At 42.1% G+C, this 50,956-nt stretch overlaps 2 long non-coding RNA genes across 4 annotated transcripts; one reads left to right on the top strand and one right to left on the bottom strand.

Moving 5' to 3' along the window:
* Positions 1–1,755: 1,755 nt before the first annotated feature.
* On the bottom strand, positions 1,756–3,065 carry LOC137853820 (uncharacterized). Its single transcript, XR_011094743.1, has 3 exons — positions 2,885–3,065; positions 2,741–2,799; positions 1,756–2,649 (listed from the first exon to the last, which is right to left on the bottom strand). It is a non-coding gene; the product is annotated as an uncharacterized lncRNA (long non-coding RNA).
* A 288-nt stretch (positions 3,066–3,353) lies between these two features.
* On the top strand, positions 3,354–46,779 carry LOC137853818 (uncharacterized). 3 transcript variants are annotated; one of them, XR_011094742.1, is made up of 5 exons: positions 3,383–3,454; positions 4,857–4,964; positions 34,053–34,189; positions 38,749–38,866; positions 46,278–46,779. It is a non-coding gene; the product is annotated as an uncharacterized lncRNA (long non-coding RNA). The 3 variants fall into 3 exon arrangements; XR_011094740.1 differs by having other exon boundaries at positions 4,794–4,964; XR_011094741.1 differs by lacking the exon at positions 4,857–4,964 and having other exon boundaries at positions 3,354–3,454.
* Positions 46,780–50,956: the final 4,177 nt, after the last annotated feature.

Genomic DNA, 50,956 nt, shown 5'->3' with positions numbered 1-50,956 from the left:
AATCTTTAAGTCCAATAGACTGAATTTGAGGGCACTTCATCAAGGGGATTTTTTAGTGTACCTGTATTGATCATCTGACCATTGATAGGTTTTAAGTGAAGCTGAAGATTAGAGTTAAGGTTTACTTAAGGGTGGATAACAAAAGACGGATGAAAATCCTCTTAATCTTTTAGCCTTTGCAAACATCATCCCTCATTCCTGGTGCAGATTCTGAAAAAGATGCAACACAGAACTGGAATCCTTATTCTTTACTTTTCAAATGTCCAGTTCTTAACCTAGGTTTTGTAATTTTGTAATGAGCACCAAAATTTTGAAGTATCACTTACACCCTTCAGATACAAGTGTTCATCAGCACCCAGTGAAATCAAGAAGATTCATCAATTAGCCAAAAAATATTTGCCCTTTCATTTTCAAACTATGTACTTGGTTTCTACACAAACTACAGTCTTAGACATAATGAAAACCTTAGTAGAGTTGCCTGAAATTTGTTAATCCTAAGATTTCTTACAATAGCCCTGTGTACCACAGCAGAAATTTGGAATATCTCAAATCTTATTTTCTTATCCTCTTATATGAGCGCTGACACCATTATGAGCTAAAAATATGAAACAGGTGATAGTATCTGCTCTACAGTGCTTCACAATGGATCATGTGTCATTAATCATGTTTGACTGATTAGGTACCTCTGAGGTAGGTACCACAGAGAACCTGACAAGAAACCTATATTTTTGGGTTTATTTACCTTTCTCTCTCCTCCTCTTCCCATCCACCACCCCTAATTAAGCCTAAAAATGATAGCTGGGTAGCTGATACCTTCACTGAATATACTGACCTTCTTGACACGAATTGTGAACTGAGAGAAGGAAAGTAAATTTTATCCCCCAAAACAAGTACTCCAAAACACTAGTTTTGAAAGACCTTCAGTGAAAAAGGTTAGCTGAGGAATTCAGCAAATGAATAAAAAATTGCAATAGAAATAGCGCACACTACTACATACATATGTATGAATATATCCCAGGATGTAAAGAAACACCAAGAGGTAGCCTGCCTAGCAGGAAGAAACTTTCCCTAAATTTCACCATGGTCTGTTAGCTCAGTGATAACTGAAAACAGATGAGCAGTGCCTTCTCTAAGCATAAGCCACCAGCCCTTGCTGACAGCATTTCCCACTTTGGGCAAGCAGGTTCTGAGAGCTACTCAGGCTTGCTTTTAGTGAGCCTACTACGGTGTTCATTCCTTGCTTGTGCTGTGAGCACATAAAGGTGTGACCCGTTCCCGTGCCAAAGCTAAAGGAGGTGAATCTCCCTGCTGACACCAGTCCTCTTCCTAGCTCAGCATACCATGAGATCCTCAACTAGCCGTCATGTCCTCTCCTGTTTCAAACATTTGTTTCTAAGTCCAAATTACAGCGTACCCTAAAAATTGAGGTTGATTTTAGCCGCATCAGACAAAGTATTTCATTTTATTAATGTTATTTTTTTTTTTAATTTGAATTCACACCCCTACAAATGTCCATACTTCTAGCCTGTCTGAGATTTTGTAATATAATGGTTTTGCAAGGCTATAATAATGCACTTTTTCTGACTTCCACCTTCAAATGCTTGACATCCTGCCCTCTGGAAAGAAAGGCCTGGCAGAGTGAAGGACATCAGGTCCTTCCTACCACCTGACACAGGGGCCCAGGAGAGAATTCTGTTTCTGTTGGTGCAGCTTTGGCATGGGCAGAGCTGCAGTCATGTATGAGCACAAAGAGGAGCGGAATTGTTGCAGTGAGAAGCTCAGTACTTCACAACCTCAGACTTAATTTCCTTTGATTAATGCCTTCATTGTACTGAAGCAATCAATATGCCAGTCTGGGGGGAGAAGAAGGACAATTTTCCCTTCAACACAAAGACTTGGGAATGAACAATGACAAGTTCAGACTGATTGATCCAATAGAAACTTCCACCTTCCTCTAAATGCTGTCTTGCTTCACTGAGAACAAAGTGATATGCATGCACATAATTAATAAAGTTAATAGAGTTTAGTGCCATTCTTAATGTTAAAAACAACTTATTTGTAGAGGTGAAATTCAATTCCTTACATTACTTCTGATACAGGTACATATCTTACACACTTGATTTTACTGTGTTAACAAATGATTAAGAGCCAGTACCATCATACAATAATATGGTAATAAACATTTATGTGGGGTGCGTTATGGATATAAACTGCCACGGTAAGGTAGTGAACCAGTAGCTGAAGCCTAAGTTACACATGGAGGCACAGACAATATGAAAAGAAAAATGTGTTGGGAAAGATACTGCTTTTTCAAATGGAATTAATCTCACTGTGTATGTGTTATTACTTATACAACATAAATGATGATCTTGACAGTGCAAAGCCCCCATCCTAGAATTACGTGTGCTTTCGCTGATTTACAAAAAATCCACAGAACCTCAACAGCTCCCGTAGAGCCACTTGTAAGTACTGCACACTTTACAGCCTTCCTGATTAGACTGGCTTGTGTCCACAGAGCTAATCCTGCTGAAGAGCCCTATCCCAGCTTCAGCCAGCTTTTTCTTTGGGCCAACTCCCACTGGAAAATTGGAGTTCTCCAACAGGACAAGAAGGGTAACAGATCCAAGCTGCAGATGAACCCATCTGGAACTAGAAGCACAGGAAAGAAAAAGACTCTCAAGAAATACCTTACCAGCTACTCAGCTTCCCTTGGGGTGAGGTTACTTCTGCTAAAAATTACCTTAACAGAGTGATCTTGAGACAGATCTCCCTAGAAAACCTGGCCAAAACTATTAAGAACTGTAAGGATAAAAAAACATCATCATGAATTCCCCTAGTCCTAGGTAGGGCTCAAACAGCTTTTGGCCAGTGACACCCCAAATACTTCAGAAAAACTCCTGCCCAAGTCAGCTCCTGCATGTTGGAAACCACAGAGCACTCTACAGTCCAGCACCAAGGGTGCCTCTCTCTAAGGTCTTTATTTCTTCCCTCTGCTCTGCTGGATGTGACCTACTTAAAACCAGCTCCAGAGAGGAGGAGGGAAAGCTCATGTCAGCCATGCAAATTAGGCTGATTTATATTCTGATGCAATCAGCCACAATCACGAAATCCACTTAGCTGGGTGAGGACTCCAGCTACTTTGTTCAATTATGCAATTATCATATTCCATTTAATCCCCAAATCAATTCCTGTATTTAGAATTATTTAAGATGCTTCAGCAATTACACCCAATTAGGTTCTATCAGTAAAGTAAATAAATGCTGTGACGTGCCAATCAGATGGATGCAATGGCAGCTGAAGGGAAAGAAACTCCCAAGTCCTGTGCTGTGGGGAGGATATAAATGACTGCTTGGGTGCTACAAAGCCATTTGCTTCTGTGCTGGTGAGATAAAAGCCATGTGAGACTAAAAATGTTAGTGATCAGTTACTTCAGCTACCTCAAACAGCTGCAAAGGTAATGACCTCTCTTTTTGTTGGATCCCTTGGCCACTTCATGGTCAGGATCTTCTATCCTGTCTGTAGAGGGGGAACTTCAGACCAGATTCAGAAGAGTGGAGGCAATCAAGAGTAGGTTGTCTTAGTGTAAGTGAACAAATCTGTGCCAATGGTGTGTTTGCAGGACTTTCATGCAGGCTCTTTGGTAGGATGGGGTAGGGAAGCATCTCCTCCAGCCTTTTGTGATTTTCTTTCTCTACTGGGCTGTTCCAGGGGCTGCTTGCTCACTCTTAACTTCACTGAGCCCACAGTTGCACATAGCCTGACACCACTACAAATGCGCTTTGCTATAGGAAGCAGTAACAATTTGGAAAATATCACCTCTATTTTTTGGACATTTTGTGTATTTCTTGTAGTTGTTGCTTCATATCAGCTTGGATATCTGGCTTTCAGGGACAGAAAATGATTTATTTAATGACATCCCACACTGCCTTGCAGAGCAACAGGTTTTAAAACAGGGACTGTAATACCAAAATACATCTTCTTACAGCTTGAACTGAAGAGCAATTCCCCCAGCTGGTAGCATGAGCAAACTATTATCTCTCATACAGTTTAAAAGAAATATGATGTGATGTATAAAGCTATGATGTTTTCACTAAAAAGTAGCTTTATTTAAAAATAAAGGTTATTTTATCATCTGTACCCATATGTTGCACTGAAAAATGACAGACCTAAATGGCTGGACAGCATTTTTTTCATCTGCTGAGTGCCAATATCATGCAAAATGTACTTCACTTATAGAGCTGCTATAGGGGGGCTTAGTGGTGAGCACCATGTACATGTGTGCTGAAGTAACTGCAGTAACCTGTTAGTTCAGCAGAGCCATTACAGCTGGTGGGTTTAAAGGTTACTATGTAGTAGCCTTTGATCCTGGTAGAGATAGAAAAGTATCATATCAGCCTTGTAGCTGGGGTCCAGGGATTTATCTCCCAGCTCCCACTAGTCCTGACAGGTGGCTGGTGCCCTGGCTCACTCTCAGCTCTGCTCAGCTGGGAGAAGAGGCTCCCTGCAGCCTTTCTGATCAGCCCCCTTTGCACAAAACCCAACACATGCTTGTTTTTGATGCTTATATTTCTCCCAGATAAAGCAAAAGAGGCCTAAAACTCTTTTAATTTAAGCTGGTATAGGTCAGGAATGACTCACTGGGCTCAGTGGGGTAAATGATATCAGCAATCAACCTCTTTGTACACTGCCCAGAGCATGTAATTAAGTAGCTAATGGTTAGTAGGCAATTACATTTAATCTGTGTTCCCGTAATTTGAAGTGTTATTGTGGGGGAGATTGTCTTTTGCTTTCAGCCTTTCGATTTGTCTTCCTGTTGGAAGTTGAGAAACATTCTGAAGTGAATGCTCTGCCTGCAGAAGAGTGGGCTTTCTGGCCATGATGTCTCTTGGTTCCCACCAGAAGTCCTGGACAGCCACTGGTGAACAGCTAGATGCAAAGATTTGTTCCTGGAAGTTCAAACACAGGTGGGAGGTACCTTCAATTCTTGCATTTAAGAGAGGACTTAGCAGAAAGGGTGTTTTTCTCAGGCTTTTGGAGCAATTTCCAGTTTTTCTCTGACTGAGCTGGCAAAGGATGGCATTGGAGCCAAGAAAACACATGGGCAGTGCACAGAAGGGTAAGGACATGAAGGCATCTTAACCTTAGAAGTTGGTCCTGTGCAATCTGACTTGTGACAAGAGAGGAGCCAAATGTGCTGCTTGTCCACTTTTTTTTTTTTTTTTTTTGTGGGCAAACAACAGATTTGTTAAAAGAAATCAACATTTCATTTCATTTGTTAAAAGAAAACAACAGATTTTCAAAAGAAAATTTGGACCTATCAGGAGACAAGCAGGAAAGAAGAGTCAGAAATTAAGAAAGTTTTCCCTGACCACAGGGAAAGTCAGGATATGGCAAGCAAGATATCCCAACTGCTTCCTTTTTTGTGTATCACCATGAAAGAACCTCTGCACAGCAGCACCCTGCCAGCCATTAGCTGGTTCCTGTGCACATCTGATTGTGGTGCAGCGGACCTCAGCCCACTGAACAATGGTAATCTGCTGCTGCATTTTTATGTCATGGATTTCAGGAAACAAGCAGGCAAGCTTGGAGGCAGGATTTTCCTTTACAAGCCCCACATCTACTGAAGTGAGCAGCTGGAGTGCTAACGACATTGTGATTTGCTGGCCATTGAGGATGGTGAACATTATAGATGATGTGTTGAGAGATATATTATGCACTCATCCACGTCCTGTGGATGATGCTGCAGTTACTTTGGTGTAGTTATTAAGAACCAGCCCAAATGATATTAATAGAATTACAACATTACTCCTTAATGATACTGTGCCATTTAAAAAGCATCAATAATGGCAGGATGACATTACATATATAGATAAGCCATTGAGTGTCAACAAACTAATGAGTTATATTTATATCCCCTTACAATAATGTTTATCGATGTGGTTGTGGAAAATGAGGGAGACTGTATGTTTTATGGGCAGGCCTAATATTAGAACTAATTGGAGTTTGTGAGCCAGAACATCTCCCTGCATTAAAAATGTCTGCTGCAGAAATCAGATGCTTTCAATGGCTTTGCTCTGAGGTTGTTTGAGGGAGAATGCTTTAAAGAAAGAAATGTGGAAATGACTGATAAGTCAAAACCCATTTTCCCCATGCATATTCTTTCTCAGTTTTGCATTATTTTGTCCTTCTGAAACAATAAGTGAGCTAGAAGTTTCTCCATGGATTCAATGTTTAGTATGGCTTGAGCTAAACCAACACATTTTTCTTCCCTGTCTGCAAACTGTTTTGAGGACCTCTCCTGAAATGATTATAAGAACTATGGACCTAAGGACTTTTTATAAAAGCACCTATTAGGAAGACTGGCAGTGAAGCACATTGTAGAAGGTCTCCTCAGACACTCAGCAGCCATCCTGAGCTGGATACACCATTTCCAGCCAGAAATCCTTTCCCAGTTTGGCAGGCCTTACTGCCTCAGTGGAGAGAAGACTGCTGGTATCAGGAAGGGTTTTGTGCGCAACTTGAACCTGAGCCATTTACAGATGCATTGGAAATGTATGGGGATGATCAGGGCTTGAAAAAAGTGAGGCAATTCTTAACTGGCCACTGCTGAATACATAAGGCAGTCACCTTAGACCTATTGATTATTTTTTTCATCACTAACTCAATGCACGAACCCATGAACAGCACCAGGGAACTGCTGGCACTTGGGTTACCTCTTTCTTAGCGAAGTGTCTCAGAAACAGGCTGTGGAGTTTTTGCTGCCTCTCCTCTTTGTGAGAACAGAGGAGACGCCTGGAAATGAGAGGATCCTAGCAAAGAGGAGATGTGATTTTGAAGCTCTTAAGCTGAGTGAAGGGTGTTGAGTGCCTAGAATGCCAAATGTCCACCCACCAAACTGACTGGGTTGTAGGCCAGATGGTCTTGCACTGAGGTACTTTGTTGTCTTCTGAAGTCACTCAATGGTTGTGATTTATATGAAATGATAATCTCACTCCATTCAGAGGCATGTGTTTCCATGACAAGAAGTGACCTTGTGTCTTATTTTCAGCTAGACAGGTATAATATAAAAGGACAGAACAATCTGTGCTCTTTGCAATGCCTGCTGCCTCTGGCCAGAAAAAAGGAAAAAACTCTGGAAATTAGGGCTCCGAAGCAAACTTGTCTCCATGGTAGTGCATTACGTCTGCAAGATCTGATGGGGCATCCAAGAGCTGTTCTTCATCCTATGCTTGTACTGGGAATGTATGTGGGAATATTGGTCAGGCTTATCCATGGTTGTTGGCTTTTCGGTAGTGGATTGAGTGACTTCAATATAAGAAAGAAACCCAGTCTTTGACTCCTAATATTGTCAGGCCCATGCTAGATTAATTTTATAAACCAAAATGTCACCTGAAAATGCAGGTAAAATCCATGAATATCCTGAGAAAACCTAACTGTAAAAGGTTCCTGATGGCAATATCTGAACTGATTACCTGCTCAGTTTATGGATACCCCAGTGCACCAGAGCAGCAGCACCCTCAGAGGGGAAACAACCCCTAAACTGCTTCTACATGTTGATTTCTGGGCATCTCGTAGTGTTCTCATCACTGGTACAAAAGGCTCTAGTTGACAGGTATGTGCTCCTTGTTAAAGGCTAAAGATATATGGATGCTGTGTTAATGTTTGACCTTTATCTCTGTGTAACAATGGGGACATTTATTACAGCTTCCTTCATTCTGCACACATTTCTATAAAAAATAACGGGGCCCTGCACTTGTGCCTCTAGTTTTTCCTTGTATCCGAAAAGTGATTAATGCAACAAAGTAGCTAATTAAACATTTTGTCAGTGTGGCATTCAGAAATAATTGAGATTTCTAATGATAGCGCCGTGATAAATGAAGGAGTTAATGTATTCTGATGGCACCCAGACAATACGGATGAAACGATCAACCCGCATCTCAGTTCCTCATCCGAGCAGCTCTGTTTCCCCTCCCTGAATTCATATTACTCCTCCGGGCAGAGCAGATCATGGGGCTGAAGAAGCTGAGATCTGCCGCAGCTGGGTACTGCAGCAGGGGCACCCTGAGAGCAATAAGCAGCTGGTTTTGCTCTTCCCTGCTTCTTGGTGTATCTTGCCCCCAGGAACAGGGGGATGCAGATGCACAAGCACAGGTACATCACAGCCAGATAGACAAGAGGAAGCAGAACTGCCAGCTGGCTGGAGCAATATGAGGCTTTTATTGTGTGTTTTTTTTTTTCCCTTTGCTGCTGACAAGCTAAAAATAAAAATCCAACTGTGGGAGGGAAAGGATATCTGATGAACTTTAAGGGGACAGAGTCTGCGCTGCTGTGCTGGTGTAAGTACTGGCTTGGTCTGAACGAGCCACCCTGCAGATGCACCTGGGCATAACCTGCTGCAGAGCTTGGCCCTGGAATACTGTAGAGAAGCAGATTTTGCTGCAGCTGTGGGGTGATTCTGCAAACAAAAAGTATGTTAATTAAACTTTGAACGGCATTTTTATTAAGAATCTGTGAGTAAATGTGGTACTTTATCTCTCTCCTGGTGTGCACATGAATTTAATGCTCGCAAAGTGTGTTGGCAGAGTTGGAGGCTGAATTCTGATTGTTCATGGTGTGCTAATCCTGCCCCCACGCTTGGTGTTGTCCCCAGAATGAGCCCTGTCAGCATCCCAGGACACAGATGTTTATCCATACAGGGGGCTTGGCCTTGGGAAATCAATAGGGTGATAATTGTGTCTTCTCCATTCCCTCTCCCCTTTCCCTCCTGACACTCTAATTCTAGATTTCAAAAGCTTTTCCAGGCCAGAACTTGACTGAGTTTAAGCCCATACATGAAAAATAGTGCTTTTGACAAATCAGTATTTTGCAATGAAAAGCTGATTGCACTGAAACATTTCCTGACCAGCTGTAGTGAGGACAAAGTCATTAATATATGCCTTCCAGCCTGCTTTGTTTCAGGTGTCACAGGAAGATAAATGCACTAAAGCTTCTCCTGCTTCAGGTGATGTGCTCAGTTGCTACTCGGCAGGGATGTGCAGGGTTTGAGACCAAAAGTGATTGTGGAGATCCAGGCAGGAGCTCAGTAGCTGGAGGTGGCTGATAGTCACTGCTGCTCTTGGTCAAACACCAGCTAGAACTGCTGCTGCTTTCAGAGCAGCGGGTGTGGGGACTGGCAGCTGGAAAAGGATGGTGCATCCTGCTTTGGGCAGGGGTGGTTCTGCCTTTCCATGCCTTCATCTGCCAGAGGTGAAGGAAGCTGTTGCTGTGATGGCTGGCAGCTGGTGTGAACATGAGTGTTGCAGGTTAGCACTTTTCTGCAGGCTTTCCTATGGAAGATGAAGGTAATGGCTCTCCTTTTAGTCTTCAGGGGTCTCCAGAGATCAATGCAAGCTCATGTGTTGTCATGGTTTGTACATTGTGGGGTTGGAAGGATAAGATCATGATGAGAATGCACCTTCTCCCCCTTGCATTTATTTCTAAAGATACTGTGATGATTGCAGCAATGTTGCTAATTCTTTACATTTGAGATGCATGGAGGAATAACAGCAAAAAAAAAAAAAAAAGAAAAAGAGCCCCCAGGTGCAGAGCCTTCTCATTAGAGCATAGCAGTGTTTGGCATTTGCTGGTGTTTGTATTCCACAAACATGATTAACACACTGCACTGCACAGTCTTTACGCAGCATTGGAACAGAGGGTTCTGACAAAGCCTTCAGCTGCATGCCCAGGTGAAGATTTAACCCTGAGTGATCACAAGCATTTACAAGGTGTCAGCTGAAAGGCTTCACTGAAGAAAATGCCTTAACAGAAGACACAAGGACTCCCATTGTTAGCTTCATGGCAGGAAACACTGAAAACACACAGTGAAACTGAAGGGCAGCACTTACTGAAGCAACAAAGCATATGTTTTGTTCCATGGTACACAACAGACCCGTGGAATTAACTGCTACAGGATAGATTTTTGCAAAGGGTTCAAAGGACTGGTAGAGACATTGGTGAAAAGTAAAGTTGTCCATTTGCCCGAGTTGACTCTGTCAGAGATGGCATCCACTGTTTGTTTACCATTTATCAATGAGGAACTTCCATCTTTAACAGGGGTTTCACTGCAGCAGATGCTGTACTGGCACATGGAGAGAGTCAGTCCCAGCTGCATGGTATTAAAAATCTACATAACATGCTCAAAGAAAGAGATGGAAATATTGGTAGCCAAATGCCACTGTAGTTTCTTCTTTTCTATACTGTTTTTTGAAATTCATTTTTAAAATTTTTCTAAGCAAAAAGGGTCTTGAGAAGAAACTTTCCTTGTAAATAATGACATATCCAAAGACATTACTTTTTGTTTGATGTTGCAGGTGATTTTGGTAGAGACTGGACAAAAGGCATTGTAGCCTGATACAGAATTTTTATTTCTGTTTATAGAAAATAAAACATGGGGGAAAACTGTGGGGAAATGGGGCAGCGAAGATAGTATTTATCAAATGGTGTTTTATTTCCAGTGCTGACCACTCTAACATTAAGATTTACCTGCTGTGATAACGAGACTGCTTTTAAAAAGTCAGGGGGCTTTGAAATGGTAATCGTGGAGGTCTGTGTAGTATGTGTTCAGTTGTTTAATCCTTTGGGATTAAACCAAGGATTAAATATAAATATATACTGTATTCTGGGCAGTAGCTGGTGCAGCCAGCCCAGCCTTCCTTTGCCATTCCCCACTATGTCAATACCCTGCATGTAGGAGGGCTGGGCCATGTCCTGTAGAGTGAGTTGGCCCCATCAGAGCTGGGAAGGCACCAACAGTTGCCCCATGTCCAGCTGCTGCTGAGAGGAACCCATTTTGGAGCTGTGCAAGGCAAAACCATTCACCCATCCATTTTCAGTCTCCAGAGCCCACCAAAGAGGTATGGTCTATTTGAATACCTCTCACAGACTGTTTATTCAACACAAGCTGAGAACAGACACTTTTAAGGGGCTTTCTGAAAGCAGAGGTAATGCTGGAGTGAGTTGGGAGCATGGGAGTAGAAACCTAACGTAGATACAGAGGAGCCAAGGCAACTCATCTCTGCCTGGGACAGGAACAAGTCCCCAGGCCTGATATCTGAGTGCTGCCTGCTTTCCATTTGAGTATCCCAAGAGACCTGAGTTGTCTGTTCCTCACAGGGGGAGGCAGTCTCAGCAGAAAAGTGCCTGATGCTGAGATAATTTGAGGAAATGGAAAGAAGAGGGCTATTTACCCGTCTGGAGATGCTTTTATTTTCAACTGCTATAATTTCCAACTGTCTCAATGAATTTAGGTCAGAGAGCCTTCTATGCAGCTTAGTCCAGACAATATCAGGCTGTAGAGAGCACTTGTTGGGTGACATCAGGGTAAGGGTGATGGCATTTATTAGTACTTCTGTTGCTCCACATTTCATGCGCAGACAGTCTCTGATGTGATGAAATGTGACAAAACATGGCCAAATGTGACCAGACACAGCTCAACCTCCATGCTCTGGCTGCCAGCAAGCCTCTGAAACCGGTCATTGCTGCTTTCTTTGCTCCCAGTGAACACGGAGAGAAAATTTAATGTCTTCTCTGTTAATAAGATATTGCAAAAGGAGCTAAGCATCAGTGGAAATAACAGAGGAGATTTTGGTGATCTTATTAATGGGGACATCATGATTAGTTTTAGAGGTTGGATATAGAGGAAGTTAGAAGATGGCACCCAGGCTTAAGACTGAGAATTCACGTATGGGTTTTGTCAGCAGATAGTTACTGGTTGCTGTCACATCTGCTAGATGGTAAGGTCTCAGTCTTCCAGTGCCTGGGTGACCCCTCAACAAAAGGCTCTTTTTTTCCCTTAGAGGGAACTCCAATGCCAGGGTGCTTTTATCTCCTAAGAGGATAATTCATGTGAATAAGCACATGTGAACCTAGCAGCTGGTGTCTCTGCTATCAATGTGTGTTGTTTTTTTTTTTTTTTTTTTTTTTTTCCCTGGAGTCCCAATCTGTATCTCTGCCTTTAAATCTCCTTATCACAAAAAGTGATCCGTATCCTGTGATTCTCCTCTCTGAAGCTAAATCATTTTTCTCAGGACTCACATGTACCTCAGGCATTGATCTGGTCTCATCTCAGCTGGCTTTGAGAACCTCTCTATGAGGACCAAACACAGTGGTTCAGTGTTCACAGCTGGCTTGAAGCAGCATGAACTTAAGTATGAACCTTGAAGGCACAGGCTAGGTTGGTATAAAGACCCCTTAAACATGCATATACATGTGTGGGTACACATATCCACTCACACTTTTGTGTTTTTTTTTTTTCCCCAATGAGTATTTCAGTCTTTTTTGTCTGGGGAAAAAAAAGTCTTAGGTAAACAAAATACAACCATCAGATAATTATCGCATAGAAAATGTGCTGCACCAGAAACCTAATTTCCATCAAAAGATGAAACCAATGGGAATTCTACTAGCAGCTCAGAGAAGCTTCCTGGCTTTTTACTGATCCTTTGAGTGATGAGATCCCTACCTCTGACTCTTTCCGTCATGCTATTTTTGGCTGTTGCATATCACCATTAAGGCACAATGCAGATTGAGGATTAGCTTCTTGTGTCTGTAGTTCAGACACAAACTTCAGGTAGAACCTTTCTCTTTCTTTCAGATGTAATCATGAATATTCATGGATTTGTCAAATACTGTCCAGGTGTTCACCTATAAATATTCACAAATCATTGTTGTGTGTGAGCATAAATCTGCATTATCTAAGCATGAATGTGAAATTGTCCAGATAGATCATGAATATTCATTGTTTAAATAGACTCTGAATTGCCCATAAACCATCTCCCATTTTAGCAGCTTGATCTAATGGTTCTTTCACAATGAGTCCACAGCTTTCCAAGTGACTGGTCAGAGCAGAAACAATAAAATTTATCACTGTGCACAGTGGTTACTCATGATGTTCTTTCTGATCAATGTACAAGGCAAGCACAAAGTCATTCTGCATTTTCCTTCTCAGACCAGAAATGAGCAGGAACATGGTCCTGTGAATCTCCACTCCAAATTGCATGTATTCACCCTTTATTTTCTCTAGGCTCCACCTTTAGAAGTCAGAGCAAGACTGTCTTTCTCCTAGACAGTGTATGTGGAGTTTTGTCACTCTGTAGTGCTGGACGAGCTCTGGTGCCAAGCAATGAAGAATTAACCCCAGAAAGTCTCGAAAAAGGGCAAGGCCTAGCTTGCTTCTGTGGTTGTTTTAGAGCTATGGAGGAAGCTAGGAGAAGGGTTTTTTTCCTGGACCACTTGAAGGCTATTTGCCATTGGGAAGTCAGCAGTAGTAAATAATATCTTGGCAATGTTGTTTTTTTTTTTTTTAATCATTTTTTTCTCCATTCACAGCTCTTGTCTCACCTGATACGTATCTTCTATGTTTTTTTTCCCCTTTTTGTTGTAGTTTATTCTGTCAGGCAGCTGAGCACCACACTTTGGGATGGGTGAGACAACTGGAAGAAGTTAAAATTCATGGGTTGGGATAAGGACAGTTTTATACAATAGAAAAGAAAACAATAATAAAGAATACTCAAGAGATGAATAATGCAATTGTTCACCACCCACTTACCAATGCCCAGCCTGTCCTCAGGCAGCTGTAGTTCCTCCCCAGCCAACTCCCCCCAGGTTTTATCACTGAGCACAAAGCTGTGTGGTGTGGGACATCCCTTTGGTCGGTCAGGGCCAGCTGTCCTGACTGTGTCCCCTCCCAGCTCCTGGTCTACCCCCAGCCTGCTGGCTGGCAGGGCAGCACGAGGAGCTTGACTCAGTGTTAGCACTGCTCAACAACAACTAAAACACATTGTGTTATCAATGCTATTTTTCTCCTAAATCCAAAACGCAGCACCATACAAGAAACCATGAAGAAAATTAACCCTCATCCAAAACCAAGATACTTTTTTTTCTCCCCTCAGAAAAGATGATGACGAAGTCTGTGTGACTTGTATCTACCTGTAGATGTCTAACCTCAAAGGAGCTGCTCCCACTCTTTCCCATGAACTGAGGATAAGTACTTTACAACATGAGGAGTTAAGAGATGGAAATAGCAAACACAGGAAGGAGAGGCATATGAGTACTGTAGATATATTGCTAGAACCACCCAAACTGCCAGAAATGGTAGATCAGAGCTTAGCACAATAAAACTAGTGTGAACTTGACTCACTGACCCAAAATTGTGGTCAGGCTTGGCCTTCCAAGGTGCTGTTGAGTGAGAAACAGTATGAAAGTGCAATGATAATACATTTCCAAGCACAATCCTGGAGCAAAATCTGCCTTTCTGCCTGGCATATCTTGCAAGGCTGAAGTTCTGTTTTTTCACCTCTGTCTTTGGGAGTCCGGGAAGGTGACAGCCACAGGAGCAGGGGAGATGACACAGTACACTTGTACATTTAAGTTCTCAGTGCCGGGCAGTAGGAACCGGTGACTTAATTGAAGAAATAATCCTGGAAGTTCCTGCTCCATGGCAGTTTACCTAAAACTCACAACATTCTGGTTGCCTCCGCCTCAGATATAACCAGCATCGTCACTCCTGCTTTTTTCTTTTTCCTCCCTCTCTCTCTCAAATGCTCTCTGGGTAGTGTGGGATGGGAATCACCAGCAAAAACACTGCGGTCAGGCTGGGTGAACTCCATCAGGATTCCTCCATTACCCATTTGCTTTTGTCCTTGAGAGAAAGGACAATTGTGCTATATCAATCACGATATTGTACAAGCTAGGAGTCCTTGAATGCTGTTACCTAAAAATACACAGATTTTAGGAAATAGGCTACCAGTGTTTGTTCTGACAATACAATACTTTTAACGTGCTTTTTCCTTGATGGAGTCTTTCTTGTGGAGGGGCTGATTGTGGTGGATGTTGTTTGAGACTGATCAGTAATTAAATCTTAATATAAGTAGCAATAACAACTTGGTAGAGTTCAGAGGAGCATGTCCCATTGCTGGAGGAGATATGATTTACATGGGAAATGAGAATCCTCGACCTAGAGATCAGTCTTACCTAATTGTTAATGCCATTTGTTTTTTCTCTCACTGCAGAAAGTCAGGATGCTGTATTTTTTAGTTCACTTTTCTGTTTTAAGGAAGTGTAATTGGGTCTGATAGAAAGCAGGAGGCAAATACAGATAAAATTCCTAGATCAGATACCATTCCTAGGTCAGATACCTGTTTTCAAGATCTGCTTCCTTTGCTCCAGCTTAAATGACCTGTTTAAATTCTTTTCACTTTTTTTTTTTTTTTCATTTATAAAGATGTTTGTGCTTTGTGCTAGTGATTTACTGAAAACAGAAAAATCATAAAAGCTTGGATAGACAAGAGACATAGGCCTCACTGAATGCAAAGAAGATGCTGTTTGGCATTAAATGGCACCACTTTGTGTGTCACCTTTGGCTGACAAGAGAACAGAGTGGCTTAAAATCCCTTCAGGGGAAGATAAGGGTCAGGGAAAAAAAAAGGAAAAATGGTCTGAGACAAAGCAGGGAAGAAAAGTTTACTAACTCATGCCTGCAGGATGGTGATGTGCTGAGTTGCTTCTTTAAAGAAGGGACTCTAAAAAGAAAAAAGAATAGGGATTAAAAAAAAGGCAAAAAAAAAAAAAAAAAAAGGCAGTACCTTGTCTTCAGGGAAAATGCTTATAAATTAAAGCCCACAGGAACAAAGATGATCCTGACGGGGCCCTGCTCATGTCCCTGGGGGCCACCAGCTTTAAGGTATGTACCTACAGCACCAGGATGGAAAGGGCTGCGTCTGTGCTAGGAATTGCAAACTGTTCTCGAGAGCCATGCATGACTTGGATGTGAAGAAGGGCAAGGATTACACCTCCTTGAGTTTTGCAGAGCCTGAGCAGTGTAGATGCTAAGAAAATATCATTACTTTTAATAATGTCATATGTAAAGTGGCTACCTCGCAGGTCACTTCAACAATCTCAGAGAAAACTTGGCTGTGTGTAGCATGTGACAACTGGTGCTGGCAGCTGAGGAATTCTGCACGTCCCCAGAAAAGAACGGGACCCGGCAGCAGCTGGGGTGGAAGTTACCTGAGATTGTAAGACTGGCTGCAAAATCTACTGTGGGTGTCACCATGGCAGCATCACTACTTTGCAAAACCCCATTCAGGACCTGTTAAAGGGGTCAACACAGAATGCCAACACAGAAACAACTGTTCAGCATAGCCTGGAATAGAGGACTGAACCACAGCACATAAAGGTTATGCTGTACCTTTCCTACCTTATTGTACAAAAAAACTGCATGGAAAATGTTCTCAACTGTGCTTAAATCAGGGACTCCCAAGCTTTCCTTTTGGGGAACTATACCTAAACCAATAGGTTGTTAGGGAACTCATTCATCATATTAACATAAACCGGTAGCAATGACAGCAATTTCTATAAAGATAAGGGGGGAAAAAAGGAGGCTGCTTCTGAACATACTTATACAATCCTGCCTGTAATAAGGTGCTATTGCTTTTGGAAAGCACGTGCACATCTCCTTTGGCCCCTTTTCATTCACTGTGTTCTAGTCTTTCCTTCTCATGGTGCCCCCTTGGGGGAGTGAGGTAGCTGGAATTGCTGTGCCCCCAACATGAATCTCTGTCCCTGGGAGGAAATCCAAGTCTGTGTGTTGCTTATTCCAGAGTCAGAGCTTTCCACATCCATGTGTCTAGAACACTACACCAAATATGGCTTCTGACCCTCCTTTCATTAATATGTATTTTCCTCTCCATGTGTCCAAGCCTATGAAGCTGTGAAAAGGGATGTGGATAGCCTTCCTGCAGAACAAGCTGTGATGGAAATGACCCATTTAACCATTAATTTAGAAAGTGTAAGAAATCTCCAAGCCTGTTGAACCACATGCATGGTGATGGGGATTACCCCATTCTTTCCCTAGGAATAAATATTTACAACTCCAGATGGTGCCGTATACCACCAGTAAATGTTTCTGCTGAAGAAGCTGCTGAGGTGTTGAGTGCAGATTTAACCAGTGGCAGGATGTTGCCTACTGTTTGCTTAATATTGTATTTTTATGAAGATAAAGTGTCATGAGAAAACCTTATTTTGTATTCTCTGACGTTTTCAGATGAAAACTACTGCCTGAGTTTTTCCAGGTTCTGCATGCACAGGGGCAGACCTCACGTGCTCACCTTGCACACAGCAGGGCGGTAATTTGAACATTGTTTCCATGCTCAAACCGATGGAGAGCTGAGGAGGAAGCGTGACATTGACAATGTCCTTTTAACATTTTGATTGGCAGGTCTCTACTTCCTGCCACTCACAATACCCAGAGAGGAAGCTATCTCATTAATAACAAAGAAAGAAAAAATTGAATGCCACTGTCTCATGTTGTCTAGGTGCAAGTTATAAGCCTTTGCTGACATCTGCAAGGTGGAGTAAACACCTGCATTTCAATCTCTAGGAAGGGCAGACTACACATGTGCTCCCCAAGGCTCAGAATTCAAACCATCACTGTAAGGGAGTCCTATTAAAAAACTAAAAAAGTCTAATACGAGAAGGCTATAGAGCCACCCTGTTGTGCTCACCCCCAGGAAGAGCAGTCAGGGTTACTGGCTACCAGGCTTTTAGCCTGTGGCTTGGAGAGATTCAGGCAGAGCATCGCTGGCGGCTCATAAAGGAGAGGTTTACTTTGCTGTGGAGTGCGTGTATATGGTCTGAACAGGACAGCAAGGGTACCTGAAAGGTGACCAGCTTCAGCAGCAAGGAGCAGAGTCCAGGCTGATGCTGACCTTGCTCAGAGGAAGAGATGCACCTCAGCTCTTACCAGGAGCACGAGCACACCAGGTGTTGCACCGTGCCGTCGGGCACATTGCTGGGCGCTGCCAAAACACAGTGGGCAGAGGCAGAATGGGAGAGAAACCACCACAGGAAACAAGCTGATTCAGATGCACTGGAAATATAATTCTTGATTCCTGCCTGTGAAGGCAGATGGCAAAGCCAGGAGCCCTCTGACAACCTCTGAAACAACATGTGGCACATAACAACAGAGAGAGAAATGAAAGTCCCTCGAAGTAAAACTGATGAACATGGAAATTAAAACTGAAGGCAGAAGTGGGGAAGAATTGCTGAATAACCCTTTGGAGCTGGCATACTCAGACATGGGCTGAAACTCTGGGCAGCGAGCTACAGATACATGTATGGATGCTTGTAGCAGTTCATGCAATGCTTTAACCAAGTTGCCTGTTTTTATTACGGTCCCCTCTATAATATCCTCCTTGCTCAAGTTTCCAGTGGCACTTCTCTATTCTTCAGACAAAAGTAAATTCCGCTTTTTTTTTTTTTTTCTCTTTTTAAATCACAAAGTCCCAATTTCCCTTTAGGGAAAAATAAAAAACTTACCTGTTATACTGATAGTTTTCAGGTTAATCTTCTTGGACTACTGTTTTCCTCCCTCTGTAAATAAATATATGAATTCTCAGGTGAGCAGCTGGAAGGCAGGTGGGTTTGTTGCTTCTCTTCTCAAGGTGTTTTGCCCAATGGACCTTAGCACGGTTTTCAGTTCCCATTCTTTCTCTCGGTATTCCCTTTCATCTCAATCCTGAAGACAAATAGAAAATCTTAGAAATATTTCCAGGATGGAAGACAGCAGCAGCATGAAAATCTTGGAAAATTAGCCCCTTTCTCCACAGCATAAGCAATAGAAATTTAAACCACCTTCTCCCCACCTTACTGATGTAGGTAGATCATCTCTTAGAAAAAAATGTTGTACCCATTTGCTTATGGTTTCTAAAATGGTTTAAACAACTTTTTAGTGCTATTAGCTGTATCCATGCTAGAGGGGTTGAATTGTGTCATTACCCATTTCAGACTAATAGTGCTAAATTGAGGGCCACAGTGCAACAACAGATTCGAGCCTGTATTAAGTTTTTGGGTGGCAGTGGTGTCCAGCAAGTGGCCACTGCTGTGTTCAAGCCCCTTCACAAGCCTGCTCCCACTTGGTTTACGTGATGTTGTCCTCTGGAAGGGAGTTCATTCTTACTAGGAGTGTGATAGGATGCTCCAAGCTTAGGGCTTTTGGCATGGCCATTATATCCACCGGTACCTGTGTTGTGTCCCACAGGCTGGTTGTCAATCTTATGGACACTTGTTTCAAGTCAAGTCAGCACAAGATCAGCTCCTTGTGCTATTCAGAGCTTTTATTTTTAACTTTTTATTATTTTTTTTTCCACTGCAGAACATAGTGTAAGCCGTGATGAGTTATCAGGGTCTTCTGCTGTTAAACTGCTTTATTTTCTGTACTGAAGTTCCTGCTTTCCCCACAGTCCCTGCTGCTCTTCCTGAACTACAAAAGGAAGCTTCAGGCAGTGCCATGGAGTAGGGGTAAATAATAACTTGTAAATTAATCCCAAAGCAAGGTGACTTCAGTTATAACAATATTTTTCACTCTCTTTTTTTTGCTTCAATGCAAAATGAAAGAGATCCACACCGCAGTGGAAATGCAAGCTACTTTTTGAAGGCACTAATATCATTTTATGGTACCATCCCTATCTTTACAGTGTACGAGAAAGACCTGAAAAGGTAGCTGTTGTATTACCTTACGTACTTTGTATAGCAGCATGGGTTCTCTCTCTGTTTCCCCTAGTTTGCTTGTAAAAGAATTTATCTTCTCTTAAACAAATGCCAAAGATTAAGTTAAACAGGCACCATATAAATAAATATTGAACATTAAGCTAAACAAGCACCATATTCTGACCCTGCTCTCTAGGTCTCTGTGAGTCCCATGGTCCCAGCGGGTGGGTTAATCCTGCATCTCAGGGCCATCTGAGTCTTGCCTGCTGTGCAGACTGCATGATTCACTGGGCTTGAGTAGAGCTGGGTGCTTAATGAAACCCTCTGTCTGCAGGTCAGCTGTGTGGCAGGAGGGCAGGCAGGTACACAGTTGCATTAATGGCCAGCCCGCTGCCTCCTTACCAAGTGGAGAGAGCGAGAGAGGAATAGCTCTCTTCCTTGGAGGTGAAAGCAGTTATTTGGGTGAGAGCAGCAGGAATGAGAGCACCCCAGGGATGTACCCTACTGCACAGCTGAAGTAGATGGAGCGTCAAGCCTTTATTAGCGGCTTGCTTTGACAAAAACAAAGGAGCTGCAGCTGTACCAGCACTCAGAGAGCATCAGTGCACACAGTGGCATTCGACAGAGCCTACTTTTAACACTCCTCCTGCCGCAGATAATATAATAGATGCGATTGCTGGAGGAAACCAGACATTAATAAGGTTATGGGGTCACATCTCCATCTAGTGTAAACTGCGGAGGGCCAGTGGTTTAAAAAGCCTCATGTCAGCTTAGAGCATCCTGGTGGCTGGCCTCAAGGCTGCTGCTGCTGCGTCAGTTCCCCAGGCACTGTGGCTAAGCCTGCAAGAGGGCAAGAACCTCTTGAACTTGCAGACCACAGCTGCTGGGTACTCGAGGCACCTCAGACAACTGCAAGAAAAGTGTTCATGAGATGAAATGTAAAATTCATGAGTCCCTTATGAAAAGTTTGGCTTACAAAATGTGTATACACAGCTGGGTTGTTTGGGATGTCTCTTCTTCACTTACAAAAACAGGTGGGTGTGGAGAAGGATTGTGTTTGCTGGTGCTGATGGGAGCAGAGAAGGGCCTGGAGTATTTCACGGGTCACACTGGGCGAGGTGAGGGCATTCTCTGGTGTCTACTTCTGCTGATGTGAGCTACCCCATGGACTTACCGGCCTTTCACCACCTCCTGCACAGACAGCCCATGTTGTCTCTTTTATATCCATAAGATAAGTGGCTCCCAGTGCCACATCCCCTTTCCTGTGCCAGTTGTGCAGCAGAGCTGAGCTGGGTGTGAGCATTCAGGCCTGCCGTCTTTTTCCAGAGATGGCACAAGGCTGGGAGTTTTCAGCTCAGGTGCAAACATCTTGATTTCCACTGGGGGAAGTGGACCATTTTCTCCATCCCATTCTTACCTCTAGTGCTAAAAAGAGGAAATAGTGGTGTTAGTCCACTCACCTGCTCCACTTCCTTTAGGAAAGTAACTTTTGATGTTCTTCAGTCTCTGTAGTATCAAGTAATAAAGATCCCTCCCCACCTCTTCCCCCTCCCCCCCCCCCCCCTTTTTTTTTCCCTTCTATATTTATAAGCTGTAATTCTTATCTTGTCACCTCCTGGAGTCCCATGGAGAACACCACAACCGCAGCTTCACATTCTCCTGTGATTCTACCTTCCCTCTTGTGATTGCAGCTGTTTCTGTGCTAATTACCCTGTCTAGCTCAGTTGGTTGAGTGCTTCTGTTATTAAATAAACACTGCTGTTGTATCAGCCTCTGGTGAATTTCTGGAAGCACTACCAGAAAGCTTGGAGCATCCTGATGCCTCTGCCTCTTGTGGGATAGATATGGGAATATGATTTAGTGTGTGTATGTTTTTATAATAACACATTCATCTTTTTACAATCACTTGTCAGTGAAGGTATTATCATTATCATTATTTTTCAGTTTCCACTGGACATCTGTTCTTTGTTGATGTTCAAACTTCCTTATTTCATAAGGGTCTGTATTTTCCATTTTAATGTTGCTCAACAGGAAGGTGCATTCAGGACACTTCCCACCCATGTAAAAGGGATAAAAACCAAAATATATTATGTCTTTCTATACGATAAAGAATGTCTCTGAAAAAATGATGGGTTTCTATCACCATCTACATGTAGATGTAAAAAGTAAAAGGCTTACAAAAACAACTGTCATTGGTTTCTACAGCCAGTTTGTGTAGGCTCAACTCAAAAAAGCCTTTTTACCTCCTTTTCACTTGTGAGTGTGAAAAGCTTTTGGCTTGATCTGGCAATGTTTGACTTCTGCTTTGCAAATTAATTTTCCAAACACAGAGAACTGGGCTCAACCTCTTTAAGTTGAACCAGCATCTGATAATTTAACCCAGACATTTTTGCACATCATTGCCAGTAAAATTTAAATCAGCCTCTGGAATTTAGTGGCTAGCTCCAGAGCTATTATGTGGCATGGCTGGTTGACTAATGAGAAAACTTGTATGAATCTGTTGTCCTGAATGAGATTCATTGAATAGTCTCAGAGGCACTGCAACTCATTATTCACCAATATCCCAGTGGTTGCTGGGAATTTATGAAAATGTTTGCAAATAGTAAATGTTCAAGAATACATTCTGGAAATGAGTTATTTGCTATTTGTTATTCACTGGTCTCCTGGTTGGAGACATATCTCACATACAAATCTCAGCTGTTGAGTCTAAGAGCAAAAGTTATGCCATATGACTATTCACACATCATGAGTGACTGGGAATCAAAGTGAGCCATTTGTGAACAAATTACATTTTGAAAATTATTTATCTGTACTAACTGGCAAAGATTTATAAACATGAGTTGAACTAAGCATGTTTGGAACAAGTCAGTGCTTTTCCCTAATGCTTTCTTCATCTGTCCAAGAATTTCACTTTCCATTAAGATACATGATATATAAACACATAAAATTTTAGTCTATTTCCTGAGACACTGGGAGAAAACTCTTCAAAATATGAGCAGAATATAGCCAATGCAGTAATGTATTCCAGAACTCACAAATAACCCCGTCTCTGCAAGACACATGAACTATCTCATTTATCTCAGTTGAACTCTGAATGTGAAACTTCAAAAGCATAAGAACAGTGATGACCAAAGTAGTATTTCACTTTGATAGTTAGTATTTCATTGTTTATTAAAGACTGCATAAAATGTGTGCATGGGGGATGGTCACATGAAAGACCAGGAAAAGACGGAGCAAGCAGCGATTTACAAGTAGGATGAGTCTGTTAGAGGAGCAGAGCTTGAGAATGTTTCCTTCACTTGAGTTTCCCATCTTCAATCCCTGCTTATGAATATTGAATGCTTTGACTGGTTTATGAATGATTCATCAGCACAAGCGCACACACACAGAGCAAAATTGGGAAAATGTTTGCTTTCATGGGTTTTATTTAACCACCATTTTCCTTAAGACATAACAGAACCCAAGGTACATAGAGGAATTGCCAGAGAGGTGTATCTGCTACAAGTCTCAAGGGAAGCTTAATTTCGAATATTACTTCTGCTCCCAGGACTAGCTAGTGATGTATTTAGTCCCTGAAGGACAGATCATCCAAGGAGCCAATTCTCATGCAGCAGCACTCTGAACATCCATACACTGCAGAGAGTTTTGCAGCACAGCACTACAGTGGATGCCCATTTGCTCATGTATTTCTGTTGCAACACAGTTGTATCACATCTCTTCTTCACAAACTCACTCATTGTTTTCAGGAAAAGGTAGAAGTGACCCAGGAACTGTTGGAGGCAGGAAGAGCCTCCCATGAACTTTGGGATGGGACACAGCAATCCCTCTAATGCTGGAGTATTCCCTCACTCATAGCTTGTATAAATAATGTCAGGCTGGCCAGATAGAAAATCTCTTCATGTCCTTGCAGCCCAAATTTGATTCACAGAAATTCTCCAGCAGGACTGGGGTGAGATGGGAATAAATGAGGGTCAGGAGGTGTCCTGCATTCACATCTAAGCAGAGACATAACTAGAAATTTGATAAACATCTCATGCATCTTCTTCTAATTTATGAGATGGAGTCCAGTGTTGGGGATGTATCTGCCACAAGGGATTGTGCAAAACAGAGTGCTCCCCTTGCACACAAGTGGTGTGTAAAACTGTGTTGTGGGAGGGCAGCCACCGAGGTAAGACAGAGGACAAGGCACCATCCTAGCTGCCAGGGAATGTGAGGCAGAAGGCTGCTGTTAGAGGGCTGTGGTTTGTGCACAGCACTGTGCAGCTGCAGTAACGGGGCTGATAGTGAGAGGTGGCAGAGTTGTGTCTGAATACCACTGCTGGTGGACAGGAGCTGTGGTATCTGCTGCTGTCCCTGGTGGCTTCTCTTCTCTAGCTTGTTCTGATGATGTCTTCACCAACCCACCTGTACAATGAAGGTAATGTCAATTACCCTTCTTTTGGGAAGGGAGAGGAAAAAGACTATGTGAAAAGCAAGCTAAGGAGTAGTTAGTATAATATCAGGGAGCACCTTATGAATAATTAGTGTAGCAGTGAAGCAAAAAAGATAGGGAAATCGGAGGCTTGCAGTGTATAGGATCAGTCAGAGGAAAACACTGGGAAATGCCAGAACAGAGAACATACAGAAAAGAGAAACATCCTTTCAGAAGTCAAAATGAAGAGGTGGATAAAAGCTGTCAAGGCTTTTCCATCTTTAACATTTTTGTTGCAATGATGAGTGACTGTTTACCCTCCTGTTGCTGTTTCCATTTCAACGAAGGCCACAACACTTCTGGGTATAGCTGGGGAAAAATAAAAATAATAATAATAAAAAAAGAAATAGAACCATCTGGAAGTAATGAGTCAAGGATAATGTAAGATGACAGTAATTAATTCTTCGAAATATAATTCCACAAGAGGGGGAAAGAAAACAAGAGGAAGGAGAGTTGGGAACCAGGCCAGCTGGGAAGCCCAGGGGATGACTCTGGGAGCATGCAGAGGAAAATCAACCTGTTAGTCCCTCTGTGCAGCCTGCTGAGGGGTGCTTGTACCACAGATGATACTGAGGAAACCATGGGGACTTGTAGCCTGCTGGCTCTTATGGAAACCCCATGGACACGCTGACCATGGGGTTACCACTGGAAGTACCCCTGTTACTCCTCAGTGCAGACCTGAAGGGGACAGGGAAAACGAGCACTCTCTGAACAAAGAGCTTTGCTCACTTTAGTTCTTCTATCTTTTTGAATAATGGTTAACACTTGTAACATGCTTTACACCTTTGGAGCTCTTTTCAGATTGGAGTGAGGTTTAAAAATAAGCCAAAATGCTCTTATTTGTGCACGTAGAAAACAAGCCAGAAGGTTTGTAAGAGATTTGATCAAAGTTGTGTGAAAGGTTCATGACAGATCTAAGACAAAACTGCGTATTTCCAGATGCTCAGGCAAGGATTTTTACTGTTGCTCTTCCCTGTTGCTTTTCAATGTCTCACTGTTTTTTAATATCAGCACGTGATAGCCTGGGTACAGCAGTATGCTCAACATGAGGTGGGAACTGCCTGAAGCAAAATGGAGGCTGAAGCCACTTTTCTGCTAAGGCCTGAAATTTCAAATTCTTTTGGAAATCCATGCACACATTGAGGGGAGGACTGAAGCTGCTCTGAAAGATCTCAGAGCATAACATTTGGGGTAGTAGGTTAAGTTGCCTGCTTTGCCTGGGAGGCATCACAGAAGTACAGGCATCTGTGCCATGTTTATCATCTTCAGGCAGCAACTTTCATTTGTTTGGTTTCTAAAAGAAGGTTTTGGGGATACAGAAGCAGAGCAGGTTCTGGAAATTGCTACACTGACAAACAGCCTCTCTCCTGACCTCCTGATTGTTCATGTTGCACATATGTTAGCATGTCTGGCTCTAAATCTGATATCTAGCCTGTTTAGAAACCTTAGACTTCATTTGAATTTAAGAAATCATAACACTTCTCTTTATAATTGAGTGTTTTTTGGTGACTCTCTTGTCTTGTTGGTGACAGTTCATGTTTGGATAGTGAGGACTTTTTCAATATATTTTTGAACATTTTTTTTTTCCCCTCTTGAATTGTAAGTGTCACCAGACAGATCCTGTGATCTTGCAATATTGCTGTGAAACCTTTTCAGAAATCCTCACTTGTTAGGTTCTCTGCTGGTGAAACACCAAACAGATGCAGACAGGTAATGCGGTCTTCTGGGGAGCAGCATCAGGGAAAGATCTTGATTATTAGTTAATATTATGTTTTGAACAAAGAGTTTGAAAGAAATTGCCTGTTCTCCAGAACTGGTGAAGCTGAGGCAACCCTTAGCTCAAGTAGCAGAGCAAAACTGGTAGTGGGGAGCTAAGGAAGATGGTGTGTCCAGAGGGTCCTGAGGAGTTTCTCACCATAAAAGAGATTTTCTTGTTTTTCTTAAAACAAGAAAAAATATTTCAAGTTTAGCACAGGACCATTTGTTTTGTCAAGCTGCCCTATAATTATAATCCAGCTGATATCAATATCCTGTTATATGAGTATTTTATATGCTTATATTAAATGAGAACGTAGGACTAAAGCATCTAGAGTCTGGGCAAGGTGGACAGAAGTTTTGAGTAAGATCCAAAAGAGGTCCCATCTCATTTGTCCATGGAAAAGGACCATGCACACCTTACACCAGTATGCACTGAGGTATAAACTCTGCCTGCAATTGGAAGAGCGCAAGACAGTATGTACAACAGCCCTTTCCCTGGATTGCCAGACTCAGGTACAAGCCTGAATCAGCCTCAGGATGAAGACCTGTGTAATTTGGAATAAAGAAGTCTCTCTGAGGTCTGGCAGCAGTAGTTTGCTGTGATTTGCAATGCAGGTCAGTTACCAGAGGATGAAAAAATACACACCTTACATAATTTCTTTCTCAGAGCTTAACTGGTTTTGTTTTAGAAGAGTACCAAGAGGTTGCAACAAAGAAGATGGGTCAGAAGGAAAGATACTGAAGCCGTGAGTGTGCTCTGCATTACGGGAAAGCTACTTCCAAAGCCCACTGATGGGCATGATTCATTTTTCCTAGTACTGCTTGATGCACTCAAGACTTTCACATGAAGCTGACAGATATGTTGTGCAGATGTCTCAGATACCCGTAGGCGTTTAGAGGACTACTTTTAGGCAACTAAATTGGTACCTCTATCTGGACAACGTTGTGCTGCACTAAGCATCTGAGCAACTTCCACACACTGCAGGGTGTGCAGCATGGATTGACCCTAAGAAGGTGCCCTGCTCCCCCAGCCCAGCCCCAAGGGAGCTGGCAGACAATGGAGGGGCTCTTGTGTTCTCAGGTCTACTCCTTCAGCAGTTGCCTCCTTCTCTGGCAGACCTTCTCCTTCCTGCTCTCTCTTGATATCTGGTGTTCACACCCTGTGGTGGCCTCAGGTTGGTTTTCTGAGTGTGGAAGAAGCCAGGGTAATGCTACGCTTCTCCTGAAGGATGGGAGTGTCTGAGATGGATGGCAGGGTGTGCTGCCCGGATAAGGAACCCTAACCTTGGGACAGGTCTGCAGTGGCTGTTAAGGAGCATGGCCAAGGATGAGTGAGAAATGGGCTCCGTAAGTTGTACTCAGGGTCGTGCTCATTCAACAATCTCCTCCAGACGTTGGAGGCACAAAGGTGACTTCTGGCTTTCTTTGTCCCCTGCTATTCTGTGGATCACTTCACTTCAGGCACAGCACAGCTTAATGTTTCCTGCCTTATTGTTTTTCTCTTCCAACGCCAGCCACCCACTCTTTCTGCCTCTTTCCCAGGCTATTTTAACACCAAGTTTTTAATGTCAATATAGAGACAGAAAATCCCTTATTCCTAACCCAAAACATTTGGAAATGTAGCCTTGCCCCATACAACCTCTTCTCTCAAAATCATCGAAACTAATAGCAACATCACTCTCCGGCATCCTGCCTGCAGGTTTTGGTTCCCCACAGATGGAGTTTTCATTTAATCAAGCTCAGACTGAATGAAAGCAGCACTATTAATTAAACAATGGCCCATCTGGTGCATTGCAAGTGTCTACAATACTGAGAGATTAATATCAATTACATCAGAAGCTGAAGGGATGCTAAGACCTGCAGAGACACATTGTATGGATCGTGTTAGAAACCAGACAGAGGAAGAGTATGGTCCTGTGGAGAGGTTTCTGGACAGGGAGCAGGGGATGCTGGATCCTGTTAGTAGCTGTGAAGCTGATATTCTCTGTGTGGTTGGACCTGTCACTCCTGGGAAGGTGAAAGTCAAGGAGAATTTGGTGCATCAGTCCCAGGTGTAATTTTGAAAATACATCCTGCATTGCTGTGCCCCAGAGTCCCACCACCGTTAGATGCTGTAATACTATCCACTTTTCTCCAAAACACACTTCAGGAGATACAGAGAAAACGGTGTACAAGGACCAGGGGTAAAAAGCTGGAACATCTGTTTTCAAATCCCAGTCTGTAGCATTTCAAAGTTCAGTGTGTCATTTCCTGGCTCCAGCCCAGACACTTTCCTGTTACCAGTCAGACAGTTCTTGCTCTAAACTTGTATTTTGGGTAAATGTTGATTTGGAAACCAGATTGTGTTTTCTACAAATCATATCCCAGCCCACTGGTGCGGCCAGTGGTCTCCTGTCTTTTCTATGTCCATCATTCTGTAATAGCATCCATCCAGAAATCCAGAACAGATGTCACATGTGCAATGAGACTGCCATGTCTCGCACTGGAGCAGTACAGATGAAATACAATCATTGTGGGATATATTGGACCCCCACTTTTGCCTGTGGTGGCAGTGGTAGGTGTGTGTGCAGTTTAATCATGTCCTGGGTTCAGTTATGAGAGCACAAGGAAATAGGATTTTTTTTTTTTTTAATAATAATAAAAGAAACCAGCGCTATTGTGTTATTTTTAGAGCAGCTAAAGGCAAGCAGTTGTGTGCAGTAAACACTGAACACCTGTGATGAATAGCTATTCAAGCAGAGATGGAGAAGTGTCACTTCATGGTAAAAAAGGAAAACCTATGTCTGAGGCAGCAGCAGTTACAATGCATTTGTTATCAGATATATGAGCTTTATGTCTTCCACGTTTAGCTGTTCAGGGATGCTAAAATGTTACAACAAGCACTTCTGGACCAAAAGTCTCCTGTTTAAGACCCTGACTGACAACTCACACCAGGTCTTGTTCCCTCAGAAGACAAAGCTGATTTCCAAACACAGGTCTGCAGACTTTTTGCTTGAACAGAGATTAAGTCAATCAGATGCCAATACTTTCCTACTTTTTTTTTTTCTTTCCTTTTTTTTTTTTTTTTTTCTTTTCCCTTAATAGATTTCAATAATTATTTTGGCTTCAGGCTGAGTAAATTCAATGTCAGACACATTGGCTTCCTACACTGTAAAGCTGCTTTGGCCAGATGGAATAAAGCAAGGGTGGGAGAACCAGGCTGGAACAAATAGAAACTGTCCCAGCCCTCAGATTTAATAATCAGCCTGGCTCGACAAGGTTTGGAGGCTACAGGAGTCTTTAGATGAATAAACACTTTTCTGCATATCCTGTGGGCTGAAAGGCTCCTCACAAGTTTCTTGTCCCATATGGGGCCACAGGTGGGCAGATACATTGGTGCTTCTTAAGCAAGTGCTGCCCCTCAAAGCAGAGAAACAGATTCATGAGCTGGTCACACAACTTTATGCTGCTCGGTGCATGGATGGGGTCTGGGTACTGATTTTCACATTTGTGAAAGCTGTGAAAAGAAAGTGTCTTTGTGCTTGGTTCTGCATTCTCCAGCTTACACTGGATGCTGCTGCACAGGGGCATAACTCTTACTGGGATGCACCTACAATCTGGGGTGATCTTTCTTTGGGGAATGGGATATTGAAAAGGATTTTGATGCAGCTGTTCATATTATCCTGCAAAAACAAAACAACAAACAAACAAACCTAGCTTAATTTCCTTTGTTTTTCAGGGGCTGAGGATGTAGAGATGTCTCTTCAGCAACACAGATACACTTTTTTTTCTTCCTATGTTGCAGTTCATGGGAATCTGGAGGCAAGCATGGGTCATATTTGCAGCCCATATTACCAGCCCTCCTCTGACACCTGTGTTCAGGAGAGAAGAATTGTCTTTGGGTTGACACAGGGACACTTGGCCATGGTTGGCTTGTTCCCTGCTCCCCAATTTTAAATGGGAATTCTACCATTTTAGTCTATTAGTAGCTTTCCTCTCATTTATTTAATTTTATTTAATTTAATTTAATTTTATTTTATTTTATTTTATTTTATTTTATTTTATTTTATTTTATTTTATTTTATTTTATTTTATTTTATTTTATTTTATTTTATTTTATTTTATTTTATTTTATTTTATTTTATTTTATTTTTTAGAAAGATGAAAAAGGAATGTTGAATGAGAACTGCCAGAACAGTTTAGAGGAAGCTCAAATACCGTTTTCCTGTAACGCTTTCTCCTTTGTGCTATGGGGTATCCCTGAGAGTAAAAAATGAACAGGAGTTGTAGCTGAGAAAGTCTCCAGGGACAGCTTCAGGAGTCATCTAGATTTAGAACCACAAGGAACAAAGAAATAAAGTTGACCTTGTAGATGCCTCAGACCTATCCAGGATTCAGGGAGATTTCCAGGTTAAAGCTCCTGTAGATCTAATGCAAGGCAGGGAAGGCAAAGGGCTAATGCTAGCTCCAGCCTAATGGTGTAAAACTGAGAGGGTTAATTATTTTCTGCTGACCTCATAAATCTCTGGTCAAAGCAGTGTTCTCAACTAAGTGAGCGTAAGGCCTCCTTGGCAGAGATAAGGGATTGTTACCACCCCTGAAATAAGATTTGGGGATGGGACGCATCCATGTGGATCTTGTTTGCACATCTGTCCCCGTGTAAAATCTACATGTTTATTTTTATTGATGCTCTCACAGTTTGACAAATACATTTTTCTATGAAGAGAAACATAATTAACTTAAGGCATTTATATTAATCAGAAGGGGAAAAAATCATGCAAAACGGGTAATTTTGCACAGAACAAGTCGGGTAACCTAATGAATATAGATGATGCTGATTTATGTGTTTACCAAAAAGTAAAACTGAGCTGGGGGGAGGGTGGGGGGGAGGAAGAAAACAGACCAGGAAAATGGACTGTTAAATGATGCTCTATGATTTTTGTGGAGTCCTGCTCAGGAAGTGTTTCAAATGCAAATGCAACTTTTCAGTGTGCTTACTGGGACTAAATTACTCAGAACGACAAACCAAGACATTATTGGATTCACTGTTTCTAAATGATGGGCTGACCCTCAGTCCCACAAATGAGCCACACTGGTAAGTGTTTTTAGTTGTTTACTCATCTGGGAGCTGTAGGGCACAGCCATATCGATTGGGAGCTCTTCTGGTGTCCTGAAGCAACATTTCTGTAAAGACTCTGTACAACTGCAGAAGGAAGGATTTGCAGAATTGCTCGGTGTTTTGGTCACATGGTGGTGCACTTTGTGCACACACTTTAAAATCAGGCCTTAATAAATCAGGCACCTTCTAACTGCTTAAGAGTCCTGTCTTGTACAACCAGTGTGACTTTTCTTCCAAACTGAAGCCAGAAAAATGAAGCCATGTGTGAGCCTGAGCATACAGGTTTGTTGGTTTTCAGTCACCCACCTAGCTGGTAGATGACTGAAAGAGCTTTTTCTTAGTGGTTGATTGAATGTACTTGCTGATACTGACCAGAAAAACTCTGATTTCTGCTTTTGTCCTGGATTCAAATGTTCTCTGCAGAATCTATCAGGAGAAACAGGACTACCTGACCCTGATGAGGAGCCTTGATGAGCAGGCTCCTTGGAGGTACCGAGGATGGAGAGATCCATGGTGCCTGACCTCCCGTCTCATTGCTAGAGATCATCCTTTAAGAATCAAGCTGCAGAATGCTGGTTAACATGGCAAAGGTTTTTCTGGTCTACTCTTGCTTTTCCGTAGTTTGCAGGGTTGTGGAGGTGGAAGCTGGTACCAGTATTAACCATACTTAAGCAGGAAAATATCAACTAAATGCATTTCTTTTAATACCGAGACACTTGTGCCTATCCCAATAGATACATACCTCCTACTGACCCCACAGGGTGAGATGGAAGCAGTTATTTTCATCAGCAGGCTGCTGCTACTCACCACTGCTGATGTGTAATAGCTCCTGTTTTTTACCAGGGAGGAGGTGCATTTTGCCAGAAAGCAAACGCAGACATAAAACTCACTATCTTTTCCCTAGGAGGTGCATCAGATACTTGTGGGAAAAAAACATAGGGTTGAAATGCCAATTGTGTAATCAGTGACAAAATTCCTATGGGCTTCAAAGGTGCCAGATTTGCCTGTAATGCACGAGCTAGTTTTACAACCAGATGCACAACACACTGAGGGGAATTCTCTCTGATCCCATTTGATGCCTTTAAGTGTGTAAATGGAAGGATTTTTGGTAGGTTTAAATGTACTGGATGTAGGAACAAACGATTTACCTTCAGAGATACATCTAGCCTAGTATCTCAGACCTAGTACAAGAACTTGATGCCCCAAGGGAAATCTAAAGAAGTCCTAATGTACCCCAAAAGGCATACAATGGACTCTTTCATGTTTCCTCTTTCCTAAATAAAAGCAGGGGAAATCCAGGCACAAGACTCTTCTTAGCCTCAAGTCTCCAGGAGGAATTATTACCTCAGATATTCAATGCAGTTTTATCAGAACCTGTCACAGCTCTGAACATGGCAGTCTCAGATTCACGGCTTTGTTTGCTTGGGTTGCCTAACATGACTAGATCTGGGAGTCATATTTTATTAATCTTTTAAACAATCAATAATTAAAAACAATAAACTTTGTTGGAAGGCTCCTTTTATCCCAGAGCATTCCAGAGAGGTTTGCAGACTGCATTCAGGGAGCAAGGGAGCACAGAGCCACCTCTATGGTGGCACATAGCAGCAGTTTAAGGCTGCACTGTTTGATGTCTGTTGGAAAGTAAATGAAAAATATTACTTACTACTTCATCTTCAGCACAAAATGGGGGGAGACTTAATATACTGATCTTCAGTAATGTTTCTGCAAGCATTTCTCCAGGACTGCAAAACACTGATACTGCTACAGTAAGAATGGGATTTGAGTGCTCCTGGAAGTAAATTTATCTTTAGTGAAAACCACACATTCATAGCTTTTATTGCTTGTTGCCTGCCCTTGTCCACTGGTGTGTGATCCAGGGTACATTCCTCAGCAAGTTTTCTTCAGAGCCTTCAGCAGGAGGCACCCCATGGCACTGAGGCTGGGACCTCCAAAGGTTTGATATGAAAATGGAGCAAACATTTCTCCCAGCAAGAGCTGTAAAGCACAAATACCACATGCTATGGGAAAGGCTTTTGCTTCTGTCACTACTGCAATACAGATTGGGTGTTTTTTTAAAGACCAGACCAAACAAATGAATCAGGAAAGCCCTGTAATGTGGAAGGCTGGACTGGGTGATCAGGGTGTTTTCTTTCTGGTTCTAGTGTTTGCAAAATATCTCAAAGTTCAAGCTCTTACTTCTTTTGGATTCAAAATAGTTCTGCACCCAAAAGGAGTGATTCATGTTAGTAGTTAATTTTCAGTATAATTCTCTTTAATGTTGTAGTTCAAGCTTTTTCTATGTATTAGGGACTGTCCATTTTTTCTTCAGCCTCAAAAACTGCTGAATAATTTATTCAGGGAGTTCTAATGAAGAATAAAATAGAAGTGCCACCCATAGGCAGAAAATGGGCCTGGAAATCTTAATTGGAAAACTTCTGAATATTATGAATGACTGAAAGCTATGTTGTCTCATGGTTTTAGGCTCTTTCTTGCTGCAATCTGAACCACTAGGACATCTGTCACTGTCCCAAGGCCTAGCTTGATTTGATTAAGCTTTACAGGGTGTTGTAAGAGGTATACCCCTCTGCTAAGATCTCTTATATCCATGTATATAAACATGGGGAACAGATTGCATGAATGAACAAAACTGGCATATGATGGGGGCAAAAACTCTGGCAACTTGGACTATTAAATTATCGTGTGAGACACACTGAATGCAATCGTCTTTCTGCACCTCTGCAGGGTATCTTTGTTGAGGTTTTTGTCTGGTGCAGCCACATCACTGCAATTTGCACCTGTGAAAGTCTTCTGAACCTAGGCAAAACCTGAGCTACTGCTCTGGTGCAAGCCATGTCACTTCAGGTATACTGCTTTTCCTGCTGCTGTTATTATTATTAACACATTTCTTCACTGCAAACAATGACCAGAGGTTCAGGGCATGCAATTAAACCTAGGAACCTCAGTACCACTGGACTCTTGGAAAAGAAACAGACTAAAACAATCCAGAAATAAATTCAGTGTTTTGTGATTTATGCACATTTGCAGAAGTCCCAGAGAACTGCCAGTCTTTGTCTCACTGTTTCTCATCTGTAAATAAAGAATACAAGAACCCATGAAAACGGTCCCTTCTGAAATTTGTCGATGCAGTAGCGATCATTTTTCCACAAATGTTTAGCTCCATAGTTGTCTGTCTCTTCCTTTCAGCAAGCACAGAAGTGGAGGTGTGGTGCAGATAATGTCGTCTGGGAGTGCTCTCGAGCCACGACTGCTCTGCGGCAGCCTCCCACGTGCAGCTGGGTGGCGGAGATTGGAGAGCTCTGCTTTCTTGCACAGGAATGGGGGTAAGACTGACTAGTGGGAGCTGGAAAAAAAAAAGTAAGAAAATGAAACAAACAAAAAAACATATCTTTTTTTTTTTTTTTTTTCCAGAATAAGTTCTGATTAGATAATTGCTGCTGAAGAGGCCCAGCTGCATTGCCTGAATTCAGTTTTCTCTCTAAACACTGCCACCTATTTGTGTTCCTGCTTTCCCCTTATCCTTTGATCCTGGCCATGCCTTCACCTGTTCTGTCCTTGAATTTATCTACAGCTGAGAAAAATTTTCAGTACATGGTATTCATCACTGGGTAGCCTTTTCCCTCTCAGGCACTTTCATCTCTCCTTTGAACCCACGTTTCCTCCTGCTCAGCTTTTGTTTCTCTGTTTAGCATCTCGTTATTCTGAGGGTCAAGGATGCTGCATAAAACCAAAGGGTTTATGTGTTCAGTTTCCCATATGGAAATTTTCAAGGGGCTATTGTATAGCCTTCTGAAGGATACAGATTGCAAAGCAAATCATTGCTTTTGCTTTTGAACACCGGAGATTAAGGTTAGGGGCACACAAACACCTTATGTCTTGCCATACGTCAGTAACTTCACAACAGCTGCCTATGCATAGGATATCTTCCCTTTGTGTGTGCAGAAGGGTGTGCCCCTCTTACCACGGGGAATGAGCTGCCTCTCATTTAAAGTTAAGAGTGCACACATGCATGGGCAATCATAACAGTGTGGCTAGTGTGGCACCTTGTTCATCACAAATGTGACCCCGCATCATGCCACTGACAATCACACGTAACCTTTGAGCCCTCCTTTTCCTTCTCCTCTGGTCCCATGCTGCATTGTACTGACTCCTTTTGGTGTTGTCTGTCTTCTATATTCCCTATTAAAATGGCAAGGGGAACCACTCAAGTCATTTCTCATCTGAAGAGAAGAGCTAAGAGTGATAACTAGAGTACAGCAGAGCTTTTTATTTCCAGAGTGTTTTGTCTCCTCCCCTCACTCCCCATACAGATGACTGAAAGCTGTTGGTAACAGAATCTGGAGCATCATTTTCCAATCCAAGGAAAAGCTGCCTGCCTGTGCTGAAAGCAACATTTCACCCATTACTTATGGACGAAGTGCCAGGCTAAGGGACATGCTGTTGCACAGGAAAAGTGATCACATTTCTGTAGACACAGTGCTTCACACTGTAGCTAGACTAAGGGGCCAGGCATGATCCCAAATGACACAGGAAACCTTTAACTGCAGAGAGAACTTAAGGACTGCAGATTTTGTTGTTTTTCTTTTCCATGCGGTGTATTGGCCATCACTGAACAGACCTCAGAAATAAGACCCATTCCTGAAGACATGTGATCATGAACTCTCTGCTGAAACTGTATTTATCTTGGTAGACTTATTTTCTTGACCAAATTTCTGTTTAGAAAAATATAACAGATGTTAGTCTATAACTTTGCCCTAAGGAGATGGTACCACCTGCAATGGATCATGTATATATTAAAACACATTTAACAAAAAGATGCAAACCTTTTCACCATCATTATCTTAGCTGATTTTGATCATAATAAGACTTCACACTTAGAGCCATGTTTCTTCTGTAGATCTCACATTATTGTGCAAATATGAAGAAATAATACTGTTGTATTTATTTTACAGAGGAAAACTTTGGCACTAAAGAGGAAAATGAAAAACTCTAGGATAACTCTAGACTGAAGTTCAGGTCTTTTGCTACATATCCTTATTCCCCAGAAAGCTTTTTTTTTTTTTTTTTTTTTTTTTTTTTTTTTTTTTTTCCCTTCTCTCTGCTTCCTCCCTGATTTTTCCCTTCCTATCTTATATTCTTGTACTGTTCTGATGTACTGTTAAACAGCTAACACATTCCTTCCTGAAGGGGTATGGTTCAGCTGGTGAAATTGTCCCTGTGTATCAATGACTGTAGAGCATTTTAAAGCTTTTCTTGAAAACAGAAAAAAGAAAAAAAAAAAAAAAGAGAGAGGTTTTAGAAGTTATTTCTGGAGATAAAACTGTGCCAGAATGACCTAGACATTGAATGCACTTCTGAGTCCAAATGTTACTAAATCTATAACACAATAGAGTAAAAAGCAGCTGAATCTTTGGACAGAAACTCCAAAACTTTGATGTTTGGCTCCAGTGTCCACATTTGGAGACTCTTTCTGGATGGTTTCAACACTGAGGATCTTGATGGTGCTTTGTACATGAGTGTTGTGCATAGATCTCATGTTGATACCTTTCTCTCTCATTTTTTTTTATTTTTTATTTTTTAATATCCTGAAAATCTAATAAAGGTACTGAGTATTTCCACAGCATTTCTTTTCTATGGAAATAATTGCTGTAGCTGGTACAGTGGTCCTTGGCAGTGCTCGAGGACTATCAGTGTCATTCAGAAGGACCATGTACAAGAACCTGCCATAGTACTAGGGAAGGGCTGGAGATTTTTATTTTTTTTTATAGAAAACTCACTGATAGATTGGTCTTTTGGTAATAAATGGCCCATGCCTGTTTTTTGTTGCTTGTGATTTTAAGGGTTTTAAAGATAAGAGTTACCCTTTAAGGGTAACTATAATTTCCAAAGTTATCAGGTGTGCTTATTCATTTGTTTCTCATGGGATGTTTTAAAACTATACCTATATCTAGAGCTTCACCTAAAAAGTAAGTTTTAAAGATGTCTGCAACTAAAATAGGATCAACAAATTCTTATTGTCCCTGTCAGATGCCCTGAACCAACTGTAAACTGGAGGTGGGTTGGTGACCAGTGAGGGGCTTTTGCCATCAGAGAAGACAGGCTCATCCAGGACTGAATAAGCAACACATTCATATTCCTATACCATCACTCAGATATTCTCAGACAATTAAGCAGGGGAAATGAATTTAAAATTGAATACTCTTTGGTACAGCTTCTTGAAATTACTTTTATTAATCAACATTGATTTTTAAAACATTTTTTACATAATAGTGTCATAATTTTTCCTGTTAAAGAGAATAGTGGGGAACCTGGAAAAGGCTGGGGAACTAATGAATCTGATTTTGTATTCCATGTGCCGTGGCCCAGAAGCCAGGCTATGACAGATTTCTTTATTGAACCTTCCGGCAGGCTTTTTGTGAGAGTCATTTTGTAAATGAGGGTTTGTAAGCCGTGACCATGGAAAAGGATCTTTGTCCATAATAGTGGATGGTTCAAGGGCCTGATTAATAGAAGTGAACAAAGGCTTTCACCTTGAAGGTCATCCATTCAGATTCAGCCCAATCTGACAACTTCTTTGCTTCTCAGAACTGTAAGGGATAGGAAGGATAAGAGAGAAATCCAGGCAGCAAACTGCACCACAGAAGTATACACTGGGGGCAAGAGGGAGGATGCTCACATCATTAGGGCCACACCTACTATAAGGGATTAATTTGTCTGCTAATCTCCCTAGGGACCTCTTGTGTTAGAAGGCTCTGCACTGCCCAATGGAGAAGCCTCTGTCTCTCTGTGGTCTCTTTAAGGGGCCTAAATGGATTAATCAGCTGAATTGGTTCATGTAAATACTTCCCTAAGTGTGAGTCCTAGCGGTAGGCTTTCTGGGAAGACTGAGAATCAATTGGCTTGTCACTAAGAAATGCTTCTGCCATGCTGCATGTGTTGTGGCAAGGCAAGTTGAGTGCGTTGAGATTCCAAGAGCTTTTATCACCTTCTTGGCACAGGCATTTCCTATTTCCCTTAGTTGCTGTGTCTCTTTCTAGCTTTGGATTTCTCTGTCACATTTCTGGACAGAAACTGCTTCCTGCAATCATACAGAGCCTGGATCGTTGAAGAGAGATGATCCTCTTATTGCCTCTGATTGCTATTACAAAAGCAATATGTTGCACAGAGGATAAGGAGGAGATAATTTCACCGGTGCTGCTTGTGCTGCCTCTATTTTGTGAAAAGCTTTTGAACTATGTTAGGACTGCCTAGACATGAGTGGTATGGGGATGTAAAAAAAAATGTTTTCTTATGAGCATGCAAAAGCTTTAAAATTTTGTTCATGAAATGAGGGATTAACTCCATGAAATCTATGTATTCAAAGATTCTGTGCCATCTTTAAACTTATTTACACATACCTGCTGGCCTGATTGGCTAGTCAAGAATTCACTGAAGATTAGGAAGTAAAATACTTATTTGGGTTCATTCTTGGATCAGTGATGCAGCTCGATGTTAAATGGGGGAAGGATGGAAGGAGGAAACCAAATGAAAATCATACAATAGAGTGGAACTGTAGGAACTGGGAGGAAAGGGTGATAAGGCAGTTTATTGCTGTTTAAGCATCAGCTAATCACTCCATTAATCAGAAAATCAAAACCAGGCTGCAGGATGATTGGGTCAATTTACTAATTCTCATTAGTGGTGTGAGGGAAGAAGTGACGGGGGTTGGCTGATGTGCCTTCCCCGTACTGCTTTTCAAGTGGTTTTGGACAGAATAAAAATGTGTGATATAAGGGGTGAAGTATGGTTTAGCTGTGGCTTCTAGGACAGAGGGGAGGCAGGCTTATGCATAGGACTGGATGGAGTAATTAGTAAGCTCATCTCCTTACTTGCAGGTTTGCAGGTGATCTTAGAGACCACTGCAGCCATGCCTTAGAGACCACTGGAGTCATGCCATGAGCTTTACCATGGCCATATGTGTCTTTGTCTGTTGAATGACCTGATGCCAGGAAAACAAAACTGTGAGTATTGTTATCTTAATGGCAGTGGAATAAACCCTTTATATCAGAGGGTCATGGCTCATGGATTAGTGTTGGAGACCCTGGCATTAGACACTAAGATAGTACCTTCAGAGAAATCAGTGCATCCATGCAGGCAAAATGAGTTTTACTTTGTTTACAAAAATGATTATTGCTCACAGTGGTATTTCCTAATGCTTCTGAACAGTTTTTATTGCATACCTCCAAAATGCTGTATAAACTTTATGAATTTAGCTTCAAAACATGGTCTGCCTTCCTTAGCATCTCCTCCTGCCCACCCTTGCCCTACTTTTGTATGTGATTATGGAAGTTAGGGCATGAGTTGCAAATTGTGAATTTAACGGTGCACTGCTTACAACTGGAAAGAGCTGCCAAGTGCTAATTATTCACCAAAAAAGTTCGTGGATGACTGTGAATAGCAGGTACATCTGAGAGTTTTCCAATCTGCCCCTGGACAATTCATAAGCCCAGAAATGGCAACATTCATTGTATGATTTATTTGTTGTGAATTGTTTACTTGGCTCTGCTCCCATGTCTATAACACCAAGCCAACAGCAGTGGAACCAAAACAGACTTTCTCATGAGATATCCAGAGCTTCCTTTTTCAAATCTAGCCAGAAAATACAAGAAGAACAGCTTTTCTTGTGGCATTTTAGTATTTCCAGTCCCTGTTGGATTCCAGAAGCACAGAAGCAGTAGAAAAATAAGAGAGAATAAACAGAGAATAAATTTCTTAAAAAAGATCTATACCAAACAGAAATTACTGGTACCCAGCAATCCCATCATCACATCCAGGCTGTGCTTGTGTGTTGTCTTGCAGGAAACCATGCTGGGCAGTCACAACATTCCCTTTGGGACCTTGTGAATTTTAAAACCTCCAAATGAAGCAGTAGAAAAATATGTAGGGTTGACGTAGGTTTGGTACCTGCATGTGTCCTGAATTATCTCTGGTGTGTCTGCAGATAAGTAAAATGCATGTAGTCAGGATCCTGTAGCAGCCTGACAAGAAAACATTATTTAAAGGGAACTATGGAGATCCAACACTGTGCTAATTGTCAAAAATGAAGCTGGCCCTGGGTAGTCTCTTTGTCAGTTAGGTCTACAGAACTCCTCTTGGCTCTTCAGCTACAGAATACTGTGTGAGGGCTGTCAGCTCTAGCTCTCCAGGGTGGCTCCAAATTTTAAGAAAAAAATCCAAACCCTAAAATCATTATTTTTATTTACTGCTAAAAAAATCTTATATATTTTGGGGATATTTAATAGTTTGTGGACTGCTTATTGAGCAGTATGTGTATATCTAGGGCCATATTTTCACATCTCAGCAACTATGAGAGCTAGGCAGACTAGAAGAAGAACAACAAAAAAGATCCATCTCTGGACTCCAGGAGCTGGAGCATGAAGTAAAACACTGGTTTTATGAAAAGTGGCAAAACCAATCCCTGTTCTTTCTCTGGTGATTGGCCTCGTGACATTTTCTTCTCTGTTTCCAGTGTGTGCTGTCAAAATATTTCATTCCTCTTCAGTCTCTGTCGTGACTGCAGATGATCCCAGCTCCTCCCTGGCCCCCTGCCTTGTTTCTAGTTGGAAAGCATCATGCTTTTAGGTAACAGATGCTTGACAGCCTAAAGAAGCCACCTATAATGAGGAAATAATCTCCTGAAATTGAATGGGAACATTAGCCTGGGCTTCCACATGTCAGATCTGAAAGAAGAGGGGAAGTGTTTTTGCTGTGGCCTCAGGCAGAACCAGGTTGGTGGGGTTGCCATAGCAATCGACATGTTTATCAAATCAAGGCCTCCGTAATGAAACAGCGAAAGATGCAATTCAGAGAACATTGAAAGTGAAATATACATATCAGTGTGTATTATGTTGCAAGAAAAGTGAGCAAGAAGATCGAACTGTCTCAGTGGTTTATGTATAAATGAAAAGACAGAGCCTCCTCTTGCTCTGAGTAACATAAATGACACATTTGCAGTGACTTCAGTGTCAAGAGGTGATATTGATCAAAATACAAGTAATGTTGTGGCACAAGTGCAAATCTCAAGAGGCATTTAGATGTGCAAAATAAACTTCTATTTAGTTCATGTTATCCTGTGTTGGTTAATGACATCTTCTCCATTTCTCCAGTTTTCATTGAAAGAAATAGTCAGGCAACCAGAAAGTAGTGATAATTTGGGCCTCTGTTTGAGCTGAGTGAAATAATCCATAAAAGCCATGGTGGCTTATTACATAAGACAGCATTTGCCTATAGAATATTGATCGCCTCGTGGGAAGATCCAATTTTAAGATTAAGAAGATTGGAGCTATGGGGTAGTAACAGATGGTTGCTATTTTTTTTCTTAATTCTTGCACTGTTATTGATATAAGCACAACCTTGTGCTATGCAAGCTAGTGTACCAATTGAGCTGGTTGCAAAGGGTAACAGTATTAACCCCTTGTTCAGTCATGGAGAAGTATGATAAATTTGACTGGAAGAAATGGACAGCTCCAGGCATCCAGTTTGTATGAGAGATCTGATGGAAGTGCTAAGATGTCTGATGGAAGTGTCTTGGCAGATTCTGTGCCTGCTTGTGCAAGACACTCACACAGCTTGTGGAGTGGGCGTTTGCACACATTGCTGCCTTAATCTGTCCTGGAAAGTTTCATGATGGAAACAGAGATAGAGCTGAAAGATGATAGTCAAGGTCTGCAGAGGCACTGTCTTCCTGAGTGACTACGGAGAGGTCTGGAGAGGTTAATAACACACACAGCTAAATAAGTCTAAGACATTCCCCTTGAGTATAAGGTTATAACTGAGTAAATTGCACTCTTCAAAAAATCCCTGCTTACATATTTAGCCACTGTTGGCTATGTGTCTACTCATGTCCAAGTGTGTATGTGTGAGTGACTGGAACGATTCCCAAGGTTAATTACTAAACCCACCAAAGTTCTTGACTCATTTGGAGTTGATGGAGACCACTGCACATAGTCTTCAAATTTATCAAACAAACATGATTACACTGGCCATGACACATGGCTTGACTAATAGCGTATCAAACTGAAAACCCCTGCCTTGAGACGCATCTCGGCTGCAGGAAAAGTCTCACACATCATAAAATGGCAGCTGATGTGGGAGGAAAGTATTGCTCACCCACTGGATATTCCCCCTGCTATCCTGTTTTAAGTTACACTGCATAACTGGTAACTGCAGAAATGTATGACATAGTCTAACTTGGAAGCTTGGGTTATATTTGCTAGTTCTTCCTAAGCAGGTTTCTGATTGTAGGACGCGAAGTAGTCTAGTTGGCTGTGGCCAGTGGGTTAATAAACAAAAACATCATTATTATCTTTGAAATGGTGTCTGAACCAACTGCCAGTGAACTTCCCCCAAAGTTTTCAGTGGGAAAAAGAATTGTGAACAACTGGGGAAGAGCATCTCCAAAGCATCTGAGAAGCCCAAGGCAATGTGCTGATCTAACATCCCCTAACCGCCTTTGCAAAGATGTTGTCAGCATAGCTGTGTGTCACTGAGCTGCTGCCACACAAATCAGAAGTTCCTCTCACTGGCTCGCCTCCTGAGCGAGTTACTGTCAGTGCTTCATGTCCTCACCTTTTATTGCATGTTGCTGCAACCCCCACAAATGTCCTTGTTAAGAAGGTTTCTCCGGGAGGAGCTTTCTGTCCCTGAAGTGCACATCTTTTAAAGTCTGTATTCTGATAGACACAAGCAAAATTGCAAACCCGTAAACAGATACAAAGGCTGGGCAATGAATCTGTCAGTTCCAAGGTTAGTTAATTTATAATCTGAAGGTCTTTTCCACTTCTAAGGCAATAATTATTATATCCTTAAAAAATGTGATTATGTTCCTGATTCAACACTAACTTAGGTGTGCAGTTATGGACATCCCTACTTAATAGAGCCCTTAAATATATGATTAAATCCTGCTACAGCCCACTCTTTGGAGTTAAGCTGAACTGGCACTTAATTCATTACTGCTTTAATAGACCTTTTACAAATCCAATCTAAATATGAAATAATGAAGCAGGAAGTACCATCCATAACAACAGAATGATGACATTTATTAACAGAGGTAGTCCTGAGTGCAATCTTCGTTTAGAATAGATTTTCCTCTTTGGTTAAGTGGAACTGTACCTTGGCTGCCCTGTAAGAACACTGGCTGCAGCACCTTTGATGTTAAGTTTCTTGTCCTCCCATACCTCCTCAACTGTGAGCAAGGAATGGTGGCAGAGGTGTGGTGCCAGACTTTGGGCATCCCATTGCGTGCTGAGCAGGCCCCTGGAAAAAATTGCAGCACTCAAGGGGATGTTCATGGGACCTTCAGCTCGAGACAGCAATGGGGGATACCCATCATCAAGTAGGGATGTAGCTGGTGTGAGTGCCACCTACCCCCATTCCCAGATACTGCGGGATTCCCATCTTGTGCTCTGCCTTGTGCTTGAAGCTCTTTGTGACTGCATTGCTGGTCTCTTTGTGCTTGGGCTTTGCCTATTGTCATAAAGGTACTTGAATGGCACAGCCTGGGTGTTAGACATCTGCCCAGTTTATATTTATAGAGATTGTAAAATGTTTTAAAGTGGGAAAATGATAAACTGATAATAGAACTAAGGTAGGAAGACCTGACCTAAGAAACTCAAGAACTGCTGATTTAGAGCAATAAGTTTCTTAAGGAAAAGAAAACAAAGGAAATGAAATCACCTTTGAAATCTGGACAGGCTTTATGATGATCCTTTTACAGTTTGAACATGTGGGTGTTTCACGTAGCGGGATTTGGCAGAAAAGCCAGCTCAGCTTTATTTACAATCTCTTTATCTACTGGAAGATCTGCTGCACTTTAGCAATCAAAAAACAATGTAACTTTGACAATTATTTAAAAAGTGAAGAAAAGTGAAAAAGGAAAAAAGTTAAAAACACTATTTTTTTTTTCTGTATGCTAATTTTGTTTTCATACTTTTTTTTTTTGTGATCCCATGCACACTCTGCATATATCTTTCCTTGGTCACAAATATCAGCGCCTCCTTTTTGTGAACTGTTGGGAATGGAAGAGGTTCAGTCATTTGCTGGAGTGAGAGGCATTTGCTCTCTTTAATTAGGAGCCAAACTGCAGGAGTCAGTGTGTGCCAAGGAGGAAGTCAGACTAATGAACCTCTTGCGTTGTTCTAATAAGAATTCAATGCAGTCATCGAGGACAGGTTATCTAGATGCACACAGCTTATCATATAGGCACTGGTGGTGCTATAAAGTGAAGGAAGTTAAAATCAGGCAGAGAGTAATAAACAGAGGTGTCTCCCATCAAGGACTACAGAGACACCGGTCTGCAGTGGAAGGTGATATAAGGAGAGGCCAGTGCATGTCTGACAGCTGCTATTACTTGTGGTCTGCCAAGCCACGTGCTCCTCATCCTGGACAAGGTCTGGTGGCCAGCATGGGACTTGTGCAGGGAGAATGGACACAGCTACTGTGCCTCTCTTCATTGTCTGCTGCTCCCTGCTCTGGAAAGAACCACATTTGCTTGCTGGGCCTGGTCTGCACGCAGGAATAACTCACATTCAAGACACACAGATGTCCCTGTAGGACACTGATGACAGCTGGGATCACCTGTCCTTTCAGTAAGCTCCTGCATGTCTCCTCTGGCAGCCGATCATCACTGGCCTAGGCAGCTGCACTTTCCCAAGCCTGGTTGAGGTCTTCTGGCTCTAGCTGCCATGATTTACTCTGCCTGAGTCTGAGTTATGTCCCTAGTTCCTATGAAAACTTAAGAATATTATGGACAAAATACCCTAATGATTCAGGGTTGCTGTGATTTACAATCTTAATTTGGTCCATCTGTGCATTAGGATGGATTGTAGGCTGGTCTGCTGTGATTTTCAGTTGGATTTCTATTTCATCAGTGAGTGTGATTAGGCCTGCCTTGTGGGGTTCCCTTGGGTATATTTTCTCAGATGGCCTGTGAATCTGAGAGTCTGGGTATAAACTTTGTGCCTAGAATGCAGATTAGGGAAAGACTTGGTTGTATATCCATCCCTTCTCATGCCCGGATACATAAAACAAAGAAGAAAATTGCTATATTTCCCCAAAATGTGCCTGATGTGGATAATCAGGGGGGCAGGGGTTTGAGTGCCTCTTCAGCTAAAGCAAAACACAGCTTACATGAGCTCCATATTTCTCTGCTGCAGAAGCTGGGAGGAAAGTTCACAGCAAGTGTCATAGGGAACTGCAGGAGATGGTGGGCAGGATCAACCTGGGTAGTCAGTGCAATGCCTGGAAGAATGGACTGGATGCTGTCTGTGCCGCAGACACAAGGCTCTTGTGTGATCCCAGGCAGACAGTTGTGTTTTCCATATCCTGCATGCACACTATGAGAGCTGTGGAGTCTGCTTTTCAAAATACAAGAAAGAAATCAGCAACTGGACTCCAAAGCAATTAAAGTACTACAAAACCTGGTGTCCCCTACCAAATCAGGCATTACATATGAAACACACAGAACTGGTGGACATTTCAGAGGTAATTTCTCAGTCCATCAGTTAGCCAAATCCAATTGGAAGTAACAATACCACTTATTTTCTCAAGATTTGCTGCATATATCAATTAACCAGTTTTTACAAACCACTCAGATGCTACAGCGATGAATGCTGTAAAGAACTCATGATTAATGTTGTATTCAGACTAGGTCTTCAGAGTGTACATAAATAAGGCCTGGGGCTGTACATAGAAAAATGAAGATGAAATGAAATACTGAGCAGCCACTTCTACGGGGAGCAGATCCTCTGTGCACTCCAAGTGGTGAGGGTGATTGGAGGTGGCATTTGTGGGCATGAAATTAAAGACCATGCCACATGTTTTGCCCACAGAGACCTGAAGCAAGGTTGCACAGACCTCTTTTTATTGTTATCTCCGAGCTTGTAACTTTACCATCTTTTAATTCATCGAGTGTGATTTATTTTTTTTTTTAACCTTCTTGTACCCAGACACAACTCAAAGAGCTACTCTATTTGTGTCTGGGTACCCAAAGTATATATATATATATATATATATATATATATATATAAAAGGGAAGAAAATGGTCCTGTTACATAAAAGATGAATGCTGGAAGTCATGTGGCTGGTAGTGACGTGCTGGTGCAACCTTGCCAAGAGTACTGTGCATTAAGTGGCCCTGTTTAGTACTCCCTGATATAATATTCCTTCCCAAGTCACTTTGTGTACCCTCTGTATCCAAACCCCTCTCCCCTTCACCCCTGGGTATCTATAGGATCATGTATTCACATGTTGAACTAGCAAACAGGAGGCAATGAACTTCTAAGCCCAAGGGTCAGTGTTCATTCCCAAGGCTAAATGAGACTAGGATGCAATTCAACTGAAGTTTAGGTGTTTTCTGTCCTTGTTTCTTTGCAGGTGCATGAAAGATGTGGGGCCAAATAATCCAGTGGTCTCCAGTCTCACAGAGCCTCAACAGGATAGCAAAGGGAGATACCTTCCAGGAGCTTCAGGCATTGTCTCTCTGCTAATGCTTCTGCTATAGCTCTTCCTGGGAGATCAGACCCCAGGGTGGATTCCTTTCACTTCTCTGATGTATTCACCCTCTTGCTGAACAAGATCTGAGCCCTCTTTTGAACAAACTAGCACTTTGCTGTAGAGGGAGTCCAACCTATACTAAACTACAGCTGGGCCAATCAGAGCTTGCCAGTTTGGTTTAAAAACAAACAATCCCATCTAATTTTCTCTATGTATATTTTTCCTGCATACTCTTTAGCATTGCCATGGCTTTTCTATAGCAGCAGGAGGCTATTATCTTGTCAACAATGTTCTATTGCATTGACATTATCTCTTAATTACACAATTACTTTGTTATGTACTGTAGTACGAGCAATAAAACATTTGAAGCACTTCAAGCAAATATAGTTTTAAAGGTTTAAAGGAAAAAAGACCCACAACCTTGATTCAAACTGTCTGCTAAATGTAAGTACTTTTTCTTTTGCTCTTGATGGATTAAGGAAGTAATTGTACAATTAGTGCTAGAAAAGGTGTAAGTAAAATAGTGCTGCTTGTTGGGATTGGTAAAATGGTGCTCTTTATCTTGTTATCTTGTACATGTCAAAAGAACTGGACTACTTTAATCATATCACTCCTTGCCCTGCCACCTTGGGACCCCTCCAAACTGACCCAGGTGTCCCCAGCTCATGCTGTGTGGCTGGACTTGTGCTGATAACACTGGGTCTGCTGCCTGCATTGCTGTGGAGGGCAGCCCTGGGTACACGCAGGGTTACCTCCCACCACCAGGCACACATCTGCAACAAATCCACACTGATTTTTCATTTCAGAGGAGCTAATGGGGATACCATACTGACACGACATTTGCCAGAAAGAACCCCAGAAAAGTAACAACCAAGCACTTGGATAATTCACTCCCACTCCTGCCAGGGTGTCCCTCATTGGCAGCTCCTTCATGCCCCAGACTTGCTCCCAACAAAGTCAAAGACACTTTATTACTGACCTTGAGTGAAAGCAGGCTCAGGATGCTGTAGCTTAGATAAACTGGAGTGTTTGGCAGTTGTATTTAAGAAACAAATCTCCTTAGCCCCTTAAAAGTCTAACACCACTGACTGTTGGACTTATCACTTTTTCCTACATCCCTTGCTTTGCCTCCTGAAAAAATCAATATTCTAAAAATAAATAAATAAGAATACAGTGTGAGCATCTAAATTGAAAAGCAGCAGTTGGCAGAGCCATGCATCTTTAATCTGGATTTAGTCAGCCAGATAGAGTGAAGCTTGGCAAGACCCCTCAGGCAAAGCATTCAGCAAACGTACTGCACTGCACTTGAGAAGTCCATCAGTCCTTTCAGCTACACATGTGTATAAAAGGGCCACGGGGTGGGAATGCCTCCAGTCACTGCTCCCACAGCTCCCCTCAGCCTCTCTCCTGGGGTGACAGAGGAGGATGGTAGTAGCTGCTGATTAGGACTTTGTGTGCCAACACAAGGAGGGGAGCAAGCTCCTGCAGGTGGAAAAGAGGTGGGAGAAATCAGAGGAACAGGCTGCAAATGCAAAGAAGTGTAGCAGCATCACTCAGATCCTTGTGTTGCTGCAGCCCCTCTCTGAGAGGTGATGTGTTTGCAAAGGAGTTTCCTGTTTCCAAAGAGGGCATTTTTTGTTTGTTTGTTTGCTTGTTTTCTTGTCCCACCTGTAGCATTCCTAGCACTGCTGGTCAGGAAGGGCACAAAAGTTAACAGAGAGATGCTTCCAGCTGCACAGTACTTCACCCACTCCCATCACCTGGGGATTTGGGGACCCTTTTCTGTGAGCAGCTATTTCTGGTAATCAGAGAAGGATATCAGAATGCTGCATGATTGGAGTAGAAAGAGAGGGAAGGTGCAAATCTGTTATAGATCATCCAGGAAACTACTAACAGCAGCACTGGAGCATTATCTGCCTGCAGTGACGGACAATGAATAAGGCAGTGAGTAGAGCACGTTGGCTGTTTCCTTCCTTGGGCTGCTCACCAGGTTTGCCACATCGAGCTGAGCTCAGATTCAATGGCTCTTTTGCACTGAGATGTTAACCAGAGTGAGAGATGAACCAGAGTTGCACTGGGGTTTGAAGTCTCAGCATTGGAGGTGGGTCAGGGCCCATCCAGGATTTGCAAAAGTGTGAATACTTTTAAGAAGGGTTTTGAAGGCAGTGGATGTTAACATTTCTGGGGTAGGAATTTCATGCACAGAACCAGCAAGGATGAGTGGCAAAACCAAGAGGGGAATGTTATTCCTGGCACACAAATACATTTTTCCTCATAGCCCCTGGACCATAGGTCATGAAGTGGATGAGAGCTTCTTGTCCATCTTACAGATCTGTGTCTAGCTGGCTGTGTGTTATATTCACCAACTGCTCTGGCCACGCTGGTCTATGACTAAAAAAAAGTATTTTCAGAATAGAATTTTTGTGTTTGCTGCTTTTTGGCCTGATTGAGCTCAAATGCCAGAGAAGTTCAAAGGCAGCAGGTGCTGAACCCTGGCTCTTCTCCTTTTTTCCCCAGAGGGATGCAAGTATCAGCTCTCAAATATAGTTTATGCAAAATAATTCCTTCTGAATGACAAGAATAAATGCTTTTCAAACATCTGCATGAAGAAAAAAAGCAGGAGATAATGACAATCAAAAAGATGGGGGTGCAAGAGCAGCATAAACATGTAAAAAGTCTGGTATGCCTGAGCAGTAAGGGGCATGCTTCTCGATCCCTGTTGCATTAAGTGCTGTATGCCACAGAGCAATGAGCTTGCTCCACTTTACCTCTGTGGTACTGCTGTTTGGGTAGGCTCTGCCCTCCTGTCCCTCCTCTGCATCTTAGTGGAGAGTGATTTGTAAGTGTTTTCCAAGACATCTCATCTTTCAAGCCTCAGATTCAATTTGGTTTTCAAATTTTCTTCATAAAACATAATTTATATATATATATATATTGTGATTAGAGATGTTTATTCAACTGCAAAGACCAGTGTTTTGTATTTTTTAAAAATGTTATTTCAAATGAAATTACTGTATTTGGTCTTAAAATATATATATATTCAAAGAAAAATATAACCTGCTTTGATGCATTTTCATCATGTTTTAACTTTTTAATCTAATTAAGAAATGCAATGGAAAGTTTTACTGAGCAAAGTTTCTGCCCTATTCTATGCTATTGTATTTTGCAAGTTTAGCACCTGTGCTATTATCCAGCAACTACCAGCCCTTTAGGATCACAGGAGAACTCTGTTTTCCTCTGCTCTGTCCTATTCCTCCTACATAGGGCTTATCCTACAGGACAGCATAAGCAATACTTTTTTTCCTCTCTTTTTTCCTTCTTCACTCTTGCAGAGTGCCTGCCTTGCCCTGCTCCCACTCTTTTGAGTCTTTCTGCTTTGTCTGCATTTCTGTGAGTGAATCATTTTTTGCATCTGTTTTTGTGAAAAGGAAAAAACAAAGCAAAACAAATGAGCTCTGTGAAATGTCAAGGAGGCTGTTAAGCAACAGTCTTGAAATCGGCGCCTTAATTGCATCACTAATGGGAGTTTTTATCTAATTGAAAAGCAACGAAGTGGAGAAGTGGATCTTTTTTTTTTTTTTTTTTTTTTTTAGTTTCCATTAAACACTGCCTGAGAAGTGGAAAAGCGAAGAGAAGCCTCAAAACAAATCTCTGCAAGGGCTGGGGGTCTTGTTGCAGGAGAGTGGGACGTGCCTCCTTGAGGATCTGGCTGCCCATCTCACTGGCTGGGGGAAGGAAGCACTGGTGTTGCATACAAAGCCTTGGAGGTTTCAGCAGCGACTCAGAGTGGGTGATGGGCACCCATCAATGCCCTCTATTATACTCCTGGGTCAATATAATACCCACTCAGGAATTCAGAACAAACCTCTGTTTTCCCTGTGGTTAGCAGAGCCTGTTTTCACATGAATTTTGTTGCTTGACATCACCTACCTGCGAGTAGCTGATGCGGGCAGTTGCAGTGTAAGCTTCCTCTTTTTAATAAACTTTATTGAAACCTTGGGCTTTAGATTGAAATGCAAACACACACACACACACACACATATCTTGCTTAGGATACCTGTGATCTCAGGGTATGTCAGGCTTTCTGTGTATGCAAAGGGTGACTTGCACGTATACAAGGGCCTGGACATTTCTGTCAAACACTGTAATTATTTACTCTAGGATGTGCTGGAGGTGCCCTCCCTCTGCAGCTCCATTGCAAAATATGTGCACAAACAATCAACACTTCTCTTAGAAGAGATGTTAAGCATGGGAAAATTGGTGTGTACTTGTACAGTTAGTCCTGCCTTCCCATCTCAAGAAAACCTTGATGGATTCAATCAATTCCACAGCCACCAGCAAGCTGACAATAAAACTAGAGACTAGTTTCCAGCCTGCAGCGATGGCATCATACAACCAGAATTTAATAACTTGGTCTGCTGGAGGAGTTAGCCAGGTGGGATTCTTGCCCCACTTCTCAGTGCTGCTCTGGGAAAGAACTGTGCTATTTCTGGGGATTTACTGAGTGGGAAGCTGATGGGAAACGATAGTGGATGGAAGCATGAGTGACCCCTCTAGTC

Source organism: Anas acuta, chromosome 3 (genome assembly GCF_963932015.1).
Source record: "Anas acuta chromosome 3, bAnaAcu1.1, whole genome shotgun sequence".
NCBI classification, from domain to species: Eukaryota; Metazoa; Chordata; class Aves; order Anseriformes; family Anatidae; genus Anas; species Anas acuta.
The sequence above is the reverse complement of the archived record's forward strand: the minus strand, read 5'-3'. Positions and strand labels throughout refer to the sequence as shown.